At 39.1% G+C, this 72,089-nt stretch overlaps 1 protein-coding gene across 1 annotated transcript; it reads left to right on the top strand.

Annotated features, from left to right (window-relative positions):
- Positions 1-4,987: 4,987 nt before the first annotated feature.
- Positions 4,988-51,096, top strand: LOC137752408 (zinc finger protein 420-like). Its single transcript, XM_068527122.1, has 11 exons — positions 4,988-5,011; positions 7,210-7,336; positions 7,645-7,740; positions 12,569-13,761; positions 15,889-16,161; positions 28,389-28,636; positions 30,566-30,678; positions 37,971-38,029; positions 40,455-40,581; positions 41,632-41,727; positions 49,945-51,096. The coding sequence occupies exons 1-11, from the start codon at positions 5,003-5,005 to the stop codon at positions 50,802-50,804; spliced, it is 3,201 nt and encodes a 1,066-aa protein (XP_068383223.1). The 5' UTR covers positions 4,988-5,002; the 3' UTR covers positions 50,805-51,096.
- Positions 51,097-72,089: the final 20,993 nt, after the last annotated feature.

The raw sequence follows: 72,089 nt of genomic DNA on the forward strand, positions 1-72,089 counted from the left end.
GCTCAGTAGTTGTGGCTGGTGGGCTCTAGAGCGCAGCCTCAGTAGTTGTTAGCACACAGGCTTAGTTGATCCGCGGCATGTGGCATCTTCCCAGACCAGGGCTCAAACCCGTGCCCCCTGCATTGGCAGGCGGATTCTTAACCACTGCGCCACCAGGGAAGTCCTAGTGGTGTTTTTTTAAAAAACTTAAATCTTCCTAATTAATATCACTACATAATTATTAAAGGTTTAATATTGTTAATAAAATGTTCATTTCCTAGGTGATAATGGATTGAGTATGCAGTGAGCTCTCATTTGGGACGTTCAGCTTATTTATTATTTTATTTTACCCCATTTCTATTTGGTTTTGTGTGTGTCCACTGGTGCTCACTAACTGTGGAATACCTTTTCTATCTTGGGTTATTGTGTGAGGCCGCAGGTATGATGGGTCCTTCCTGATATTGGTACAGTTTTTCCTTTTTCTGGAGCTAACTGGCTTCCTCGAAATATGCTACATTTATACTTTTCAGACAAGCACCTTTTACCAGAAATATAAACAATAGGATGATAAAAAAACCACAAATGTAATCACTCACTAATTATAAATAGTTTTTTTAAAAATCCTATTTTTATTCACCTTCTTCTTTTGTGGACTTTATAACAGTTTTTCTCTCACATGTTATTATGGATTTAACAACATTTTCCAATGTATCAATTAACTGATAGTTGTCATAGACTCCATCATCGTACAAGGAGGAGTGGCAGGAGAAGTATCATAGTATGTTATTGCATAAATTTTCATTACTTGGCCAATGAGAGACCCTTTTAGGAGACTCTTAAAAGGCGTCCTTTTAGCACAACACCTGATATTTCTGAAAATAGCCTTACCTTTTGACAACAGCAGAAGGTTCCAGATCTAACCCCCCCCCCCAAAAAATTTTTTTCTGTTCTACAACATGCAGTCAGCTATTATCCAGGAACCCTCTTTTCTTTCTTTCTTTCTTTTTTTTTTCTCGTCTTCACTTTTCTTCTTTTCTTCTCGGAAATGAATAAAAGACCAAAAACAGGAGATCTCTCTTATACCTGAGAGTTTGTTGGGCAACAGTGCTGCCACTGTTGGGCTACTTTAAGTGATGCAAGAGCTCAAAAGTTTTGTTTTTAAGGTTTTGCGTTCACATTATTTTTCTCTAATTTTCTTATGTTAAGTGATTTTTTTTCAACACTCAAAATTTTCTCATACTTTGATAGATGACTGGGGGCAAGGGAGTAGAAATTAATTGAGGAGGCAATTAAATTTGAGACATTTCTATAATAAACATATATTGTGGAATAACAAGCAAAAAATGCTTTTTTTTTAAATGATAAAACAAGACAAAAGAAATTTTACACTCAGGTGGGTGCCTCCTTCCTCAGGAAAAGGACTGTGGGCATGACAAGTACCTGAACCTATTAAATATTAGCTTCATTATACAGTGATTGAATACTCCAGTGGTGATCCTATGACTTCATAAGGCTATTAACTTTCTTTATGACTCTATTAACCTAAAAATGAGCAGGTGTAAGAGTTGGAAAGTTAGAATACAGGTAGTGTTTTTGCAAGATAAGCACTTGGTGTTTTGAGCAGACTTAGTCTGAATTAAAATAATTTGGGTGGTGCAGATGAAAAAGTTAGAGTTTACTCAAGAGAAAATCGATGAGCATCAGTCTCTCCAGTTTTGTTGGCCCTAAGCCCTTTCTGTCTTAATTTCTTCCCCAATCCATTCTCCTCACCCAAACCATGCAAAGATATGCTGATTCCCCTTTCCCATTAGCCGCTCAGAATGTTTATGCCACCATCAGTTTCTTTTCCTTACTAGGAAATAGAGTTATTATCTGTTCCACCATGAGTGGAATGTCCTTGGGAAAGTAATGAACTGCAATGGAAATTACATTAGAAAAGCATTCTAAACAATTGGGTTCTTAAAAACTAACTTTACTCAACGTTATTAGTCATAAGGAAAATGTAAATCAAAATCACAATGAGATACCACTTCATACCTACTAGGATGGCTGTGATAAAAAAGACAGACAATAAGAAGTGTTGGTGAGGATTTGGAGACATTGCTGGTGGGATGTAAAATAGTGCAAACACTTTAGAAAAGAATTTGGTAGTTCTTAAAAAAGTTAGAGTTACCATATGACCCAACAGTTCTACTTCTAGATATATACCCAAAAGAATTGAAAACATTCACATGAAAACTTGTACATGAATGTTCATAGCCATTCACAGTAACCAAAAAATGGAAACAATTCAAATTCCTATCAAATGATGAATGGATAAACAAAATGTGATCTATCTACACAGTGGAATATTATTTGCCAATAGAAAGGAATGATGTTCTGATACATGCTACAACACAGATATACCTTGAAAACTTGCTAAGTGAGAGAATCTAGTCATAAACGGCCATATATTGTATGATTCCATTTATATGAAATGTCTAGAATAGGCAAGTCCATAGAGGCAGAAAGTAGATTAGTGGTTGCTTAGGGCTGGGGGAGGAAGGGAAATGGGGATTGACTCTTTTTTTTATATATAAATTTATTTTATTTATTTATTTTTGGCTGCATTAGGCCTTTTTTGCTGCACACAGGCTTTCTCTAGTTGCAGCAAGTGGGGGCTACTCTTCGTTGCTGTGTGCAGGCTTCTCATTGCAGTGGCTTCTCTTGTTGTGGAGCATGGGCTCTAGGTGCACGGGCTTCAGTAATTGTGACACGTGGGCTCAGTAGTTGTGGCTCGCGGGCTCAGTTGCTCCGTGGCATGTGGGATCTTCCCGGACCAGGGATCGAGCCCATGTCCTCTGCATTGGCAGGTGAATTCTTAACTACTACGCCACCAGGGAAGTCCTGGGATTGACTCTTAATGGGGTTCCTTCTAGGGGAGATGAAAATGTTCTAAAATTGGATTGTGGTGATATACTAAAAAACATTGAATTATATACTTTAAATGAGTAACTTACATGGGTGTGAGGTATATCTCAATAAAAATTAGTGGATTAGAATCTAGATAAAACAATATTGTCTGTGACTTTATAATTGTTGAAGCCAGTTAGTGGGTACATGGAAGGTTTTTTATACTATTTAAATTCTACTTTTATGTATGTTTGGAAATTTCTGTATTAAAAAGTTAAAACAAAAAACTAACCTAATGCCTAATAGTGAAATACTAGAAGCCTTCATAGTAAAATCAGGGAGAAGGCACTATCAACAGTATTATTTAACTTTTTTTTTTCCTAAATCTATTAGAAAAGCACTACTCCATAGGAAACAACTAGAAAACAATTGCTTTGTTCTTTCCCATAACTTCTACTATCAAGCTTCTCTGTGAGCCATTTGATTCCTTGCCCATGGATAAGGTTTTCAGTCAGTGTTAGATAATAAACAGTGTCCATTTCACTGAACTAATCAATACCATAAACTTTAAAGAAAAAGTATAACCTTCTTACTCCTTGAGCTAGGAGTTTGCAGTGAGATAGTTTTGATGATTGCTTCTGTTTCCTTTTCCCGAACTTTTTCTCCATCCCACTAGGTATTCTCAATTCCATGTGGTAAGAGTATGTTTAATTTTGTAAGAAGCTGCCAAACTGTCTTCCAAAGTGGCTGTACCATTTTGCATTCCCACCAGCAATGAATGAGAGTTCCTGTTGCTCCACATCCTGGCCAGCATTTGGTGTTATCAGTGTTCTGGATTTTGGCCATTCTAATTGGTATGTAGTGGAGGGGGCTTTTATTAAGACATTAAAATATATTTTTAAATTATATAGAGAATGTGGTACTGGCAAAATAATAAAGAGATCACTGAATCAAAATAGAATCACAAATAAATCCAAACATGTATCATCTATGATAAGGGTAGCATTTAAATCAGTAGAGAAAATATATTCCATAGTCATCTATTCTAAGGCTCACTTTTTTTTCTCATTTCAACATACCTGAAATCAGGTTATGTCTTAAATAGTTTCTTTCTTTCTTAGTGGCATATAAAATAATGGTGCATTTTAAGTCTTATGAAATATTATTCGCGTGTGTTTTAGGTACACCAGCGTAGCCCTCTCTGGGGGAAAATGAAGTAGGATTCTTAACTCATTTCTTATACTAAAATAAAATTATAATTGATAATCTTATTCTATTGTCTTTTACCAAATAATTTTATACCAAAATAAAATAATAATTGATTAAAGATTTAAATGTAACAAATGAAAGCATTAAAATTAAAAAAGAGAAATTTATATAAGTATGTATAGGTAAGAAAGATCTTACCCCAGAGCTAGAAAAGTTGACATTTTGACTGTTTTGTGTGGGTAAAACACATAAGCAAAGTTTTTTGTTTGTTTGTTTTGTTTTTTAACAAATCAGAACTAGAACATAAGGTTGAGGAGTGCCTCAGTGTGGGTATGGGTGCAGGGGTGTGGTAGCGGGAATTTGACTTTCTCAGGCTTGGGAAATGAGACTTGATTAGGGAAGTCTTTAGTCCTTCTAATTAGATTGAACTGTGTTCCTGGCTAAAAGCACCATTTAGGTGAGTCTGGCTTGGGGACCTGAGGGCTGCAGAGGAGGGATCTGCTCAGGGCAGGTCATAGCGGCGCCCTCTTGGGTTCAGAGCAACAACAACACTGAGATGGGGCAAGGTCTTGCCTGAATCACTGGCTGAGGCAGGAACCTGGGTTGCTTGGGTGAAGGAGAGGCAATATGAGTCTGTGTTTCTTTGGATCGACTAGCCAGGATCCATCTTACTGCAGCTAAAGCCTGGGGTTTCTGGAGCTGAGATAGGAGGGGGATTTATTCCATATTCCCACTCACTAGAGTTATATCCTAAGACCAAGGGAAGTAGAGGTAGTTTTGCCTGGAGAGTCTGAAAGCTGTAAAGCCAGTGTTGTTTCTAGAGCATTTCTTTGCTTCCCCAGGCCTGCCTTCTCAGAACACTATCCTTTTCCAGGAGAACAGCCCCAAGGAGGAGTGATCATCTCTTGGAATACGGAAAGCCATGGCCCAGGTGAGTTAGCTGATGCTCTTTCTTACCTTCCTGACATTCAACTCATTCTAAGAAAAAAAAAAATTTTTTTTTTTTTAAAGGGCATGTGAGCGTTTGCATTCTTTTTCCTGACATTTCTGGCTATGAGGGTTCCTTCAGGTCCTGGTCCCTATTTTCTCTCATTCTAGTCAGATAATCCTATTATCATTCCTAAGTGCTCCTCTTCTTTTGACTTAGTTTTAATATTTTCATTCAGTAAATAATTGAGCGTCTCTTTTCTCAGCCCTCTCCCAGGGACTATGATGGAGAAGAAATGCATTTTCTTAAAGGAAACAAGAGTAGATTTGTAGAATAAACTTGTCCTGTCTTGGCAGTGATTTGACGAGGTGGAGGTATGAGTTGCTTAGCTGAGACAAACATGGAAAAGCCAAGATTATCTCTACAGATCAGTATTCTCCAGTAAAATAGGATGGGAGGTGGTATTGGTAGCTCCAAATGTTAGAGTGTTGCAAGGTCTCCTGGTTTATGGGGCTTGGAGGATTGTTGGGTTGGTAGCTGATACAGGCAGATCTCTGTGACTTTTTTAGGGTATCCATGAAGAAGTCCAATTTAAGTTTGAACAGGAAGTGTGAGTCATGAGGAATTTCCAAATGAATCACCAATTTTCTTTATCTCAGAAATAAGGATAAGGATGATGGATGATTATAGTGAGTTCAGCCACTTCATAAATTGTTGAGATCAGAGGTCTCAGAAGAACCTTCTTTAGAAAGCTTTGTTATAATAAATTCCAGACACAGAAAAGTAGTCTTGTGAACTACCATATGCTCACCATTAAGTTTCAATTATTATCAACTCACAGTCAATCTTGTTTCATCCATACCTCTACCTGTTTCTTCCATGCACACTCCCTTAACCTCACTCCCACACACAGGATTATTTTGAAGCAAATTCAAATTGGTATGTATCTCTCAAGGATAAGGTTTATTTTTTTAAAAAAACAATCATTATGCCATTATTGCGTCTGAAAAAGTTAAAAATCATTTGTTAATATCAATATCCAGTCAGTGTTCAAATTTTCATAACTGTCTGCTTTTTTAATCATTTAATTGAATTAGAATCCAGAGAAGGACTGTGCACTGCAATTGGTTGATATGTCTCTCCAGTCTCTTACTTTGTAGGTACCCCTTCCATCTCTTTTCTTTCTGTGCAGTTTTTGTTGTTGTTGTTGGGAAAGAAAAACAGATTCATTTGTCCACTGTTTGGATTTTGCTGATTTCTTCTCTCTGGTATCACTTAAGTGTTTCCTGAGAGTCAGTAGTTAGGTCTAGTAACGTGATCAGATTCAGTTGGGATTTTTTTGTCAGGAATATTTCCTAGGTGGTGATGTGTGATTCCATTAGGGGGCATATTATTTCTGGTTCTCTTTCCTTTTGTAATGTTAGCCACCAGTGATGATTATTGTCTAGATTTATTAATTCATTAGAGGTTGCAAAATGATATCTAAATTCTGTCATTCCTTCTTCATAGATTAGGTAGAGTACTATCTGTAAAGTAAAATGTCTCATCAACTGTTTGGTTACCCTAAAGGACAGTTTGTATGGGAAAGAATGTTTGATTCTTACCCCTTATTTACCAGTTTTTAAAATAATGAGTTGGTTTCTTAGAATCCTACAAAGATGGCTAGAAATTTTTTGTTCAATATTATTATGAGCTCATGGATTTAAACATTTTTGATCTGATCAGTCCATTACGTTTGCTCCTCAAATTATGCCATCTTTGGCCAATGGGAGGCTTTTCAAGTAGGCTCCTGAGTCCTTTTAACATGATTCTAGTAGTTTTTGATAGCTCTCTTGTTTTCTGATACAACAGAATGTTCAGACTCATCCTGTGCATTTGACTCAATTCTGAAATTGTCTCCTTCCCAACTTTGGTTACTTTTATTTGAATACGATACTTAGAGACTACAATCTAGACACTAGGGATGCTCATTGCTACTGGGTTAATTATTGTTTCTAGGCCTTTTCTATGGACTGAGTGAGGAATTTTTTTTTTAATACAAAATAAACTGACAACTCTTGCACCTATTTCTAGGATCTAAAGCTTCTGGTTCTTAGTGACACCAATACAATTGCTCTTTGCTTTACTCCCAGATATAAGCACAGTAGTCTCTGAAATATTTCTTTTCGTTACACAAATAATACACGTGTCTGTTGTTTCAGGGATCAGTGATGTTCAGTGATGTGTCTATAGACTTCTCTCAAGAGGAGTGGGAATTCCTGGACCCTGCTCAGAGGGACTTGTACAGAGATGTGATGTTGGAGAACTATAGCAATCTGGTGTCAGTGGGTAAGGGCATCTATCCCAGTAATTTTGAGTTCTCTGGAATGTCTGTTTCTTCCACAGTGAGTTTCTTAGCTGCTTTTCGAGCTACCAGCTGAATTTCTGCTCCCTGTTCCCAAGTAAATGGTTTGAACTGAAATGGAAAGGAAGAGTGGGAAATGGGCAGCTCCAATTGGCTGTGGCTGAGCTTCATCTTCTTTGTTTGACTGTTCCTGTAGTGGCATCTCTTCCTTGATCATCAAGGGACTGGATCTTACTTCTGGATCTGATTTACCCACAGCATAACCATGTTCCATATCTTTTCTTGTGAGCAGGACTTTACATTCCTAAGCCTCAAGTTATCTCCTTATTGGAACAGGGGAAAGAGCCCTGGATGATTGGCAGAGAGCTGACAAGAGGCCTGTGTTCAGGTGAGTGAGAAATGATTGGACAGAAGCAGGGCACTACAGGCAATAACTCAGTTGATCAGTGAAGAAACAGCACCTTTGAGATGTTATCTTGGAAGCTCCCATCAAAACTGTAGGCCTGTGGGAAAAACTAAGCCTTTTTAGCACGAGTTTACAAATGACCCGTTTCATTCCTTCCCTCACTTACTGCTCTGTCTACTACTCTTCTACACTCCCCCTCTTAATTTCAAGTAGAAGGTGCCCCTCACATCCCCCACAAAGAAAACTCTTTTACCCATATTTTAGATTCAGTTCCTTGCTAGCTTTTCTTCCTCTTCGACTCATCTAAATATTTTCTGTTACCAGTCCCAAAATAGTATACGTGTGTGTGCGCACGCATGGGCGCATGTCTGCATGTATCTGCATTCCCCCCCCCCCCCGCCTTCAAGTACTAGTCTTCCTTATAGCTGCTGGCCAATGATTTGGATTCCTTTGGATAGAATTGAGGGAGTTCATGAACTTGGATGAAAAGAAAAAAATACATCTTTATATTTAGTATCCTCTAATTGAAATTTAGCATTTCTTCCTGTTATGGTATATGCAACAAACCATAGTAGTGTTAGTAGTTCCTGTGACTTTGACATGAATGGAAATCACAGATATTTTCTTATCATTTTATTGTTGCTGTAGACATATTGAAATACCATTTATGCTCATCACTATTTCAGAATTACTATAGTATTAGGCTCACTGCTAGGTCTTACTCTTTAATGTGTTAATAAAGAAGAAAACTCCAGGCAGAGGGAAGAACCCCTGTGAAGGCCCTTCTAGGAGGGAAAAACTTGGTGTGTTTGAAGAACTGAAAGAAAGCCAGCGTTGTTGGGCCCCAAGAGCAAGCATGAGCGGAGTGTGAGTCGAGATTGGAGAGACAAGTAGGAACCACATTATTCAGCCTTTGCCAGTGATTATGAGGAGTTTGGATTTTGAGCAGTGGAAGGCCAGGCCAAATGTCATTTTGGTGCCTGAAGAGGTTAAAGACTGTGAGAACTTGGTGGGGATCTGGGCTAGGAGGCTACTTGAGTGGTCTGAGTAACAGATGATTCTGGTTTGGAATAGGGTATTCGCAGTGGAGATAGAAAAGCTACTGAAGAGCTTAACTAGATGAAAGTTGCTGAAAAATCCTATGGAGGTAGGAGGAAAAAGAACATGCTGAAATGAATTCCCTGTTTCTGGCTTGAGATGTTCTAATAGGCTCCATTTTGACATCTTCACACTGTTTAATTTGCCTAAAATCTCCATTTTGGGTAAGAAATTCCTTTATAATAATAGTTATCAAATACTGAACACTTTACTCAAAGACATTCACTTACACTTTTCCTTACGCTCTTAGTAATCATGAATTAAGGATTATCTCCCTTTTACAGGTGAAATGGGGACTAGAAAGGTTAAATAATTGCCTAGGAACCTATAGTAAGTAACTCTCAGTGTTGGGACTCAGCTCTCATCAATCTGCTTCTGACTCCTGTCATCTTTCCATGGTAGTATCTTGCACTGTGTCTTATTATTATTATTTTTTACAATCCTTGTATGAAACTCCTGAGAATTATTTTTCCCTTATATTGTTCTTTTTTTTTAATTGAAGTATAGTTGATTTACAATGTTGTGTTAGTTTCTGGTATACAGCAAAGTGATTCAGTTATACATATTTTTTTTTTCAGATTCTTTTTCATTATAGTTTATTGTAAGGTATTGAATATAGTTCCCTGTGCTATACAGTAGGACCTTGTTGTTTATTTTATGTATAGTAGTTTGTATCTGCCAATCCTAAACTTCTAATTTATTCCCTCCCCCAACATTTCCTCTTTGGTAACCATAAGTTTGTTTTCTAGGTCTGTGAGTCTGTTTCTGTTTTGTAAATAAGTTCATTTGTATCATTTTTTTAGATTCCACGTATAAGTGATATCATACAGTATTTGTCTAACTTACTTCACTTAGTATGATAATCTCTAGGTCCATCCATGTTGCTGCAAATGGCATTGTTTCATTCTTTTTTATGGCTGAGTTACATTCCATTGTGTGTGTATGTATGTGTGTGTATGTATATATATATATACCACATCTTCTTTATCCATTCATCTGTCAATGGACATTTAGGTTGCTTCTATGTCTTGGCTATTGTAAATAGTGCTGTTATGAGCATTGGGTGCATATATCTTTTCAAATTATAGTTTTCATCTTTTCTGGATATATGTCTGGAGTGGGATTGCTGGATCATATGGTAACTCTATTTTTAGTTTTTTAAGGAACCACCATACTATTCTCCATAGTGGCTGTACCAATTTACATTCCCACCAATAGTGTATAAGGGTTCCCTTTCTCCACACCCTCTCTAGTATTTATTATTTGTAGACTTTTGGATGATGGCCATTCTGACAGTTGTGAGGTGATATGTTATTGTGGTTTTGATTTGCATTTCCCTGATGATTAGCAATGTTGAGCATCTTTTCATGTGCCTGTTGGCCATCTGAATGTCTTCTTTGTTTTTTTTTGGCTGCATTGGGTCTTCATTGCTGTGTATGGGCTTTCTCTCTAGTTATGGCGAGTGGGGGGCTACTCTTCATTGAGGTGCACGGGCTTCTCATTGTGGTGGCTTCTCTTGTTGCAGAGCAAGAGCTCTAGGTGCACGGCTTCAGTAGTTGTAGCACACGGGCTCAGTTTGTTGCAGCACGTGGGCCCTAGGGCGTGTGGGCTTCAGTAGTTGCAGCTAATGGGCTCAGTAGTTGTGGCATGTGGACTCTAGGGTGTGCGGGCTTCAGTAGTTGTGGCGCACAAGCTTAGTATTTGTGGCTCGCAGGCTCTAGAGCACAGGCTCAGTAGTTGCGGAGCACAGGCTTAGTTGCTCCACAGCATGTGGGATCTTCCTGGACCAGGAATCGAACCCGTGTCCCCTGCATTGGCAGGCGGATTCTTAACCACTGTGCCACCAGGGAAGTCCCCTGAATATCTTCTTTGGAGAAGTGTCTATTTAGATCTTCTACCTATTTTTTGATTGGGTTGATTTTTTAAAAAAATATTTATTTATTTATTTGGTTGCACAGGGTCTTAGTTGCAGCATGTGGGATCTTCATTGCTGCATGAGAACTCTTACTTGCAGCATGTGGGATCTAGTTCCCTGGCCAGGGATCGAACTTGGGTCCCCTGCATTGGGAGCACAGAGTCTTAGCCACTGGACAACCAGGGAAGTCCCGATTGGGTTGATTTTTTGATATTGAGCTGTATGAGCTATTTGTATATTTTGGAAATTAATCCCTTGTTGGTGGCATCATTTGCAAATATTTTCACCCATTCCATAGGTTGTCTTTTCATTTTGTTTATTGTTTCGTTTGCTGTTGCACTGTGTCTTTTTTCTCTCTGTCTGCCTTAAACTTCAGCAGTCTCCCCTCTCAGTCACTGCAGTGGTACATGAGCAAGTCTCTCCCTTGTCCCGAGATCAGCATCACAGAATTCCAAGGCAAACAGTATTTTCACTGAATCCCCAGCACACAGCATGCTCTGAGTCTTCCCTATCTGCCACTCACATCAAATCAGTTCATTGACTTATCTTAGGCTGTTCCCCCATCTGGCTGACCCTCTGTAATCGCTTTTAAATTGCATCCGGTATGCCCTTTATTATGGACCCTATTCTGTTTTATCCCCAACTGGGTGTACTGCAGTTTAATTGTGACACTAACTACCCAGAGTTAGCTTAGACCCCACAGGTTAACAGCCAGTCTTACACAAGACTGCCCTCACTTCTGACACCAGCTGCAAGTCTCAGGGGTTCCTCAGACCACCCACACTTCTGACCAACTGGCTATAAATTAGGGATTTCCATGGCCCCTGCAGGCTTTGCTAGAATGACTCACAGAACTTAGGAAAGCTCTATACTTACAATTGCAGTTTTACTGTAAAGGATACATATCAGATGAGTTAGGGTAGGCTTCTGGAGGCAGAGGTTCCATACCCTCTCCCTGTGAAGTCAAAGTGTGTCACCCTCCTGGTGAAGCGCCTCAGTGTGTTCACCAACCAGAAATCTCCACTGAGCTTTGGTGTCCAGAGTTTTTATTAGGGCTTAATTACATTGGCATGATTGATTAAGGCATTGGCCACTCAATCTCTAGCCTCTCTCTCCACCCCAGAGGTCAAGCAGCTGAAAGTCCCAACCCTTTAATCATATGCTGGGCTTTCTAGTGACCATTCCCCATCCTAAAACTATCTAGGGGTCCACCGTAAGTCACCTCATTAGCATAATGGAAACACTGCTATCACTCAGGAAATTCAAAGGGTTTTTGAAGCTCTGTGTTAGGAACTGGGGACAAAGATCAAATTTATACTTTATTATACCACAGAGCCCAAGAATCTCCCCCTATATGCATTTATTCCTCTCAGTAGACCTTTAATGGAGGTAACAAATTGTCCACTTTTTGTAATACATATAGTATGATGATGTACTCTGTTTCTTACATACACATACATACAAGCTTATATAGATGCATATATGACTAGTCATCTTTTAATACGCCCAAGCATTGTATATTTATCAACTTTTCCAGATGATTCTGATCCACATCAGTACTTGAGAATCATTGTGGTTTCCTATTTCCATAGTCTCCTCCTGCTGCTTTCTGCATTATAGCTCCTTAATTTTGTGCATTTCTTGTCCATTTTTCAGATTAAACAGATATACTTGAGAACTCTATGTCATTCACTACCAGATATTATTTTCACTTTAATTTTTCCATTTCTATTATAAAAGTGTAACTTTTCACAAATGAGGTGGGGGAAGAATATTTACCATTTTATTTTCTTTCAGATCTGGAATCAATGTGTGAAACCAAGTTATTATCGCTAAAGAAGGAAGTTTATGAAATAGAATCATGCCAGAGGGAGATGATGGGACTTACAAAGCATGGCCTTGAATACTCCAGTTTTAGAGATGTTTTGGAATATAGAAACCACTTTGAAAGACAAGTGGGATATCAAAATGGGCATTTCAACCAAGAAATATTCACTCATGAATACATGCCCACATCTATTCAACAGACATTCTTTACTCTACATCAAATAATTAACAGTGAAGAGAAACCATATGAATGTAAGAAATGTGGAAAGGTCTTTAGTCAGAATTCACAATTTCTTCAACATCAGAGGATTCATATTGGTGAAAAATCTTTTGAATGTAAGGAGTGTGGGAAATTCTTTAGTTGTGGCTCACATGTTACTCGACATCTGAAAATTCATACCGGTGAAAAACCCTTTGAATGTAAAGAATGTGGAAAGGCCTTCAGCTGTAGCTCATACCTTTCTCAACATCAGAGAATTCATACCGGTAAGAAACCCTATGAATGTAAGGAATGTGGGAAGGCCTTTAGTTATTGCTCAAATCTTATTGACCATCAGAGAATTCACACTGGTGAAAAACCGTATGAATGTAAAGTATGTGGGAAAGCCTTTACTAAGAGCTCACAACTTTTTCAACATGTGAGAATTCATACAGGTGAGAAACCCTATGAATGTAAGGAATGTGGCAAAGCTTTTACTCAGAGCTCAAAGCTTGTACAGCATCAGAGAATTCATACAGGTGAGAAACCCTATGAGTGCAAAGAATGTGGCAAAGCCTTTAGTAGTGGCTCAGCACTTACTAATCATCAGAGAATTCACACTGGGGAGAAACCCTATGATTGTAAGGAATGTGGGAAGGCTTTTACTCAGAGCTCACAACTTCGTCAACATCAGAGAATTCATGCTGGTGAGAAACCTTTTGAATGTCTTGAATGTGGGAAGGCCTTTACTCAGAACTCACAGCTTTTTCAACATCAGAGAATTCATACAGATGAAAAACCATATGAATGTAATGAGTGTGGAAAGGCCTTTAATAAATGCTCAAACCTTACTCGACACCTCAGAATTCATACTGGTGAAAAGCCCTATAACTGTAAGGAATGTGGAAAGGCATTTAGTAGTGGCTCAGATCTCATTCGTCATCAGGGAATTCATACTGATGAATAATAAAAACTAAAGTTCTTGTCACCTTCCTGATATTTTAAACAACAACAACAAAAATTCATGTGTGATAGTTACCCTCTTTCACTATTTTTTGTTTCTTAATTTTATTTTATATTTCTTTTTAATCCAAATATATTTTACTCTAAGTTATGAATTTGGATTCTAAATTGACATTTGCCTGTCCCTCTCCCTCACTTCCCCCACCCCATGTTGTACTAATGGCAGTTCAACAATTTTTTCCTTTACTATTATTTTGTTCTACCTTCTTGGAGATAGATTATATTCCTGTTTATATTTGCTTGAGTCTCAAGGCTATGCTTTCTTCTCTGATATATATATTTGTACTTATACCAACATCACACTGTTTAAATTGTGTGACCTTGTATTTTGTAATTCCTTGTAGAATTAATTACAATATAACCTTTTTTTGAAGTCACTGTTAGTCTTTTTGTTTCATTTCACAAATTTATATTTTTTTATTATAAAACAGGATATAAGAAAACTAGAATTTAAAAAAGCCAAGATTAATTGTGATCATACCAACTATAGATGATGACTCTCAAGTTGGTAGAGCAAATCCTACCAGACTTTGTTTTTAAAGAAAATGTAGTCATGGTACACATGTTGCACCTTCACCTGGTACACATGTGTTGGCTTTTATAATGCTACAAAATGTGATTGCCATTTCAGTAAATATAGATTTTTATCTTTATTGATGTACTTAATGACTTTTTAAAATGGCCTTATTTATTATTCATGTTATGGTTGCATCTAATTGTTTTCAGTTATAAAATCTTCCCTGACTAATATGACCCAAAATTTATCTTTGGATGCTTGGTTTTTTCCTTTTAAAACATCTATTTTAGTTGCTGAAATTATCCATATTTTCTCCTTTATAAACTGTTTTGTTTCTTTTCATCAACCCTAACCCTAAGCTCATACTAGAAAGGTAATTAACTACTGTTACTGGTATTTTTTATGCTTCCAGGTTTTTAAAACTATTTACTTATATATGTTAGTGACATTTTATTTTTTATGTATTAGTAAATATAATCACGTTCTATGTATTGGTTTGTTGTGAGGATTCAATGAGTTAATAAAGTGTTTAGAACTTTTCCTATCATGTAGTAAATGTTTAGTGAAAGTTGTCCACTATTATCATTGATACACCCATTTTCATAATTATCGTCATTATTATTTGTGGAAAGGATTTTAACCATGTTGTTTACTTTTGTCTAAATCAAAGAGTTAATAATGAAAAAAGAGAAATGAGTGTAATGAACATAGGAAAGCTTTTCCCATCACTCATTATTCTACATGAAATTTCAAAAGGGAAAAAAAAAAGTTTGCGTGGGTAGTCTACATTCAGACTTTATTTTCTATGCTGCACAAAGACTAATACCCTGTGGATACAATGTTGAAAGCATTGTAGTTGAAAGCACAGTCAAATAAGCAGGAAGAGATAAGAGTATTTTTCCTAATAATTAGTTCCCAAAAAAGAAAATATACAGGGCACATTATTTGACCAGAATGGGGGAGACAGTAACAAAAGGATGGCCAGCAAATATCTGAATATTAATTTAGTGTCCCCTCTTGATTAACATGGGTTAAGGAACTAAAACCTTAATATACACATTATTTAAACGTGAATGAATATGAGAACACAATTGAAAAACCTGTGGGACTTCCCTGGTGGTCCAGTGGGTAAGACTCCGTGCTCCCAGTGCAGGGGCCCAGGGTTCAATTCCTGGTCAGGGAACTAGATCCCACATGCATGCTGCAACTAAGAGTCCACATGCCACAACTAAGAGTCCACATGCCACAACGAAGAGTCTGTGTGCCGCAACTAAAGGTCCCGCATGCCACAACGAACATCCTGTGTGCCACAGCTAAGACCTGGCCCAGCCAAAATAAATAAATAAATATTAAAAAAAAACAAACCTGTGAGTGGCAGCCAAAGTTGTATTGGAAGTTTTATACCCAGTATGCATGCATACATTAAAATACTAGACTTTTCCAGTAAGCGGCCTGAGATGACCTCTAAAAATGGTTTGCTATTCACTTGGCCCAGAAAACGCCACAAAATCATGCAAGTCAAGAGGTTCAAATCTTTGTGTTCACTTTAAGAACACTCGTGAAACTGCCCAGGCCGTTAAGGGTATGCATATCCGAAAAGCCACCAAGTATCTGAAGGATGTCACTTTAAAGAAGCAATGTGTGCTATTCCGTCGTTACAAAGGTGGAGGTGGTAGGTGTGCCCAGGCCCAACACTGGGGCTGGATGCAGGGTCAGTGGCCCAAAAAGAATGCTGAATTTTTACTGCACATGCTCAAAAATGCAGAGAGTAATGCTGAACTTAAGGGCTTAGATGTAGATTCTCTGGTCATTGAGCACATCCAGGTGAACAAAGCCCCCCAAGATGCGGCGCAGGACTTACAGAGCTCATGGTCAGATCAACCCATACATGAGCTCTCCCTGCCACATTGAGGTGATCCTTACTGAAAAAGAGCAGATTGTTCCTAAACCAGAAGAGGAGGTTGCCCAGAAGAAAAAGATATGCCAGAAGAAACTGAAGAAACAAAAACTTATGGCCTGGGAATAAATGCCGCAAAAAATAAATGCAAATAAAAGTAAAAAAAATAAAAAATAAAATACTAGAAAGATCATTAATAAATAAAATCAATATAGAACCCAGGGAGATAAAGCAAGCAAAAATATATCTAAAACGGGTAGAGAAAGGCATTATTAGTTATAAAATGCAGAAATAAATGACAGAAACAAACAATCTAAAACAAAATTTATTTGACTGAAAAAAAGTAGACAAACTAGTGATTCAGGTGGGGGAGTACAGGTGACGAATGAACAGCACTGTGAATGAGACATTGAAATGACTACATATTTAAATTTAAAAGGACACTATCTTTCTGGGTGATTAAAATTTTCTGGGATTAGTGGTGTTGTACAACTTTGTGAATATACTAAAAACCACTGAACAGTATACTTTAAAAGGGGGGTGAATATTACGGTATATGAATTTTATCTCAAAAAACTTAGTTAGTACTATAGACATTTTTATAATATATCTGAAAATCTGGACAAAGTGTCTGATTTTTATAAAGAAATGGGATTGACTTGATATCAGAATTGACTAGAGAAGAAGTGTAAAATCTTAATAGACTCCTTTCCAAAAGGAACATTTTAAAATTAAACCAAAAAAATAAATGTCATGGGAATTCCCTGGTGGTCCACTGGTTAGGACTCTGCTCTTCCACTGCTGGGGGCCAGGGTTCAATCCCTGGTTGGGGAACTAAGATCCCTCAAGCCAAAAATAAAAATAAAGTAAATTAAAAAAACAATGTCACACAGCTACACTAGAGACACCAAATTAGATATATTTATAGATGAAACTATGAAATGTTTTAGGAACTCTTCCAGGACATAGACTGAGGTAGCAAGTTACCTGTTTTTATGAATCTGTCGTAATCCTAACGATAAAACTTACTAGGAGAACACAAAAAGATAATATGCCCAAAATCAGTTTTGAAAATATACAATGTTAAAAATTAGCAAATCAAATCTAGTAATCTATTGAAAGGAGATAAATGTTTGTCACAATCTGAATTTTGGAACAAAACATTTCTAATAAATCCTTATTCAAACTTGTTACTCACTTTCTGAAACTTGGAAATCAAATTGATTTAGTTAACATAGTATTCCTTAGTATTTTAACTCAGGAACCAAATAGATTTGGATAGCAAGGCATTCTTGGAATACAACACAAGATAATTCACATGGAATTTCTAGAGTTTAAATAACTAAAGCATAGTTATTAGTTAGTATAGTAAAATATACTATCAAGCCTCAATATATTCTAGCTGCACCCTTCTTTTCTTATCAGTATTTGACAGAACGGGATATGTTTTACAAATAAACTTGAGTTATCCTACCTGCTGTAGTATCATTCATTTATACCCTGCATTCATTCATTCATTTATTTATACCCTGTCTACTTGTCACTTGAAGAGTCTTTAAAACAGCTAATGAATCCAATCATTGCCATGCATTTAGTATGAGGATGTAGTGGGAGGTGGGAAGGAGGTTGTTAAAACAATCACAGAATTTCAACTCTCATGGCAATTTGAATATAGAGTATGAAATGTGTTCATTCCCATGATAGCAAGAAAACCTGGACAAGATAAAAATCATACTTTCCTATGGGACTATCTAGGTGTGGTAATAGGGAGTTCCCTGGTGGTCCAGTGGCTAGTACTCCACGCTTCCACTGCAGGGGGCACAGGTCTGATCCCTGGTCAGGGAACTAAGATCCCACATGCCGTGTGGCAAAAAAAAAAAAAGTGGTAGAAGCAGGGAACTGAATTCCTGATAAAAATAAGCCCTTGATAGGTAAACAGATTGCTGCATGACTTTGCATTCTTGGATGCGGTGCATGGTATGGGTATGGCTATGGATGGATGAAGGTGTAGGCCTGACAGATGAAGAAACTTTGCAGAGATAAAAAGAATTAGTAGAGCCTAAAGATACTTAGGACTTTTGGGATGGATAAGAATCTGGAAAAAACCCAAATGCAAAAGATTTTAAACAATACTATCAACCAACTTTACCTAATTGACATTTATTTAATGGTACTCTCAATCAGCACAATACACTTGCTTTTCAATGACATAGAAAACACTAAGATAGACTACATGTTGGGCTATAAAATAAGATTCAGGTACTGTCAAAGGAATAACATACAGATTATATTCTTTAACACTGAGCTAAATAGAGTTAAATGGTTTTAACTTTAGGTGGGTGTATGATTCACCTAGAATTAATATTTGTGTATGGTATGAAGCATAGATTAAGGTTCATTTTTTTTCCTCACATAAATAGTCAGTTGTTCCAGCACTTCTTGTTAAAAAAGACTTTCATCTCTTCCATTGAGTTGCTTTGGTATTTTTATCAGAAATCAGTTGACCATATATGTACACCTTTATATTAGCAATGTACAATTGTAAAATGAAACAAAAATCAGTTTATAATAGTATCAAAAAGTATAAAATACTTAGGAATAAGTTTGACAAAAGATATGAAAGATCTTTATATGGAAAACTACAAAACATTGCCAAGGAAAAAGACAGAATCTTTTTTGTGTGTGTGGCCATGCCACGCAGCTTGTGGATCTTAGTTCCTGGCCAGATATTGAACCCAGCCCTGGCAGTGAAAGTGCTGAGTCCTAATCACTGGGTGGCCAGGGAATTCCCTTGATAAGATCTAAATAGATGGAGATACCATGGCTGTGGACTGGAAAACTCAATGTCTTTAATAAAATTTCCCCCAATTTATCTATAGATTCCAATGCCATCCTAGTCAAAATACCAGCTGGCTTTTTATTTTAAATTGATGGAAGTTTTCTAAAATTTGTATAGGAATCCAAAGACCTAGAACAGCCAAAATCGGTATTGAAAAAGAACAAATTGGAGGACTTGTATCTGATTTCAAGACTTGCTATAGAGCTATGATAAACCAATAAAGACTGTGGTGTTTGCAAAGGATAGACAAATAGGTCAGTGGAGTAGAATAAAAAGTTCAGAAATGGACCACAACAAACCCCAGAGTTCAACTTTTTCCTCCTAATTGTCATTAACGTTTGTGAGAAACACACCTGGGAAATGTTTAGTTAACTAAAATACATGAGTAAAAAGTAAAGTTTAGGAGATTATTGTAGGTAGTATTTGGGGTTAGGAGTTTTTCATGTCTGTAATATTAGATCCTGTAGAAAGTCTCTAGTTAGTCCTGCTCTGCAGAAAAATGCCTCTCACCAAAGATCTCATAAATCTTTCCTTCCTCTGTAACTTCTCCTCCAGTCATATCTTATGAGAGACTGAATTATGGTAATGTTTACAAGAATAAGTGATATACATTAAATTGCATCATTAAAAACGTTTGAGAAAACCAGTTATTTTTAGTCTAAGGAAGAAAAATCTCCAAGAATTGAAGACTTTAAAAAGACAGAAAATGTCTCTGGAATTTCAGTTCAGCACTGGCTTTGATTCTAGTCCTGTTTTAATATTTGAATAGGTACTGTCAGAAATAGAACTTTTCTTTTTCCTTACATGTATACACTTTTAATATATCTTTTATTATATTCCTCTGCAAAAATTACAAGAGTAATATATTTTAGCCACAACTAGTAAAAAATGAAAAAACATATAAATAATATCTGCACCCACCCCAATTCTTTCAGACCTATGTACAATTTCAACAAAGCTTATTTACCTTTTCACACCTTTCTCCTTGCTCCTATCAACATTACACACATATCTGATTTGTCTTTGTTCAAAATTTTTTTTAATTTTTTAAAAATTTATTTATTTTTGGCTGTGTTGGGTCTTCGTGGCTGCACGCAGGCTTTCTCTAGTTGTGGCAAGCAGGGGCTACTCTTCGTTGCGGTGCACGGGCTTCTCATTGTGGTGGCTTCTCTTGTTGCGGAGCACGGGCTCTAGAGCACAGGCTCAGTAGTTGTGGCGCACGGGCTTAGTTGCTCCGTGGCATGTGGGATCTTCCTGGACCAGGGATGGAACCCATGTCCCCTGCATTGGCAGGCAGGTTCTTATCCACTGCACCACCAGGGAAGCCCTCAAATTTTTTAATGGCATCAGGCTATGCACTATTTTCTCTAACTTGCTTTGCTCAAGCAAGTCTAACTTGTACATTCCCCCAGATCAATAAGTATAATCTTACTCTTTCTAAGATTACGTTGCACATTATATTCTTGATGTTGGTTATTTGTGCCTTTTCTTTTTCACTTGATTAGTCTTTGTGGTTTATTACTCTTTTGAAAGAACGATTTTTTGCTTTCTTGATACTCTCTATTGTGTGGATGTTTCCAATTTTATGTATTTTTCTATTTTTGGGTTTAATTTGCTGTAAAATTCTTATATCATTGATTTTCACCATTTCTTCTTTTCTAATATGTGTATTTACAACTACAAATTTCCCTATAAACTTTACCTCATCCCATTAAGTTTCTTAAATTTTATTTTTATTATAATTTAAATAATTTTATAAATTCAACCATAAAATTTTCTTTGATCTGTGTTTTTAAAAAACTCTATCTTGAAACACTTATAGATTCACATTAAGTTGCAAATACACATATAGGGAGATCCCATGTACTCTTCACTCATTTTCCCTCAAAGGTAATGTTTTGCATAACTATAGTACAATAGCAAAACCATGAAATTGACATTGGTACAATCCACAAAATTTAACCAGTTTTCACCAGTTTTATATGCACTCGTTTCTATGTGTGCAGTAACAGTTCTATATAATTTTATCAAGGGTGTAAGTTTCATGTAGCCAGGATATACAAAACTGTTTAATCCCCACAAGGCTACCTTATGCTACCACTTCATAGCCACACCCACCCCTTCCCACATCCTTAAGCCCTGGTAACCATTAATCTGTTTGCCATTTCAAAAATTTTCTAAATTTCAATAATGTTATATAAATGGAATCATATAGCATGTAATCTTTTTGTGATTGGCTTTTTATTCCCTCAGCATAATTGCCTTGAGAGCCATCCAAGTTGTTGTATGTACCAGTTTGTTCCTTTTTATTTCTGAGTGTTATTCCATGGCATGAATGTACTGCAATTTTTAAACTATTCTTCCATTTGAGGACATTTGGATTATCCCATTTGTTTGTCATTACTATTTTCCTCTTTCTTGAATTATCCTGGATAAAGAACAACTTTTTATTTTTCTACTTCCTATCTCTTTTAGCTTGTTAGTTATGAAATTTTGACTCTTTTTCAATGGTTACCATAGAAAACACAGCATGCATCCTTGGCTTAATGAAATCTATTATACATTAGTGCTTTTATGTCTCCTCACAGCATAGAACATTACTTTCTTTTTATTTACTCACACATGTTTTTTTGTGATATTGGTATATTCTTTGATTTTCTACAAATTAAAAACCCTATGAGATATTACTATTATTTTATACATTTCAATATTCACTTAGATTTACTGATGTATTTACCTTTTTCGTTGCTCATTTATTCCTGCATCTCTGTGCTTCTCTCTGGTCTCTCTCTCTCTCTTTTTTTTTTTTTTTCACATTTTGGCCGTGCCACGCAGCACGTGGGATCTTAGTTCCCTGACCGGGGATCGAACTGGTGTCCCCTGACGCGGAAGCGCGAGTGTTAACCACTGGACTGCCAGGGAAGTCCCCTTTCTCTGGTCTCATGTTCCTTCTGCTGAAGAACTCCTTTAGTATATTGTTTTATTGGATTTCTGCTAATGATGAATTCTTTGGAGGGGTTTTGGGGGTTTGGGGAGTCTTTTTATTTTGTCTCCATTTAAAATACTTTTTTGTCATGCAAAACTTTAAAAACACACAAAAGTAGAGAGACTAATATGTTTGCTGTGTAGCCATCACCCAGATTCAACTATTATCAACTCATTGCCAATCTTGTTTTATCTATTCCCCTACCCACTCAACCCCTTCCCCAATTATCTGAAGCAAATTTCAGACAGATTTAATTTTTCTTATAAATATTTCCATAAATATTTTTAAACATAAGAACTATTTTTTGAATGACATAATCATAATATCATTATCATACCTAAATATTAACAGTAATTCCTTTATATAATCACATGTCCAGTGAGGGTCCAAATTTTCCTGATTGGTTCCTATTTTTTTTTTTTTTTTACCAGTTTGTTCAAATCAGGAAATCAGGATCCAGAGAAATTCCATACATTGCAACTGGTTGGTTTGTTTTCTAATCTTTTAAAAAAGATTTCCCCCTCCCTTTCTTTTTTCTTGCAACTCTTTATTCATGAAAACCAGGTAATTTGTTCAGGACTTTCCCAAAGTATGAAATTTGTTGACTCTATTCCCTTGGTTTCATCTCATGCTCCTCTGTCCCTGGTAATTCTTAAAAACTAAAGAGCTAAAGCCTTAATCAGATTTTGGTTTAATGTTTTTTTGTTGTTGTTGTTTTGTTTTGGCTGTGCTGCGTGGCTTGTGGGATCTTAGTTCCCCAACCAGGAATTGAACCCAGGCCCTTGGCAGTGAAAGCGTGGAGTCCTAACCACTGGACCACCAGGGAATTCCCTAGAATGCTAGAATGCATTATTGACCCCCAAATTCTTCACACTTCCCTGAATCCACCCATGTTTCCATTATCTCTTGCTGCATAATGTATCACCCCCAAATTTGGTGGTTTAAAGCAATCATCATTAATTATTATCTCATGGTTTTGTGGTTGACTAGAGCTTAGCTAGGCAGTCCTCTCTCAGGTCCTTTCATGCATTTGCAGTCAGATAGTGGCTCATATTTGCTTTCACTTTAAAGTATTTATTTATTTATTTATTATTTATTTAGTTGCGTTGGGTCTTCGTCGCTGCGAGGGCTTTCTCTAGTTGCAGTGAGCGGGGGCTATTCTTCGTTGCAGTGTGTGGGCTTCTCAATGCAGTGGCTTCTTTTGTTGCGGAGCACGGGCTCCAGGCGCGCATGGGCTTCAGTAGTTGTGGCACGTGGGCTCAGTAGTTGTGGTGCACGGGCTTAGTTGCTCCGCGGCAAGTGGGATCTTCCTGGACCGTACTTCGGCAGGCGGATTCTTAACCACTGCGCCACCAGGGAAGCTGTTGCTTTCACTTTAGATTTTTCTTATTTTAATGCAACATGAAGTGGTCATCTGTAGAGTCAGTTCATTCTTGATACTTTGTGATTCTCAATTTGTAGAACTATTTCTACTTTAGCCTTCATTTTACCTTCCCAAGAATTTTCAATAACTGTTCACTTCTTGCCTTTACTTCTTTATACTTGTCTTCCCATTGAGTGATCACATTTTTCATCACCTAGATTTCAACATCTTTCTTTTCAAGTTTCAACTTTAGTCTTTCAGTTCTTCCATGTTTCAGAACCACTTATTGATTGTGTTCATGAGCTGTACAGTAATCTGTTTCATTATAACCTACAAATTGTTCTCTTTCATCCTCTGTTAACCAAATTTTCAGAAAAGGAGACCTGATTAAAAGGAAGAGGTGTTTATTTGGGGTTTGTTAGGACTGCAGCCAAGGAGATACAGATTTAAGAAGCACCTAAACTGTGTTCCGCTGGGCTACAAAATGGAGGAAGCTTATAAAGGCAAAAAACCACAAGTTTACATAAATTGCTTTTCAAGAGTTAGGATTGGAGCTGCCACGAAAAGAGTGCTTGTTAAGCAAGGATTGGTTGGGGTTCAAAATGATTACACAGTTTCAAAGTTACGTAGCCACACAAATATAAGGTTATAGCTAGCAGCTGCTAGCAGATATTGTTTTGAAAACTTGGCTGATGGTGTCCTTGAGTTTGATATAGTTCAAAAAATTCAAGCTCTCAGTGATGCAGGAATATGTCTGAAACCATGTCCACAGTGGCCACATGGCTCCATTTTTTCCCCACTTTATTTTTTATTTTTATACAATTTTTAAAGGTTACTTACCATTTACACTTATTACAAAACATTGGCTATACTCCCCATGTTGTACAATACATCCTTGAGCCTATCTTACACCCAATAGCTTATGCCTCCCACTCCCCCACTCCCCCACTCCTGTATTTGCCCCTCCCCTCCACTGCTAACCACTAGTTTGTTCTCTATATCTGTGAGTCTGCTTCTTTTTTGTTATATTCACTAGTTTGTTGTATTTTTTAGATTCCACATGTAAATGACATCATGCAGTATTTATCTTTCTCTGTCTGACTTATCTTACTTAGCATAATTCCCTCCAAGTCCACCCATGTTGCTGCAAATGGCAAAATTTTGCTCTTTTTTTATGGCTGAGTAAAATTCCATTGTATATATATATACCACATCTTCTTTATCCATTCATCTGTTAATGGACACTTAGGTTGCTTCCATGTCTTGGCTATTGTACATAGTGCTGCTGCTACTGACCAGGGTTCTTGGACTCTTTAATCAATAGAAATTGATAAGAGGCCAGATGAGAAATGCAGGCAAGGCTTTATTGGGACTTGCGCTACAGCACAAGGGAGCAAGAACAAGTAACAGACGTCCTTGCCCGATCCTCGAGGAGGGGCAGCTGGTCCCTTAAATGCGTGAGAGTAGGAGCCGATCAGTGGGTTGGGCCATGTTCAGGGATCATTTGCTCCCAGCACCTCAGGGTTTTGGCCTTTTTGTATCTTATTGTTCATAATTGCTCTGACTCTGCATGTGTGCAGTTATTTTTAGTCTCTTATAGTTTCCTTTGTATTTTGTTGCTGGAGGAGACATTTGTCCAGGTGCAAGCACTCCAGTATAGGGTCCCAGGTCCCAGGTGCCAGCCTGTCTCACTGCTATGAACATTGGGGTGCATGTATCTTTTCAAATTAGAGGGGTTTTTTTTTTCAGATATATACCCAGGAGTGGGATCATATGGTAACTCTATTTTTAGTTTAAGGAACCTCCGTACTCTTTTCCAAAGTGGCTGCACCAATTTACATTCCCACCAACAGTGTAGGAGGATTTCCTTTTCTCTGCACCCTCTCCAGCATTTATTACTTGTAGACTTTTTGGGGATGGCCATTCTGATCGGTGTGAGGTGATACCTCATTGTAGTTTTGATTTGCATTTCTCTAATAATTAGCGATGCTGAGTACCTTTTCATATGCCTGTTGGGCATCTGTATGTTCTCCTGAATTCTGTGCTGGGTTTAACAATGAAAGCTCATGTTGAGTGCTACACATGGTATGGGAGGATTTCTGGGTAATTTTCTTAAAAGCAAGATTCCTGAGTTCATTTGCTTCCCTCTATTGCTATTCCTTCATTTTTCTTCTTTTCTCTCCTCTTCTCATTTGTAGTTGACTTGTTTCCCAAAGTTTGAGACTTTCTAGTATTCCAATCTTTACCTTTTCCAGGCTCAGAATTAGAACGACTGTCACTCTCTGCTTGCAACAGGGCAAAACAAGAAGCAGTAGTGGGAACAGAACTAAATACCACTGAGGCTATTGTAAAGATTTTTCTTTTAAAATACTTGTGTCAAGAATAAGTCCTCATTCATGAATGAAAGCTAGATTTCACCCGTAGACTCCTAACTGATGCTCCAAAACATATTCGCACAAAGTACATAGAGAAAGATAGAGTGCTGGGTGAGATCTAACTCAAGCAGAGTAGCGGCTTCAAAAACTGGAGGGTCCCATGAACTGGCAGTGTCTCTAGGTCACAGCCACAGCTCAGGCACATGGGCCTGGGGTCTGGCACTGGTCTCTCATGTCGAATCCCCATCCACCTGCCCTGGGCACAGCAGAGTGGCCACATCACTTCAGGGGCTCCAGAGTGCATGCCCACCTATATTGCCTTTTGTGACCTACCCTTGGAAGTCATATACTATCATTTCCAACCAGAGGCTCAACTAGTTCAAGGAGAGGGACCATTGAATTTCTCTTCTTCTCAAAGTCATATTGAAAGAATATGTGAGATAGGGAGATCTTATTGCGACTATTTGGAAAAAAAACAATCAGTCACAACACTCTTGCCTTGAGTGCACTATATGCAAGATATAGTTTCCCTGCCCTTTATTTTGGATTTGGCCATGTGAGTTGCTTTGGACAATGTGCACATTCTGAGCCTAGGCCTTAAGAGGTTTTGTATATTTCCACTTTCCCTCTTCACTATTAGCCACTGCCATGAGAAATATGTGCCCTGGCTACCTTACTGTCCAGAGACAATGAGAGCTGCCCAAGTCAAATCACCTCAGCTTAACGCATGGAGAAAAAGCTAACCCCCAGCCAACCTGCAGATGTGTGAATGACTATAAATGCTTGTTGTTTTAAACCAACTTTCTCACATTTCTTTTTTTAAAAATTAATTTATTGTTTGGCTGCGCTGGGTCTTAGTTGCGGTACGCGGGATCTTCGTTGCCACATGCGGGATCTTTAGTTGTAGCATGTGGGATCTTTAGTTGTGGCATGAGGGATCTAGTTCCCTGACCAGGGATGGAACCCAGGCCCCCTGCATTGGGAGTGCAGAGTCTTAACCACTGGACCACCAGGGAAGTCCCACATCTCTTTTTCATGGTGAACTTAAGGAAGTTCTTTTTGGCTTTTTTGATTGACTCCAGTTAGCCATAATACCCTAATTGTGCAGAATAATCTTTATCAATTATTATCACTTTGGACCCAACACTCAAGAGGCTAAAAAGAAAACAGCTTCATTTTTGTCTCTCATTGTCTCTTTAAACATGCTCAGTGGAGCTAGATCTTCTTTGAACCTCTTAAAATTTAATTAGAGATCATGATTTTTCTGATCACTCCTACTTACTACAAATGGCTTCAGCTCAGTAATATAAATATGCAGTCTTCATGGCAGATTGAAAATTAAAACTTCTTCTTCTGCTTTGATCTGCTTGCAGTTTATGGCAAATAGTATTTTCCAAAAATGGCTGTGACTATATTTTTGTTTCCACGTGGTCTTCCAGAACCTTGCCACTTTCCCATCAGGAAGTGGAGTCCATGTTCCCTCCTTTTGAATCTGGATGGGCTTTTAAAACTGTAAGTGGAAATGATGTTATGTGATTCTGAGGCTAGACATAAAAGGTGGTACAACTTCCATCTGGATCTTTCTTGGGACTCTTGCCTTGAGAACCTTGAGCTGCAATGTAAGATGTCTTAGGCTACCATGATATTAAGAAGCTTAAACTACCCTACACAGAAATACCACCTGGAGAAACTCTGAGATTACATGAAATAAGAGATGTCCAGCCAGCTCCCAGTTGCTCCTGGAACTTCACACTGTTCCATGTTCAGCTATCATGAAAAATCTGAGCCAGAGCTGTCCAGATAGGCTGTTTCTGAATTCCTGACCCAGAGAAACCATGAAAGATAATAAATAAATGGTTGCTGTTGTTTGAAACCATTAAACTTGAGAGACTGGATATACAAACACAATACCAGATCGTATACGACAACAGAACTCTGACCCACAAACTCTTCAGTAAACAGCTGGTTTCCAACCAGAAAACCAAACTACAACTTTGGCAGCAATCAGCCCAGAACAGTCAGAACTTGGTCAATACCAGCTTCCCTATTTTTTGCCTCTGCTTCCAACTCAGAACCAACCAGAGAAAGCCAAACCATCACCCCCAAACCAATCACATAATTTGCACTGCTTGTAGTTGGCCCACCTCCAGCTTCTCTATGCCAATAACCTCCATTCAGAATATACCTGAAGCCTTCCCTTTTTTCACTATAAAGCTTTGCCACTCCCCTGCCTGCCTTTGAGTCTCTGCCAAACACAGGTGACCATGGCCTGAAATACCAGTCATTTGAAACAACCTAACGATAAAGAGAAACATTAATTACATAAGTGGCATGTAGAATTTACAGAATATTGTGGAAAACCCCTTAATGTTCAATATACATGTGATTTAAAAAGTAGGTTAAGAAAATACAAATATTTATGTGAAAGGATACTAGTTTAAATATAGCTATGTCTAAATACAGAAATTACTGTTTGTTTGTTTATTTATTTATTCATTCCTGGTTGTAGACGGTGGGAGGAGGCACCCGTGTGGTTTTGCGTTTGTATGTCCAGTCCTAGCAAGGTGGATGATCCCACGTGAGACTTCGAGTTCACCTGTGCCGGCCTCGCCACGCCCCCATCGCGCCTTGGGGAGGGGCTTGGAGAGCGCCCCAACCTGCGCAAGGTCTTCTGGGAGATGTGGTCCCGTCGCCTGGCCGCCTTTTCTGCTTGCGCACGGGCACCACCGGCTGGGCCTTCTGGGTCTCCGGCGCGGGTAGGTCGCGCTGGTTCCGTGGAACAGCGGCTGGTGAAGGCCCCGTGGCGACCTCCATGCCCAAGACCTCCGGGCCTAAAGAGGTGAGTCCCCTCGCTGGCTGAGGACAGCAGGAATAGCCAGGGGTCCCCGGGTCCTGCGAAGGGGGAACGTGAAAACCGAAAGTCCGGTAGTCTCGGGGTCCGAGGGGCGACGCAGGGGCTTCTTGGTTTTATTGACGTGGGGGTAGATGGCTGCGACTACCATTTACCCCCATCTACTACCAACAAGGGGATGGCGTGTCGCCTTGTTGGTGGGCCTCCCGGCATCCTTGGGTCGGGGGTTGGAGGCAGGGGTCCTTGGATTTAGGGGACAGCCCATGACGGGCATTTTGGTTTGGGAGGCTCCGCTGTTGCATTGCAACCCCAGGTTGGTGGGGACAGGACAGTGAGGCAGGGTCCAGGGATTTGGGGGTGTCGACTGAAAAAAAAAGCACAGCCTAAAAGTTGAGAATTATGTTTTATTTGGTGAACTTTCTGAGGACTTAAGACCAGGACGCAGCCTCTTAGATAGCTCTAAGGCAGGGGTCCCCAACCCCCGGGCCACCACCGGGTACCGGTCCGCAGCCTGTTAGGAGACAGGCCGCACAGCAGGAGGTGAGCAGCCGGCGAGGGAGAGAAGCTTTCTATGCCACTCCCCATCGTTCCCCATCACTCGCATTACCGCCCGAACCATGTCCGTCCCCCAGCCCCGCCCACGTGGAAAAATTGTCTTCCACGAAAGTGGTCCCTGGTGCCAAAAAGGTTGGGGACCGCTGCTCAAAGGGACTGCTCTGAAGAGGTAAGGGGGAGGCCAGGATATATAGGAGGTTTGCAACAAAAACCGGGCAGTCGGAACATCAAAAGATTACTGTTAATTAGGAAAAAACCAGACATCTCAAGTTAATGAATTTAGCGCTTTTCTGTGTATGGGAAGATGCGAGAGTCTGGGCTCATTGAAATCATTCTTTTGATATGCACCTTAGCTATCTAGGGCCAGTATCCTGCTTTTCTCCATCCTGAATCCCCTCAGGGTTCACAGTTGGGGGTGGCTGCAGTGGGTACTGGCTTGCTGGCCACAACATCCTTTGTTTACTGATATGGCAGGCAGCATTCTTAGTCCACTAGGGGAGCATATTGAGGCTGTATGTTCTGAGGTGTTTGTCTGGGCAGCTAGATCTGTGCATGCTTGGGTTTGGGAGATGTGGGGAGGAATTAGGAAGTGGGTGCCCCTGGGTTTGGGATATAGTGAGGTCATGAGTCTTGGTCTTTATGGTGACAATATGTTCTGACATCCCTTAGTTTGGAGGTGACTTGGACTTTGAGGAGGGGGGCCAGAGTCTTGGATCCCCCCTTTTGTTGTAGATGCTCCTGTGAGGCCACCTTCACCTCTGACTCAGAGGGCTTTTTCTATAAGTGAGCCAAGGGGTGTGTTATCAGAGGGATGGACAGATTGTGCTAGCCACCGGGGTGGGCTGTTCCCCCAGCCAGGCCCTCTGTGAATTGCCAAAGGCCTGCTGCCACTTTGCATCTGAGAAACCCCAGAGCTTAAAGTGGTCAGCAGCTTCTCTAAGCTCCCAGGTGCTGTGGAGTTAAATGACCTTCCCCTGGGTACTTGCCTCTGGGGTAGCAAAACCAGGAATATCACACCTATAATCACCTCCACTGTTATCTGCAAAAGAGAATTCTCCACACTGTTGGCCAGTGAGGGCTGTAGGGGAGTCGTATTTCCTTTGTTGTCTCTTTGGAAGTTATAGTTCCAGGTTTTAAAGGTGGAGGTGTCCCAGTTGTGAATTTGGTATCACAGGTGACTCGTAAGTCACAGGCCTGGTGTATCTCTGCAAAGCCTCTCTGAGTGCAGAGGTTGCAGGATGAACATGCTCTACATTCTCGTTGGTCTTTCAGGTCAAGGTTGGCTCATGGCTCTTTTATTTTCCTTTAGGTAAGGGTGGGTCTGCAGAGACTGAGTATGAGGATTTCTGGCCTGTGACTCAGTCCTCATTGCTGCTCCTGGCTCCCCATTCTGCCCTCTTTGGAATCTGCTGGCCCTGAGAGATCTGTGAAAAGAGGAGAAAATGGCCCCAGCGTTCCTGGCAGCAAGACCCTCAGTGAGTGATTTTTAACCTCTTTCATGCAGTAATCCCTGTCCCCAGTTAGATGACATGTTTGTTCACTGCCTCGAAGTGCCCACCAAGGCTCTGAGACAAACATGAAACGTGGCCCAGCTTTGGGAAACTACAGAGGAAAGCCCACTCTCTCTCCTCAATTTACCTCCCCCCTTGACCCCATCAGTATCAGAGCTCTTGGCACACCTTAACCTTTGCCCCTACTTTCCATTAATTTAGTCCACAAATGGTTCAGCCTCTCTTCCACATGCCCTGGTGTGTACTGTGTACATTGGGAAGTATTGTCTTTTCTTGAGGACTTGTAGGCCTTGTTGAGGTGGTTTGTTTGTTTGTTTTCCTTACTGCAATGGATTTTAAAATTTAAGTGGTATTAAATTAACAAGAGTTGCAAGAATAGTACAAATTACACCTGTATACCCTTCATTCACATTCATCAATTGTCAACTTTTTGCCAGTTACTTTATCATTCCATCTCTATATGTATAGTTGTCATTTTCTGAATCATTTGAGAGTAAGTTGCAGACATCGTCTTTTACCCCTAATTACGTCAGCATGCTTCTCCTAAAAACAAAAGACAGTCCCTTAAATAGCCATAGTATAATTCAGGGAATTTAATATTGATACAGTACTATTGTCTAATCTCCAATTTATAATAATAAAAATTTGCCAGTTGCCCTAATAAGTTTCTTTATGCCCCACACCCCCTGCCCTTACCTGTCTTTAGTCTTCTTTAATCTGGAATACTTTCTTAACATTTCTGTCTTTATTGATCTTGACATTTTTGAAAAGTACAGGCTTGTTATTTTAAATGTTCCTCAAATTGGATTTGTCTTTTGGTTCTTCATGATTAGATTAAGATTACACACTTCTGGCAGGAGTAACACAGAAGTGATGTGTCCTCAATTTGTCATATCAGTTGGCACAGAATATTGATTTGTTTCATTATGATACTAACTTTGATCACTTAATGTTGAGTCTGCCAGGTTTCTCCACTGAAACTTCTCTATTTGAGGATTGGAGAGGAAGGGAACAGATCTCTTAAGCTGGATGTCACTATCATGTGGAAGGCATATCAAAATGGGGACAGAGAGGGAATAGAATCTTATATAGAAGATGGCCACAGTGGTCCAGATAAGAGCTGATTGTGTCCTGGACCAGGGTGATCACAGTGAAGATGGAATGAAACAAAAATATTCAAGAGTTAATGGTGGGGTGGCAGTGGGGGAGAACTTCCCTGGTGGTTCAGTGGTTAAGACTCCATGCTCCCAAAGCAGGGGGCCCGGGTTCGATCCCTGCTCAGGGAACTGGATCCCACATGCCACAACTAAGAGTTCACATGCCACAGCTAAAGATACCACATGCTGCAACTAAGACGCTCTGCAGCCTAAATAAATAAATATTTTTAAAAAAAAAAGAGTATGGGGGGAATAAAATCAATGAGATTAGGTATTTAATTGAGGGAGGTGTCAACTATAGATTTCTGAGTTTTGCAACTACATGCATGGTGGTGTGATTTTCTGAGATAGGAAATAGAGGGGTTACCAGATATTGGCGGTTATGTGTGGAAATGGGGAATCAGGAAGTGTGCCAGAATCCCAGAAAGAAGCAGATAACACACTTATAAGGAATGATCAAAGAAACTTTCATGAAGGGAGTATTTGTAAGTTTTTCAGAGACCATTGTGGGATGGTTTCAGCATCCCTGGATTAGCAACATAATGGAGCCCTTACCACCACAGGCTGAAATGGTTAGGAAAGAAAGCAGTTCCTGGAACCTGGTTTCTTCTTTGACCCTTTGGTTATTTGGGAGTATGTTGTTTAATTTACACATATTTGTGATTTTCCTAAATTTTTTCCTGTTATTGATTTCTAATTTCATTCTGTTGTATTCAAAGAACATAAACTTTATATTATTTCTGTAATTTTAAATTTATTAAGATTTGTTTTATGACCTAGCATATGTTCTATCCTGGAGAATGTTCCATGTGCTTGAAAGTTCCAATATTACTGAAAAATATATGTATTCTGTTGTTGTTAGCTGGAGTGTTCTATACATGTCTGTTAGGTCTAGTTGGTTTATAGTTTTATTTCAAGTCTTCTATGTCCTTGTTGATCTTCTATTTAGTCGTTCTGTCTATTATTGAAGTTGGAGTATCAAAGTCTCCAACTGTTATTGTTGAATTATCTATTTCTCTCTTCATTTCTGTCAGTTTTTGTTTCATGTATTGTAGTGCTCTGTTACTAGATGCACTACATTTTTATAAACATTATATCTTCCTGATGGAGTGACTCTTTTATCATTATAAAATGTCCCTCTTTATTTCTAGTAACATTTTTTGTTTAAAGTATGTTTTGTCAGATATTTGTATAGCCACTCGAGCTTGCTGTGATTGCTGTTTGCATGCTATGTATATCTTTTTTCACCTTTTAACTCATAATCAGTTTGTATCTTTGAATCTAAAGGGTGTCTTCTGTAGATAGCAACTAGTTGAATCATGTTTTTTTTTTTTTAATCTAGTCTGATAATCTCTGCCTTTAGATTGGATTTATAGGAAGCCATTGATTTATCATTTCGTTTCTAAACAAAGAAGTACTTTCTACCAACTTGCAGAAAGTGTATACTAATAAGTAATTGTTTTCCTTTAAAAATTACCCATTGAAAAACTCTTTGCACATTCTATAAAACTGGCCTGTATTCTTCAAAATGTTAGTGTTATAAAAGACAAAGAAAAGCAGAGGAACTGTCTAGATTAAAGGGCACTAAAGATACATGACAGTAAATTGCAGAACTTGCAATTTACTGAACTGAGTCTTCTCTCAGGTTAGAATATTTTATAAAGGACATCATTAGGATAACTAGAAATGGAATATTTTTGATTGATGGAATGCTTTTTTATGTAATCTGTGACATTTCCTGAATTTGATATTTGCACTGTGGTTATGTAAGAGAATAGCCTTATTCTTAGGAAATATACACTGAAAGATTATGGGGCAAAGGGGCATGATGTACATCTCCTACTCTTAAATGGTTCAGAAAAAAATTATGTGTGTGTATTTGTGCAGAGAGAGAGTGAGAATGGTAAAGCAAATGTGGCAAAATGTTTTAACAAAAAGGTGAATCTGGGTGAAGGGTATGTGGGAGTTCTTTATGTTATTCTTGTGACTTTACTATAAGTTGAAATTACTTTCAAATGAGGTTTTTAAAAAGCTGTTTGAAAATGATGGTGCATTTCGTTGATAGAATACTATGCAACCATAATGAAGGAGGAAGAAGCCTTTTAAGTACTAGTATGGAATGTCCTTCTGAATCTATTTAGGAAATCTTGATTGTGGTGGTAGTTACACAATATAGATGTTTGTCAAAACTCATCAAACTGTACCCCGAAAATGGGAGCATTTTACTGTGTATAAAGTATACCTCAAAGTTAATTTTAAAATACAACTCTATAGTTAGGGGAAAAAATTGCAAACCGGTGTGCATAGTATGCTATTGTTTGTATGAAGAAGAGAAAAAAAGGATATGTGACTTTTTCTTGAACATATGCATATTTAAGGATGGATGCATAAAAAGTGTTTCACTTTTAACAGAAATATTTAAACTTAAATGCATATTACTAAGCTGAAAGAAGCCAGTTAGAAAAGGTTACATGTTGTATGATTCCAACCATATGACATTCCGGAAATGGCAAAACTATGGAGACAGTAAAAACATCAGTGGTTGCCAGGGGTGGCTGGGAGAGGGAGAGATGAATAGGCAGAGGATTTTTAGAGCAGGGAAAATACTCTGTATAAAAGTATAATAGTGAATACCTGTCATTATAAATGTGTCCAGATCCATTGACTGTACAGGAGTGAACCCTAATTTAAACTAAGGACTTTGGGTGATTATAACGTGTCAGTGTAGATTCATCAGTTGTACCAAACGTACCATTCTGGTGGGGGGGGTGTTGATAATGTGGGAGGTTGTGCAATCTGGGGAAGGTTGTGGGGCGGGGGTTTTATGGGAAATCTCTGTACCTTCCCCTCAATTTTGTTGTGAACCTAAAACTGCTCCAGAAAATAGTCTTTTTTTTTTTTTTTTTAAAGTTTAACAGAGGTTGTGTCCGGGGAGGAGAGATGGGGAGAGGGAGACTTTTGTCACTATATGTATTTTTACACATATAAACATATGCACATTGTAATACTTTTTCAAAAATAAAAATAAAAATTCTTGGAAAAGAAAAGCTATTTGAACAGAAAGGAGTTTAGGAAAGTGATCGTTTTAGACAACAAATTTACAAAAATAAAGAGTGTTTTTATAATAACCGTAACTGATTAGGAAATTAAATGAAGGGGCACAGATTCACAAAAGCAACAAGAATATCAAACACATTGCTTTGAACCTAAGAAAGAACATGCAGGATCTTTAAGAAGAAGGTAACAAACTCTCTAAGGGACAAGAACATTACCCATTGTTCTTAGATTTTAATTAGTGATTTAAAGTTCCACATGTATTTGGAGCAACATGAAATGGTTTTAAATTAAGAATCTTATAGAAAAATAGATGTTCCAGAACTTGCGGGAAAATACGTGTATATAACACATGCACGAACTTTTATCAGTGTCAAGAATATGCTGTTTGTAAAATACATGAACATTTAGTAAGCTCTAAATTTACCACTCTCTGTGTGTTGTAGATTTTAGATCTAGATATCTTTTTTTACTGAGTTAGAAGTGCAAAGGAAATGTGCAAAATTTATGACACCCTTTAAGGTAGCAGTAGAAATACAATCTAGTGTATAAATCAAGAAGTGGTGGACTGTTCAGGGACCTTTGGCATTTTTCAGAGTTTTTAATTTTTAAAGGCTTTTATTGTAAATGTTAACGAACACAAGGTAATCAGAGAATTTTTGGAAGCTCTAGAAAAGACAGAAAAAGAAACTCATAATTCCACCAGTTTTCAATAAAAAAATAGAAAGTAGAAAGTGAAATGTCCCCCATTTATCCAAAGGTAACCATTGTAAACAACTTGTTCTCTCTTTCCAGAAATTTTTTTTGCATTTGCTCCTAAACCCACACGGTACTGTGCATATGGTTTCTAAAATGAAAATATTAATAATCTGCAGTTTGCATTTTTTTCTCCAAACATTGTAACATGGACCTCTTTCTAAGGTAATCTATAATGTTATCTTCTCTTTAAAGAAGTTTTAAAAACTGGGTGTTATTGCATGACTTTGCTAATTAGAGTTTTTTAGAATCACCATAACTTATTAAATTTTTGCAAAAACTTTTAAAAGTGAGATGTAAATTACATGCAATAAATTGCACAAATCTTAAGTACATCTTGGTGAATTTTTACATATATATACACAGCAATGAAATCACCAACCAAGTAAATATACAGAATATTTCTGTCACCTTATAAAGTTCCCTTTGTTCTCCCTCCCAGTCAGTTTCCCCCATAGACAACCACTATTTCTGATTAGTTTTGCCTGTTCTATAACTGCATAAATACAGTTTGTACTCCCTTCACTCAGCATATCTCTGAAATTCATCCAGCTGTCACCTTAACATTTTGTTATGTCACTTCTTATTCTGTAGTTTATATTTGTTTAAAAACAAAATAGCATAATATTTTGCTTGTTAAACATATTGCTTGTTGTAAATAGAAAAGTACAATTGGATATAGAGTTGAACGTGGAATTATCCTGTGTCCAATTTCCCATCCAATGCATTGAGAATCATTTACATCTATGTAAAATACTCATACTTTAAAAAAAAAAAATTTACAAAAGTAAATCTTAACGCAATTTGGCTGCTTTCTCTGTAAAGTTACTCTAAAGTTGCCTTTCTTTGTCAGTATATACAGAACTGCCTCATTCTTTAGCAGATGTTCAGTATTGTGTGGTCCAGTGTGGATGTACTTTCAGATAAGTGAAAGTTTTTCAATATTACAAATGTAACTACAATAAATATCTCTGCACTCATATCTTCATGCTCTTGTGCAAGTCTGACATGTAGAATGGAAAGTGTGGGACCAAAGGTGTTCTGTACATTAAAAACCATTTTTTTTAGTGAACTGAATTTTTTGTATTGAGGATTAATTGACACATGATAAACTGCACATAAAATGTTCAATTTTATATTCATATATATATTCATGAATATATATGAATATATTCAATTTTGACATTTTTATACACTCATGAAACCATCATCTCAATCAAGATAATCAAAGCATCTTATCACCCCCAAAAGTTTCCTTGTTCACTTTTGTAACCCTTGCTTCCTGACCCTCCCTGCCCCCTCAATTTGAAGGATACAATCAAATTGCTCCCCCCCAGAAGACTGTACCTATTTATGTTCTAACAGCATATGAGACTGATCATTTTCCTACAGCCTCACTAGTGATAAGGTTTTCAGATTTTAAAACATTTACTGATCTGATAGCTAAAAAGAGAAATTCAAGTATTTCACCAGTTCACCTTTTGAGAATTGTGGATTTGTATCCCAAAAGTGGCAGATTTCCAGGAAATCTTCACAAAGGAGGCAGAATTTGCTGCCCTGCGACTTGATCAACCTGTGAAGCTACAGTCCTGAGAAAGCCAGAGCTGGGTACCCCTAGGAAGTAGGGTCATGCCTTGTACGCAGTGGATGCTTAGTAAACGTTTGTCACCTTAACTGAGCTTTAGTTTATTAACTGTGCTCTCACTTAAATAGAGAAGTCCAGGACCCAGCCTGAAGTCTGGGCTGCTGGGACATCTCCTCTCCTGCCTACAGGAACAAAACAGCTACCTGAGCATGAAGGCTGCAGGAGGTCCCCCACATACAGGAGTTCCATCTTTGGTGGAGACAACACCTCCTGAAACTCCCTCTGGATGTTCCAGGTGGAGTTTGGAGAGGCTGAAGAGAGATTCCCTCAGCAGAGCCACTGGGGCTGAGGGGATTCCCCTCCTAACAGGGAGGGCAAGATATGGGACCATGTAGAAGCTGGAGTGACCTCAAAGAGTAAGGAGAAAGGTGAGAGTTAAATCATTACCAAGGCACACAGTAGGTATTCAGTAGGTTTTTGCAAGGAGGGAGGGAGAAAGTGTTTGGGTCGAAGGGCCATCTGTAAAAGTAGAAAGAGAGGAAAAGGCTTTCTAGGGGAGGGCCTAGAAAAGTCAGGTGATGGTAAACAAGGACCAGTGTTACCAGCTGAATACAATGTGCCCCTTCTCCCTTCTTGGTAACTAAGACACTGGTCTGCTTCAGTGAGCCAGGTTCATTTTTCACTGCTTCTTTCTTCTTACCCAGCACTGCCTTCTGCGGTTTCTGCCCTTCTTCAGGAAGAGGAGGAAATGCCCAAATTACAGGTAAATTAGAGTCCACTTTCTCTCCCTGAAAATATCACCCACATACCTCATTTTGGGGATTGGGGAAGGAGAGCAATATAACACGTATATTGTGCTGGCCCTGGGCTAGACATATGTTACTCCAGTTTCTCAAAAAAGTCTGAACATTGCTGGTAGGAGTGACAAAATGGTGTAATATACTTTGGAAAACAGTTTTAGAGTTTCTTATATAATTAAGCACACACTTACCATTGACCCAGAAATCCCACTGTATTTACCCAGAAGAAATGAAAATAGATGTCCACACAAAAATCTGTATGTGACTATTAGCAGCTTTGTTTATAGTAGCCCTGAACTAAAAACAACCCAAATGTCCATCAACTGATAAATGGATAAATAAAATGTGTTAATCCATATAATTAAGAACTACTCATTAAAAAAAAACAAAACTACTGATACATATAACAACATGAATGAATCTCAAAAGCATTATGCTGAGAAAAATAAGCCAGACACAAAAGAGTACATACTATGTGACTCTGAGACAGGCTGGGCCCTCGACCTTTTGCTGCAGTGCTGCAGTGCTTGCACCTGAACAAACGTCTCCTTGAGCAACAAAATACAAAGAACTATAAGGGACTAAAAATAACTGCATGCATGTGCAGTTGGGGCAAATTCTGGACAAAAGATACAAAAAGACCAAAAAAACTCAGCTGCCACTTCTGAAGAGCTGGGAGCAAAAGCAGGGTACTGCACATGACCCCTGCACTCAGCACCACCAAAGGGTTGGGCAAAACACCTAAGCCACCCCTCTGGCCCGACCCCTGGGCACACCCCTACCCTCACCCCATATAAGGAACCAGCTCACCTTCCCCCCTCTGGGAGCAAGGGAAACTGTTGTTTGTTTTTGCTCCCCCTTGCTGCAGCAGGGGCCCCAATAAAGCCCAGCCTGAATTTCTTATCTGGCCTCTAGTCAATTTCTATTGATTGGGGAAGAACCCCAGTTGGTATCAATTCCATTTATATGAAGTTCTAGAACAGCCTAAATTAATCTATAGCTGTTCTGTGCCTTCTCCTCTCTCTTCATGCTCTGAACAAACCCTTCCCTAGTAGAGAACCCCCTCTTCCCCACAGTGGTAGCCACTATTCTGACTTCTAGTACTGTAGATTAGTTTAGTCTGATTTTGAACTTTTTAAATAGAATCAAGAGTACATACAGTACTCTTTTGTGCCTGGTTTTTTTCAATATTATGTTGTGAGATTGATGTATATTGTTTCATGTATATGTAGTTTGTTCACTTTCATTTCAGTACAGCAGTAGTTTCTAAAACTTTTTGTTTCAGGACCCCTTTACACTTTAAAAAATGGCTTTTATTATGTGGGTTATCAATATTACCAGATAGGCGGTTCAAGCTAACAAAAATTTAAAATATTTATTAATCCATTCAAAAATTAATCCATTATAGTTAGTGTCACATTTTATGAAAAGTACTTAATTTTCCAAAACAAAAAATAAAAAAGAAGAATGGAAATGTTTTATATTTTTGCTAATCTCTTTAATGTCTGGCCTAATAGAAAACAGCTGGAATCTCATATCTGCTTCAACATTTTCTCAGTTGCAAGATCACACGACATGTAGCCTCCATATTGTTGTAAGAGAATGAGAGTGTATAAGCCTTGAGAATTATTATGAAAATAATATTGACTTTACAGACCCCCCTGACAGGGTCTTGGGGAACCTCATGGGTCCCTGAACCACAGTTTGGGAATTGGTACAGAATAGTAGTCCTTCATGTAACTCTACCAGAGTTCATATATCCTTTCTATTGTGGATGTGTGAGTGGGGATTTGGGGCCCATAATAAACATTGTTAATATATAATTATCAGAGGGAGGTTTCCTATATAGCATTACTTATTAACCAAAGAGTCCTTATTGTTGATCTATGTCTTGTTCCTTCCCACACAACTGTCCACTCACTTTTCTTGCCAACTGGAATTCCCCACCTCCCTTCCCTCTACTCATGTTTTAACCATCTCACAAGGCTGGTACCTGGCTTTCTCCATGGTACCTGCCCTCATGGCCCCAACCCACCTTGGACTCCTTCTCTGGACCCTTCCCCAAGTAAATCTCAAGCTTATTCTGATTCATAGAATGTTGTGTGGATGACACCTCTGGAATTGTGTAGCTTTTGGTGCACTGTGGTTGAAGTTTGAGTCTTCTCACCCAAAGAGACTTTAAGGGCTGAAGCATTAAAAAAAATGTGCCTCATGTATCTTTTCAATCATCTACATGATATAACACAATCAAGTGCATGGATGTGTGCCTAAGTTAGTCTAACTCAGGACCCTGGAAACTGTCAGGACCACTTATAGATGTCACTGGTGCTTGTCAGCTGCATTCCTCTGTGGGAATGGGTATGTCTGAGGGTGACTTTGTTGTTTTAGGAGCTGGTGACGTTCCAGGATGTGGCTGTGGACTTTACCCAGGAGGAGTGGGAGCATCTGGATCCCTCTCAGAGGCACCTGTACAGAGAAGTGATGTTGGAGAACTATGGGAATCTCATCTCCTTGGGTGAGAACAGCATCTTCATGAACCCATCTGCTTTCTCTTGGGTTCAGTTGTATAGAGTAAATCCTGAGGGGATTTGCATCTGGGGGTCCACATATTCCAGATCCCTTAATGGTAGTGGGTATCAGATTTGAGAGTGCATAGAAATACCTGAGGTGAAGGCAAGAAATGCCAGTTCCTGTCCAAATTAAAGGAGACTAAAGAGATAAGACAACTAAATGCAATGGCTTATTCTAGATAGAAAATAGCTAGGAAAAGAGTGCTGAACGGAACATATTTGAGACAATTGGCATCATTTACAAATTAACTGTGAACTAGATACTAATACTGCGTCAATGTTAAGTTTCCTGATTTTGATGGCTGTACTGTGGTTATGGAACAAAATGTCCCTGTTCTTAGGAAATGTGTACTGAAAGAATTTAGTCATAGAGAGCCATGGGGCCTGTAACTTTCTCTTTAAGTGGTTTAAAAAAGAATTGTGTGAGAGAGAATAATAAAGTAAATGGGCCAAATATTAACAATTGGTGACTATGGGTTAGGGTTCTACAGGCATTCTGTTCTGTGTGTCACTCTTGCTATTTTTCTCTAAAATAAAAGGTTATCCAAAAAATCTACGTCCCTAGGTTCTATCACCAGGGCTACTGATTCAGTGGATTTGGGATGGAGTCTGCATTTTTATAAGTCTCTTCAAACCACACTTTGGGCAGTGCTTCTCTGGTGGACACAGAATCATTACTGCCTGTTCACCCCACTGAGAATTATTACTGTTGTATGTTGCAAATAGGCCTCTTCACTGAAGTTCCTGGAACTCCTGGAACCATTTTTTTCTCTGGGGGAGAAAATATTTGTTTGTTTGTTTATTTATGTGTGTGTGTGTGTGTGTGTGTGTGCCTACATATATATAAATATAAAATGTGATTTTGATGCGCAGTGGTTTTATTCACCTTTCCCAGTCTTCATAGGACCTTCACGAATACCAAGTGATAAGATTGACTTGTGGCAGGGTCCTTGTCCACATCATATTGCCCTAATCCACCTGTCTTTCCCCTCAAGCAGGACATCTGCTGTCCAAACCAGAAATGATTTCCCATTTTGAACAAGAAGATGATGTGTGGATGGAGGAAAAAATACCAAGAAGCTCCTATTCAGGTGAGAACCAGTCAGCCAGGAGAAAATGCCATTAATAATCCTATGAATCCATGAAGGGGTGGGTAGCAACTTCAAAAATATATATTATTTGACTTTTTATGCTGATAATTTAATTGAAAATATTTAAATATTTATTTGATTGGAGGCAAATATCTTTTTTTTTCACATCTTTATTGGAGTATAATTGCATTACAATGTTGTGTTAGTTTCTGCCATATAACAAAGTGAATCAGCTGTATGTATACATATATCCCCATATCCCCTCCCTCTTGTGTCTCCCTCCCACCCTCTAAGTGGTCACAAAGCACTGAGCTGATCTCCCTGTGTGATGCAGCTGCTTCCCACTAACTATCTATTTTACATTTGGTAGTGTATATACGTCCATGCTGCTCTCTCACTTCGTCCCAGCTTACCCTTCCCTCTCCCCGTGTCCTCAAGTCTATTCTCCATGTCTGTGTCTTTATTCCTGTCCTACCCCTAGGTAAATGAGAACCTTTTTTTTTTTTTTTTAGATTCCATATATATGTATTAGCATACGGTATTAGTTTTTCTCTTTCTGACTTACTTCACTCTGTATGACAGACTCTAGGTCCATCCACCTAACTACAAATAATTCAGTTTCATTTCTTTTTATGGCTGAGTAGTATTCCATTGTATACATGTGCCACATCTTCTTTATCCATTCATCTGTCAGTGGACACTTAGGTTGCTTCCATGTCCTGGTGATTGTAAATAGTGCTGCAATGAACATTGTGGTACATGATTCTTTTTTTTTTTTTTTTTTTTAATTTATTTTATTTATTTACTTTTGGCTGTGTTGGGTCTTTGTTGCTGCGTGCGGGCTTTCTCTAGTTGCGGTAAGTGGGGGCTACTCTTCGTTAAGGTGCACAGGCTTCTCATTGTCATGGCTTCTCTTGTTGCGGAGCGTGGTCTCTAGGTGCGCAGGCTTCAGTAGTTGTGGTACGTGGGTTCAGTAGTTGTGGCTCGCGGGCTCTAGAGCACAGGCTTAGTAGTTGTGGCGCATGGGCTTAGTTGCTCCGCGGCATGTGGGATCTTCTTAGACCTGTGTCCCCTGCATTGGCAGGCAGATTCTTAACCACTTCGCCACCAGGGAAGCCCCATGACTCTTTTTGAATTATGGTTTTCTCAGGGTATGTGCCCAGTAATGGGATTGCTGGGTCATATGGTAGTTCTATTTTTAGTTTTTTAAGGAACCTCCATACTGTTCTCCATAGTGGCTGTATCAATTTACATTCCCACCAACAGTGCAAGAGGGTTCCCTTTTCTCCACACCCTCTCCAGCATTTATTGTTTGTAGATTTTTTGATGATAGCCGTTCTGACCGGTGTGAGGTGACACCTCATTGTAGTTTTGATTTGCATTTCTCTAATGATTAGTGATGTTGAGCATCCTTTCATGTGTTTGTTGGCAATCTGTATATCTTCTTTGGAGAAATGTCTATTTAGATCTTCTGCCCATTTTTGGACTGGGTTGTTTGTTTTTTTGATATTGAGCTACATGAGCTGCTTGTATATTTTGGAGATTAATCTTTGTCAGTTGCTTCATTTGCAAATATTTTCTCCCATTCTGAGGGTTCTCTTCGTTTTGTTTATGGTTTCCTTTGCTGTGCAAAAGCTTTTAAGTTTCGTTAGGTCCCATTTGTTTATTTTTGTTTTTATTTCTATTTCTCTAGGTGGTGGGTCAAAAAGGATCTTGCTGTGATTTATGTCAAAGAGTGTTCTTCCTATGTTTTCCTCTAAGAGTTTTATAGTATCTGGCCTTACATTTAGGTCTTTAATCCATTTTGAGTTTATTTTTGTGTATGGTGTTAGGGAGTGTCCTAATTTCATTCCTTTACATGTAGCTGTCCAGTTTTCCCAGCACCACTTATTGAAGATGCTGTCTTTTCTCCATTGTATATTTTTGCATCCTTTATCAAAGATAAGGTGGCCATATATGTGTGGGTTTATCTCTGGGCTTTCTATCCTGTTCCATTGATCTATATTTCTGTTTTTGTGCCAGTACCATGCTGTCTTGATTACTGTAGCTTTGTAGTATAGTTTGAAGTCAGGGATCCTGATTCCTCCAGCTCCATTTTTCTTTCTCAAGATTGCTTTGGCTATTCAGGGTCTTTTGTGTTTCCATACAAATTGTGAAATTTTTTGTTCTAGTTCTGTGAAAAGTGCCATTGGTAGTTTGATAGGTATTGCATTGAATCTGTAGATTGCTTTGGGTAGTATAGGCATTTTCACAATGTTGATTCTTCCAATCCAAGAACATAGTATGTCTCTCCATCTCTTTGTATCACCTTTAATTTCTTTCATCAGTGTCTCATAGTTTTCTGCATAAAGGTCTTTTGTCTCCTTAGGTAGGTTTATTCCTAGGTATTTTATTCTTTTTGTTGCAGTGGTAAATGGGAGTGTTTCCTTAATTTCTCTTTCAGATTTTTCATCATTAGTGTATAGGAATGCAAAAGATTTCTGTGCATTAATTTTGTATCCTGCTACTTTACCAGATTCATTGATTAGCTCTAGTAGTTTTCTGGTGGCATCTTTAGGATTCTCTATGTATAGTATCATGTCATCTGCAAACAGTGACAGTTGTACTTCTTTTCCGATTTAGATTCCTTTTATTTATTTTTTTCTTCTCTGATTGCTGTGACTAAAACTTCCAAAACTATGTTGAATAATAGTGGTGAGAGTGGGGATCCTTGTCTTTTTCCTGATCTTAGAGGAAATGGTTTCAGTTTTTCACCATTGAGAACGGTGTTGGCTGTGGGTTTGTCATATATGGCCTTTATTACGTTGAGGTAAGTTCCCTCTATGTCTACCTTCTGGAGAGTTTTTATCATAAATGGGTGTTGAATTTTGTTGAAAGCTTTTTCTGCATCTATTGAGATTATCATATGGTTTTTATCTTTCAGTTTGTTAATATGGTGTATCACATTGACTGATTTGCGTATACTGAAGAATCCTTGCATTCCTGGGATAAACCCCACTTGATCATGGCATATGATCCTTTTAATGTGCTGTTGGATTCTGTTTGCTAGTATTTTGTTGAGGATTTTTGCATCTGTGTTCATCAGTGATATTGGTCTGTAGTTTTCTTTTTTTGTGACATCTTTGTCTGGTTTTGGTATCAGGGTGATGGTGGCCTCGCAGAATGAGTTTGGGAGTGTTCCTTCCTCTGCTGTATTTTAGAAGAGTTTGAGAAGGATAGGTGTTAGATCCTCTCTAAATGTTTGATAGAATTTGCCTGTGAAGCCATCTGGTCCTGGGCTTTTGTTTTTTGGAAGATTTTTAATCACAGTTTCAATTTCAGTGCTTGTGATTGGTCTGTTTATATTTTCCATTTCTTCCTGGTTCAGTCTTGGAGGTTATGCTTTTCTAAGAATTTGTCCATTTCTTCCAGGTTGTCCATTTTATTGGCATATATTTGCTTGTAGTAATCTCTCATGATCCTTTGTATTTCTGCAGTGTCAGTTGTTACTTCTCCTTTTTCATTTCTAATTCTGTTGATTTGAGTCTTCTCCCTTTTTTTCTTGATGAGTCTGGCTAGTGGTTTATCAATTTTGTTTATCTTCTCAAAGAACCACCTTTTAGTTTTATTGATCTTTGCCCTTGTTTCCTTCATTTCTTTTTCATTTATTTCTGATCTGATCTTTATGATTTCTTTCCTTCTGCTAACTTTGGGTTTTTTTTGTTCATCTTTCTCTAATTGCTTTAGGTGTAAGGTTAGGTTGTTTATTTGAGGTTATTCTTGTTTCTTGAGGTAGGGTTGTATTGCTATAAACTTCCCTCTTAGAACTGCTTTTGCTGCATCCCATAGGTTTTGGGTCGTCGTGTTTTCATTGTCATTTGTTTCTAGATATTTTTTGATTTCCTCTTTGATTTCTTCAGTGGTATCTTGGTTATTTAGTAGTAGCCTCCATGTGTTTGTATTTTTTACAGTTTTTTTCCTGTAATTGATATCTAGTCCCATAGCATTGTGGTCGGAAAAGATACTTGATACGATTTCAGTTTTCTTAAATTTACCAAGGCTTGATTTGTGACCCAAGATATGACCTATCCTGGGGAGTGTTCCATGAGCACTTGAGAAGAAAGTGTATTCTGTTGTTTTTGGATGGAATGTCCTATAAATATCAATTAACTCCATCTTGTTTAATATGTCATTTAAAGCTTGTGTTTCCTTATTTATGTTCATTTTGGTTGATGTGTCCATTGGTGAAAGTGGGGTGTTAAAGTCCACTACTATTATTTACTGTCGATTTCCCCTTTTATGGCTGTTAGCATTTGCCTTTTGTTTTGAGGTGCTCCGATGTTGGGTGCATAAATATTTACAATTGTTATATCTTCTTCTTGGATTGATCCTTTGATCATTATGTAGTGTTCTTCTTTGTCTCTTATAATAGTCTTTATTTTAAAGTCTGTTTTGTCTGATATGAGAATTGCTACTCCAGCTTTCTTTTGATATCCATTTGCATGGAATGTCTTCTTCCATTCCCTCACTGTCAGTCTGTATGTGTTCCTAGATCTGAAGTGGGTCTCTTGTAGACGGCATATATACGGGTCTTGTTTTTGTATGCATTCAGACAGTCTGTGTCTTTTGGTTGGAGCATTTAATCCATTCACATTTAAGGCAATTATTTATATGTATGTTCCTATTACCATTTTCTTAGTTGTTTTGGGTTTGTTTTTGTAGGTCTTTTCCTTCTCTTGTGTTTCCTGCCTAGAGAAATTCCTTTAGCATTTGTTGTAAAGCTGGTTTGGTAGTGTTGAATTCTCTTAACTTTTGCTTGTCTGTAAAGGTTTTAATTTCTCCTTCGAATTTGAACGAGATCCTGCTGGGTAGAGTAATCTTGGTTGTAGGTTTTTCCCTTTCATCACTTTTAATATGTCCTGTCACTCCCTTCTGGCTTGCAGAGTTTCTGCTGATAGATCAGCTGTTAACCTTATGGGGATTCCGTTATATGTTATTTGTTGCTTTTCCCTTGCTGCTTTTCATATTATCTCTTTGTATTTAATTTTTGGTAGTTTGCTTAATATGTGTCTTGGCATGTTTCTCCTTGAATTTATCCTGTATGGGACTCTCTGCACTTCCTGGACTTGATTGACTATTTCCTTTCCCATGTTAGGGAAGTTTTCAACTATAATCTCTTCAAATATTTTCTCAGACCCTTTCTTTTTCTCTTCTTCTTCTGGGACCCCTATAATTTGAATATTGGTGCATTTAACGTTGTCCCAGACGTCTCTGAGACTATCCTCAATTCTTTTCATTCTTTTTTCTTTATTCTGCTCTGCGGTAGTTATTTCCACTATTTTATCTTCCAGGTCACTTATCTGTTCTTCTGCCTCAGTTATTCTGCTACTGATTCCTTCTAGAGAATTTTAAATTTCAGTTATTGTGTTGTTCATCATTGTTTGTTTGCTCTTTAGTTCTTCTAGGTCCTTGTTAAACGTTTCTTATATTTTTTCCATTCTATTTCCAAGATTTTGGATCATCTTTACTATCATTACTCTGAGTTTGTTTTCAGGTAGATTGCCTATTTCCTCTTCATTTGTTCGGTCTGGTGAGTTTTTAACCTTGCTTCTTCATCTGCTGCATATTTCTCTGTCTTCTCATTTTGCTTAACTTACTGTGTTTGGGGTCTCCTGTTTGCAGGCTGCATGTTCGTAGTTCACGTTGTTTTTGGTGTCTGCCCCCTGTGGGTAAGGTTGGTTCAGTGGCTTGTGTAGGCTTCCTGGTGGAGGGGACTGGTGCCTGTGTTTTGGTGGGTGGGGCTGGATGTTGTCTTTCTGGTGGGCAGGGCTGCGTCCGGTGGTGTGTTTTGGGGTGTCTGTATGATTTTAGCCAGCCTCTCTGCTAATGGGTGGGGTTGTGTTCCTGTCTTGATAGTTGTTTGGTATGGGGCGTCCAGCACTGGAGCTTGCTGGCCGTTGGGTGGAGCTGGGTCTTAGCATTGAGACGGAGATCTCTAGGAGGGCTCTCACCGATTGATATTATGTGGGGCCAGGAGGTCTCTGGTGGTCCAGTGTCCTGAACTCGGGTCTGCCACCTCAGATGCTCAGGCCTGACACCTGGCCAGAGCACCAAGACCCTGTCAGCCACATGGCTCAGAAGAAAAGGGAGAAAAAAAGAAAGAAAATTAAATAAATAAAATAATTTTAAATTTTTTTTAAAATTATTTAAAAAAAAAATAAAAAGAGTAATAAAAAAAAGAGAGAGCAGCCAAACCAGTAAACAAATCCACCGATTATAACAAGTGCTAAAAACTATACTAAGATAAACGTAAAAATCAGAAACAAGTCAGTCGCAGACAGCAAACCCCAAGTCTACAGTTGCTCCCAAAGTCCACTGCCTCAAGTTTGGGTTGATTCGCTGTCTATTCAGGTATTCCACAGTTGCAGCGTACCTCAAGTTGACTGTGGGGATTTAATCCGCTGCTCCTGAGGCTGCACAGAGAAATTTCCCTTTCTCTTCTTTGTTCGCACAGATCCTCGGGTTCAGCTTTGGTTTTGGCCCCACCTCTGCATGTAGGTCGCCCTCAGGCATCTGTTCCCGCCCAGACGGGATGGGGTTAAAGCAGCAGCTGATTAGGGGGCTCTGGCTCACTCATGTGGGGGTGGCGAGGTGGCGGGGTGGGGGAAGGAGGGGTATGGTAGTCGTAATTGGAATTGACATTGCAACAGCCTGAGGCGCGCCATGTGTTCTCCCAGGGAAGTTGTCCCTGGATCATGGGACTCTGGCAGTGGCGGGCTGCACAGGCTCCCAGGGGTGTGTGGATAGTGACCTGTGCTTGCACACAGAATTCTTGGTGGCCGCAGTAGCAGCGTTAGCATTTCATGCCCGTCTTTGTTGTCTGAACTGTTAGCCGCGGCTCGCACCCATCTTCTGGAGCTTGTTTAGACGGTGATCTGCCTTCTGTGGGCAGACAGGGAAGGAATCTCCTCTCCTTGCGCACCCTGAAACAATGGTTTCTTTCCTCTTAGGCAGGTCCAGAGTTTTTCCCGGACTCCCTCCCGGCTAGCTATGGCACACCAGCCCCCTTCAGGCTGTGTTCACACAGCTAACCTCAGTCCTCTCCCTGGGGTCTGACCTCCGAAGCCCGAGCCTCAGTTCCCAGCCCCCACCCGCCCCGGTGGGTGAGCAGACAAGCCTCTTGGGCTGGTGAGTGCTTTTCGGCACCAATCCTCTGTGGGGGAATCTCTCCACTTTTCCCTCTGCACGCCTGTTGGTGCGCTCTCCTCTGTGGCTCTGAAGGTTCCCCCCCACCCACCCCCCGTCTCCACCAGTGAAGGGGCTTCCTAGTGTGTGGAAACTTTTCCTCCTTCACAGCTCCCTTCCAGAGGTACAGGTCCCATCCCTATTCGTCTCTGTTTTTTCTTTTTTCTTTTGGCCTGCCCAGGTACGTGAAGATTTTCTTGCCTTTTGGGAAGCCTGGGGTCTTCTGCCAGCGTTCATTAGGTGTTTTGTAGGAGTTGTTCCACGTGTAGATGTATTTTTGATGTATTTGTGGGGAGGAAGGTGATCTCCACGTCTTACTCCTCCACCATCTTGAAGGTCCCCCCCCATATCTTTTTTTATAAAAGCATTAAATGCCCAAGCTCCTCAAACTCACTTGTAACCAGCATTACCATTTTCTTAGTTCCTCATTAAAATTTTGACCGTTGTTCACTCCATAATTGTATGAAAGTTGCATTATTAGCTTTTTGATAATTACACTTTGACAACATTAACCCATTTGTAGCTCATGGAATTTGACTTGGTGTTTCTAGTAACATTTAGTTTCCTTGACTAAGGAAAAGGTCCCCAATATCTTCCCATTCCCCTTGAAGCAAAAATGAAAAACCTAATGTCAGGAGGACAGAGACCAGCAGCAACACTTCTTCACTCAGTGAAGTTTCTTTGCCTTACCAGTACTGCCTAAGTGTGTCCAGGAGTACCGTGCAGCCTCAGACAAAACCTCTGCTCACTTTCGTCATCTAATTTTCTTTGTCCGAGGAATCAAGGATGAGAATGATGGGATTCTCTCTTGGCCAGTATCTCCAGGAGAAAAACCCTATAGCTGTCCCCAGTGTGGCCAAGACTTTAGCCAGCTCAGAAACCTTCTAATTCACCCGTGAACCCGTACGGGAGAGAAGCCCTCTCCATATGACGGGGGTGGAAAAGCCTTCAGTGAAAGGACAACAGACCTTAACCTTCCTGTGCTCCTTCCAGGAGACAAGCCCTACCGATGCATGGAGTGTTCTGGAGTCTTCAACTCAGAATCTGCTCTGAGAAGGCACAGGAAGGACCACATGGGAAAGAAACCTCACACATGTGAGGAATGTGGGAAGGACTTCAGCCGTAGCTCCAACCTGTCCATCCATCGGCGAGTACACACAGGCGAGAAGCCCTACAGATGTGGTGTGTGCGGGAAGGACTTCAGCCGCAGCTCCAACCTCTCTATCCACCAGCGCATCCACACAGGTGAGAAACCCTTCAGGTGCTGTGACTGTGGCAAGGACTTCAGCCGCAGGGCAGCCCTGCAGATCCACCAGAGTGTCCACACAGGAAGGAAGCCTCATGCCTGTAAGGTATGTGACCGGGGCTTCACCTCACGCTCTATGCTGGCACGACACCAGCAGGACCACGCAGGAGACAAGGCCTATGTGTGTGACACATGTGGCCGGGGCTTCAGCCAGAGAGCCAACCTCTACCTGCACCAGCGTGTTCACACTGGGGAGAGGCCATTCCGGTGCGAGGCCTGTGGGAAGTGCTTCAGCTGGAGCAAGGACCTGGGTATCCACCAGAGGGTCCACACAGGAGAGCGGCCCTACAGGTGTGAGGCTTGTGGGAGGGACTTCAGGCATCGTTCGGCCCTCAAGAGGCACCAGAGGGTGCACACAGGGGAGAAGCCCTACCCCTGTGCCGTGTGTGGGAAGGGCTTCAGTCAGAGAGTCCATCTGCAGACGCACCAGAAAGTGCACTGTAGGGAGAGGCTTCCAGGATTGGGCTCTGCACATGCAGGTGCCTTCCGTGGCCAGGGCGAATGCCAGGGCATGGGTGCTGAGGTGCACAACATGGATCAGGCTTAATGATGTTTGGCATTTATTAGTGTTTATACAGAAAAGAGGACAGATCAACAGCACTTAGACAGATGGAGAAATAGAACATTTACAGCCCTCCCAAAAGACCTCTGCATGCTTCTTTCCGCTCACTACCCCACAAAGGGAGTCACTATCCTGACTTCTAAAACCATAGATTGATTTTGCAAGTTATAGAATATCATACAAGTGGAATTACACGATATGTAATCTTTCATATAGAACTTTATTCACTCAGTGTCTGCATCCATGTTGTTGCATGTATTCAGAGGTTCATTCATTTTATTACAGAGTAGTATTCCATTGTTTGAATGAACCACAGTTTGTCCATTCACCTGTTGATGGACATTTACATTTGGGTTATTTCCAGGTTTTCCAGGTTTTGTTCGTTATGAATAAAGCTGCTGTGAGTATTTGGGTACACATCTTTGTGTGGACATATACTTTAAATTCTCTTGGGTATATACTTAGGAGTAGAATTGATGGGTTTTTTTTTTTTTTTTTAGAATGTGTTTTTTTTTGTTTGTTTTGGTTTTTTTTTATGGCTCTGTTGGGTCTTCGTTTCTGTGCGAGGGCTTTCTCTGGTTGTGGCAAGCGGGGACCACTCTTCATCGCGGTGCGCGGGCCTCTCACCATCGCGGCCTCTCTTGTTGCGGAGCACAGGCTCCAGACGCGCAGGCTCAGTAATTGTGGCTCACGGGCCTAGTTGCTCCGCGGCATGTGGGATCTTCCCAGACCAGGACTCGAACCCGTGTCCCCTGCATTGGCAGGCAGACTCTCAACCACTGCGCCACCAGGGAAGCCCCTGATGGGTATTTTTTTAATTAATTTTTTTAAAGATTTCTTTGATGTGGACCATTTTTTAAAAAGTCTTTATTGAATTTATTACAATATTGCTTCTGTTTTATGTTTTGGTTTTTTGGCCGCGAGGCATGTGGGATCTTAGTTCCCTGACCAGGGATTGAACCTGCACCCCCTGCATTGGAAGGCAAAGTTTTAACCACTGGACCACCGGGAAAGTCCCTTGATGGGTATTTTAAAACTTGTAAAAAACTGGGCTTAGTATTGTCTTGTACATTGGATTTTTACATGTACTTGGAAAATTTCAAACAAATACAGAAATGAAACAGTGTAACAAACACTCATGTCCCCATCATCTAGCTTCAGTAATCAATTCATGATGAATTTTGTTTCCTCTATTCCACCCTGCTCCCTCACGCACAGTCCTGAAGTATTTTAAAGCAAATCCTAGACTAGGATATTGTGTCATCTTTATATAGTATATATCTTCAAAAAATAAAGATTTGTTTAAAATGTTTTTCCAAAGAATCACTCTGTTTAAAAATTTTTTTTATTAAGGTGAAATTCAGAAAACATAAAATTCACCATTTTAACCATTTCAGAGTATATTATTCAATAGTTTTAAATATATTCACAATGTTGTACAACCATCTCCACTGTCTGATTCCAGAATATTTTCATCAGGCCAGAAAAAAACCCCGTTACTATGAAGCAGTCACTTTTCATTCTCCCCCTCCCCCAGCCTCTGGCAACCACTAATGTACTTTCTGTTTCTATAGATTTGCCTATTCTGGACACTTCATATAAAAGGAGTCAGACAATATGTGCCCTTTTATGTCTGGCTTCTTTCACTTAGCATAATGTTTTCAAGGTTCATTTATGTTGTAGCATATATTAGTACTTCATTCTTTTTATGGCCAAACAATATTTCATTGTATGGATATACAGCATTTTAAAATCCATTTTTAAGTTGACGGACATTCGGATTGTTTCCAGTTTTTGGGTTTTATGAATAATGCTACCATAAACATTCATATATGAGTTTTTCATTGAGCATATGCTTTTAATTATTTTGGGTATATATGGAGGAGTGGAATTAGTGGGTCATATGATCATTCTGTTTTACTGTTTGAGGAACTGCTGAATTGTTTTCCATAGATCCATTTTATCTTGCCATCAGCAATGTATGAGAGTCCCACTTGCTCCACATCCTCAGCAACACTCGTCATTTCCCATATTTTGTTTGTTTGTTTTGTTTTTAATCATAGCCATGCTAGTGGCTGTGAAGTGGTATCTTACTGTGATTTTGATTTACGTTTCCCTAATTACTAATGATGTTGAACTTCTCTTTATGTGTTTACTGGCCATTTGTATATCTTCTTTAGAGAAATGTCTATTCAAGTGCTTTGCCCATTTTTAAATTGGATTGTTTATCTTCTTGTGTTTGAGTTGTAATAGTTATTTGTATAATCCCAGGCCCTTATGAATATATTATTTGCAAAGATTTTCTCCCACTCTTTGGGTTGTATTTTCATTTTCTTGTTGGTGTCCTTTGACGTGTAAAAGTTTTTAATTTTGATGAAGTCCAATTTATTCTTTTCTCTTGATGCTTGTGCTTTTGCGGTCATATTTAAGAAATAGTTATATAATGCAAAGTCACAAAAAGTTATACCTATTTTTCCTTTTAAGAGTTTTATAGTTTTAGCTCCTACATTTAGGTTTGATCCATTTTGAATCAATTTTTGTATATAGTATGAGGTAGAAGTCCAAATTAGTTCTTTTGTATGTTGATACCCAATTGTCCCAGCACCATTTGTTGAAAAGACTATTCTTTCCCCATTGACTAGTCTTGAACCCTTGTTGAAAATCAATTGACTATATATATGGGTTTATTTCTGGACTCTCAAGTCAATTCCACTGAGCTGGGACTTCCCTGGCAGTCCAGTGGTTGGGACTCTGCACTTCCACAGCAGGGGCCGGGTTCAATCCCTGGTCAGGGAACTAGGATCCTGCCTGCCACACACCATGGCCAAAAAAAAAAAAAAAAAAAATCAACATCAATTCCATTGATCTATATGTGTGTCTTTATGCCAGTACCATACTGGTTTGATTACTGTAGCATTGTTGTAAGTTTTGAAAACAAGAAATGTGAGTCCTCCAATTTTGTTCTTCAAGAAAAAAGATATTTTTGGCCATTCCTTTGCAATAACAATATGACTTTTAGAGTCAGCTTGTCCATTTCTGCAAAAAAGGCCAGTGGGATTATGATATGGATTGCACTGACTCTGCCGTAACCTTGGGGAGTATTGTCATCTTACCAACATTGTCTTCCAGTCCATGAACACAGGATGTTTTTCTGTTTATTTGGTTTTCTTTAATTTCTTTCAACAATATGTTTTGTAGTTTTCAGTGTACAAGTCTTATACCTCATTAGTTAAATTTATTCTTAAGTATCTTATTAATGTTATTGTAAATGGAATTGTTTTCTTAATTTCATTTTTGGGTTGTTCATTGCTGGTTGTACGGAAATACAACTGAGTTTTGTATATCAATTTTGTATCCTGCAATTTTGCTGAACTCGTTTATTAGCTCTAATGGTTTTTTAGTGGATTCTTTAGAGTTTTCTATAAGATCATATTATCTGTGAATAAAGATAGTTTTATTTTTTGCTTTTCAACTTGGATACCATTTATTTCTTTTTCTTGCCAATTGCCCTGGCTAGAACTTCCAGGACAATGTTTAAGAGACCTGTTGAGAGCAGATATTCTTGTATTGTTTCTTGTCTTAGAAGGGAAAGTTTTCACCATTAAGTGTGATATTAGTTATAGGTATTTTCATACATGCCCTTTTTCCTTCATTCTGTTAATATAATGTATTCCATTAATGGATTTTCCAGTATTAAACCAGCCTTGCATTTCTGGGATACATTCCATTTAGTCATAGTGCATACAGTAATTCTTTTTATAAGCTGCTTGATTCAATTTGCTAGTATTTTGTTGAGGATTTTTGCATCTATATTCATAAACAATATTGGTCTCTAGTTTTTCTCTTCTGTGATGTATATAACTGGCTTTGATATGAGGGTAATATTGGCCTCATAGAATGAGTTAGGAAGTGTTCCTTCCTTTTCTTTTTGAGGGGAAAATTTGAGAAGTATTGTTAATTTTTCTTTAAATGTTTGGTAGAATTCACTGGTGAAGCCATCTGATTCTTAACTTTTCTTTGTTAGAAGTTGTCTCAGTCGGGCTTCCCTGGTGGCGCAGTGGTTGAGAGTCTGCCTGCCAATGCAGGGGACACGGGTTCGAGCCCTGGTCTGGGAAGATCCCACATGCCGCGGAGCAACTAGGCCCGTGAGCCACAATTACTGAGCCTGCGCGTCTGGAGCCTGTGCTCCGCAACAAGAGAGGCCGTGATAGTGAGAGGCCCGCGCACCGCGATGAAGAGTGGCCCCCGCTTGCCGCAACTAGAGAAAGCCCTCGCACAGAAACAAAGACCCAACACAGCCAAAAATAAATAAATAAATAAATAGTAATTTAAAAAAAAAAAAAAGAAGTTGTCTCAGTCAATTCGAGGTGCTATAACAAAATACCATAAACTGGGTGGCTTAAACAACAAACATTTATTTCTCACAGTTCTGGAAGCTGGGGAGTCCAAGATCAAGGGGCCAGCAGATATGGTGTCTGTTCTTGCTGTATCCTCACATGGCAGAGAAGAGAGACTGAGAGACAGAGAGAGGGAGAGACAGGGCGCACTCTCTGGTTTCTTCTTCTTACTAGTCCCATCATGGGCACCCTGCCATCCTGACTTCATCTAAACCTAATTATCTCCCAAAGACTCCACATCCAAATATCATCATGTTGGAGGTTAGGGCTTCAATATTAATTTTGTGGGAGACACAAACGTTCAGTCCATAACAGAAGTTATTTGTTTACTGATTCAATCTCTTGTCATAGAAAGGCATACTTCTCTTGAATAGGTTTTGATAGTTTGTGTGTTTCTAGGAATTTTCCCATTTCATCTAGGTTGTCTAATTTGTTACCATAAAATTGTTCATAATATTATTTTATAATCCTTTTTATTTCTGTAAGGTCAGTAGTAATGTCTCCTCTTTCATTCATGATATTAGTAACTTGAATCTTCTCCCTTTTTTTCTTAGTCTATTATTACCAATTTTGTTGATATTTTCAAGGAACTAACTTTTGGTTTTGTTGATTCTCTACTGTTTTTCTATTTTTTTGTTTATATCCTTTCTAATATTTATCATTGCCTTCCTTCTGCTTACTTTACATTTCTTTGCTCTTCTTTTTCTAGTTCCTTAAGGTGGAAGGTTAGGTTATTGATTTGAAATTTTTCTTCCTTTTAATGTAGCAGTTTATAGGTATGAATTTCCCTCTGAGTACTGCATTAGCTGTAGCCCATAAATTTTAGTGTGTTGTGTTTTTGTTTTCATTTATCTCAAAGTATTTTCTAAATTTGTTGTGATTTTTTTCTTTGATTAAGAATGTGAATTAATTTCCATGTATTGTGAATATTCATATTTCCTTCTGCTGTTGATTTCTAATTTCATTCCATTTTGGTCAGAGAAGATACTATGTATGGTTTCAGAGTTTATACATTTATTGAAACTTGTTTTGTGATATAATGTATTGTCTGTCCTGAAGAATATTTCATGTACACTTGAGAAAACTGTTTATTCTGATGTTGTTGGGTGGAGTGTTTTATATATGTCTGTTCAGTCTAGTCAGTTTATAGTGTTATTCAATTCTTCTATTTCCTTGTTGATCTTCTATCTTGTTGTGTGTCCATTAAAGGATGTGAGGTATTGAAGTCTTCAGCCATTATTATTGAACTATTTCTCCTTTCAATCTTGTCAGTTTTACTTCATATATTTTGGGGCTCTGTTGTTAGTTGCATATATGTTTGTAATTATTATATCTTTTGACAGATTGACATTTTAATTAATGTATAATGTCCTTGTCTTTTGTAATGTTTTCTGGTTTAAAGTCTATTTTGTCTAATATTATAACAATTCCAAGTCTCTTTGAATTAGTAATTGCATAAAATGTCTTTTTCCATCTTTTCACTTTGAAACTGTGTCTTTGGATCTAAAGTGAGTCTTTTGTAGACAGCATATAATTAGATCTTTTAAAAAATCTTGGCTGCCAATCTCTGCCTTTAATTGGAGAGTTTAATCTGTTTACATTTAAATAATTACTGATAAGACAGGACTTCTGCCAGTTTGCTATTTGTTTCATATGTTATACATGTTTTGTTCCTCAAATTCCTTCATTATTGCCTTCTTTTATTTTTAATCGAATTTTTTTGTACTGTACCATTCTGATTCCCTCCTCATTTCTCTTTCTGTATATATATATTTTTTTTTCTTAGTGATTTCTTGGGATTACAATTGACATTTTGTTTTATTTATTATTATTATTTTTTGGCCATGCAGTGTGGCTTGCAGGCTCTTAGTTCCCCAACCACGGTTGAACCTGGGCCACAGCAGTGAAAGGGCTGAGTCCTAACCACTGGACCACCAGGGAATTCCCTACAATTGACATTTTAAACTTATAACAATCTAGTTTGAATTAATACCAACTTTGCCTCAGTAGTATACAAAAACTCTGCTCCTTTACAGCTCTATCCCCTGTTTATATTATTGTCACAAATTACATCTTTATACAGGTGTGCCCATCAATATAGATTTATAATTATTTTTTCATGCAGTTGGCTTTTTAAAAAAATATTTATTTATTTATTTGGCTGTGCCAGGTCTTAGTTATGGCACACGGGATCCTTGTTGCTGCGTGTGGGACCTTTGTTGCAGCATGTGGGATCTTTAGTTGTGGCACGTGAGCTCTTAGTTACAGCGTGCGGGATCTAGTTCCCTGACCAGGGATTGAACCCAGGCCCCCTGTGTTGGGAGCATGGAGTCTTAACCACTGAACGACCAGGGAAGTCCCCATGCAGTTGTCTTTTAATTCATATAGGGGTCAAAATGAGTTATAGACCAAATATACACTAATACTGACTTCTATATTTACCTATGTAGTTACTTTTACTCGCATTCTTTATTTCTTCATGTGGATTTGGGTTATTTTCTAGTGTCATCTTGTTTCAGCCTGAGGGACTCTCTTTAGCATTCCCTGAAGGGCAGGTCAATACTGATGAACTTTCATCTGGGACCGTCTTAATTTCTTTATTTTTGATGGATAGTTTAACTGGCTGTAGAAATCTTGACTGACAATTTTGGTTTTTCTTTTTCAGCACTTTGAATATGTCATCTTACTGCTTCTGGCCTTCATGGTTTCTAATGAGAAATCAGCTGTTAATTTTGTTAATGATTCCATATACATGATGAATGGCTTCTTTCTTACTGCTTTAAATATTCTCTCTTTATCTTTGGCTTTCAACAATTTGATTATAACGTGTCTGCCTGTGAATCTCTTTCAATTTGTCCTATTTCGAGTTTCTTGATCTTCTTAGATGTATAGGTCCATGTTTTTCATCAAATTTGGAAAGTTTGTGGTCATTACTTTCAAATATTCTTTCTTCCTCTCCCCTACCCAGTTTGAGACTACCATTTTATGTATGTTTGTATGCTTGAAAATGTCCCACAGGTCTCTTATTCATTTTTCTTTTTCTTTTTCTTTTTGCTCCTCAGACTGGATAAGTTCATTTGATTTATCTTCAAGTTTGCCAATTGTTTCTTCTGCCTGTTCAAATCTGCTATTGAATCTTCTAGTGAATTTTTCATATCAATTATTGTACTTTTCTGCTCCAAAATTTCTATGTAGTTCATTTTTGTAAATTCTTTTTCTTTATTGATATTTTCTATTTGGTGAAACATTGTTCTTGTGGTTTCCTTTCACTCTTTGAACATATATAAAATAATTGATTTAAAATCTTTGTCTATTAAGTCTTTGTCTAGAAAGTCTTTGTCTGTCTGAGCTTTTTCAGGGACAGTTTCTATTAATTTCCTTCCCACCCTCCCCGGTGGATGAACCGTACTTTCTTTTTATATATTTATTTATTTATTTATTTTTGGCTGTGTTGGGTCTTTGTTGCTGCGCACGGGTTTTTCTCTAGTTGTGGTGAGCGGGGGCTACTCATTATTGTGCATGGGCTTCTCATTATGGTGACTTCTCTTGTTGTGGAGCACGGGCTTTAGGCACATGAGCTTCAGTAGTTGTGGCACTCGGGCTCAGTAGTTGTGGCTCATGGGCTCTAGAGCACAGGCTCAGTAGTTGTGGCACATGCATGGGCTTAGTTGCTCCGTGGCATGTGGGATCTTCCCGGACCAGGGCTCGAACCTGTGTCCCCCTGCATTGGCAGGCGCATTCTTAACCACTGCGCCACCAGGGAAGCCCAATATTCAATATTTGAACTGGGTCAGAGGATGTAGCTTGAGGGGGAATACTGACTTTTCTATATAGAATTAAATAAATGGAGGAAGAAAACTGATAAAAAATGCCTGAAGGCATAGGGAAAAAGAAAAGCAGAATTTAAAAAAAATAAGTCAAAAAGTAGCAATATATCATAGTGACTAAGCTTGTTATATCATAGTGACTAAGCTTGTGGACTTGGAAGCCAATCTTTGTGGGTACAAATTCTTGCTTTCCACTTTCTGTGTAACATTGGGCAAAGCTTTCTAGTACCTCTTCTGGTCTTATTTTCCACATCTAAAAAATGTGAATAATTGTACATTTCTTAGGATGAAATGGTATAATCCATTGTTATAATCAAGGTAAAATACTACACATAGGCCTGGCACATAATAATTGTTCAAATTATTGTTACTATTACTATTATTATTAATTCAATAAAATAATGTGTTGAGTTATTGGATGGAAAGACAAAGATTCTAAGATTGGAAAAGAAATTTTGAGCTACATGCTGTTTTTAAGAAACAACTAAAATAGACTTGTACAGGTTGAAAATACAGGGATTTTTTAAAAAGATATCACAGGAAAATGTTAACAAAAGATTCAGGTATAGCAATATTAAAATATCAAACAAATAGAAAGCAAGGAATAATATTAAATATGGCATAGCTGATTCACTTTGTTATAAAGCAGAAACTAACACACCATTGTAATGCAATTATACTCCAAGAAAGATGTTAAAAAATACATAAATAAATATGGCAAAAGGAGATTAAAATTCTATACCACTAGAAGAGAAAAAAAACTAAACAAATGAGTAGAACCAAAGGCAGGAAAGAAAAGAAGAGGAAAACAAAATAGATAGGATCCTTGAAAATGAAGGGAGTAGTGAGTTTAAATCATAAGCACACAGATATGTTAAGCATAAATATCCTATTAGGAGAAAACCACTTCGTATTGTATAATGTTAATTTTTTGGTTTTGATAATTGTGCTATAGTTATTTCTGACGTTAACATTTGGGGGAAGATGTTAACACACAGAAACTCTCTGTACTATTTTTGCAACATCCAGGGTAGCTTGTAGTTAAAAAGTTAAACAATTATAGAACCAGGGGATAAGGCTAATAAAGCAAATAGGGCAGAATGTTAGAATGAGTCTAATTACTCAGAGAGATGTGAGAGGTTATTACTTCTTTAAAAATGATCAGCAAAATAACTTGGAAATAAAAAGTGAAATCACTGAAATAAAAACAGTATAGTAAGTGGGCTGGATGGAAGAATAAATACGGTTTAAGTTGGACATGTTAAACAGGAAGATAGATCTGAGGAATTTGCCAGGATGCAGTGCAAATGGCAAGTATGAAACAACAGCTGAAGGTCATAGAGGAATCTGAAGGTCTACTGTATTCTCATCTCATAGAAATTCTAAAAGGAAAGAGCAGCCAAGAAGAAGGGGAGGAAAACATAGTCTATTCCCTGCAGCTGCAGACTAATGGTCCAAGGGGCCACAAATGGTTCTGAGTGGTCATGTGTTGGCAGCTGTGGTAGAAAAAGGCACCCTCATGGGTGGCTTCTGGGAAAGAACATTTATCCAGACAGTCTCAGTGCCCATTAAAAGCTGAAATTCACAGACTCTTCAGTGAGCAATTCCAACCTAGAACAAATGCTCAGTACAGTGTTTCAATGAAAACAAAGCATTGAAAATAATTTAAATATCCACCAGTACAGGAATGGGTAAATAACCATGGCTCATTTTTTTTTTTCCTAACAAAAAATATTTTAATGTAGGAATCAACATGTGAGCATTATATTTAGGTGGTAAAATTCAGGTTACAAATATAAGATAAATATCAAATAATATCATACTTCTGGTTTAATGGAGAACAGTTGTGACAGTCATGCTTAACACCTTGGTTAAGTAATGAGAGAAATGGGTTGGGGTGTCATAGAGGTATGCAAAAATTTAACAGTTCAAATGATCCTTAGCCCTCCTGAGAAAATATAGATGGCAAATATGTGGCAAATATTTCTGTAATATGGTGGTTTCAATCCATTAGTGAGTGTTCTGTTCATGCATTTAAAGTAATGGCAGATGTTTCTGAGCACTGAAAATTAGATTCAAAGTAAGTCTTTGCTCAACAAGTTAATGATACTATGAATCCCTTATATTTAAAAATATAGTTTATGGAATCTTAAAAAAAAAAAAAAAAAAGGTTCTGAAGAACCCAGGGGCAGGACAGGAACAAAGACGCAGACGTAGAGAATGGACCTGAGGACACGGGGAGGGGGAAGGGCAAGCTGGGATGAAGTGAGAGAGTGGCATGGACACACATACACTACCAAATGTAAAACAGCCAGCAGGAAGCAGCCACACAGCACAGGGAGATCAGCTCGGTGCTCTGTGTCCACCCAGAGGGGTGGGATAGGGAGGGTGGGAGGGAGACGCAAGAGGGAGGAGATACGGGGACACATGTTTATGTAAAGCTGATTCACCTTGCCATACAGCAGAAACCAACACACCATTGCAAAGCAACTACACTCCAATAAAGATGTTAAAAAACAACAACAACAAAATATATAGTTTAAATTTGTAAAGTTTAAGGTAAAGCATACTTGTTTTCATAGTTATTTTTAGATATAATTGAGACTACACTACCATATATAATCAGCTATACTGCTGAGCAGTTAATTCCAGTTACCGTATTTTATATTTGCTGATCATCAACAGTACACAAATCATGCTCCAAAAGAAATATATCAATCCAGCAAAATGGTTACATTTAATTTTATTTTAAAGACAGATTAACTAAATTTAAGGAAGAATTGGCTTTTCTTGATATCTCATTTTCAAATTACTGATACAAACTTACCAGAGAGTAATTATTTATTTTGCCTAACATCAAACAATCCGCAAAAAGTTTCCAAGATAGAGGCGTTCCTTGTTCCATTTCCAAAAATAAATAAAGGCTTTCTAACTGAAAGCATTTACATTCCTAGCTCTCTAAAGTAAACATTAAAAAACAAAGTACAAAAAATGATCTCTTGGCTTCTGAATAGCCCACTTAGTTACATAAAGTATTTTCTGTCCCAACACTTTCTCAAATTCAAAAGATATTTACTTCCTAAGAACATGGCAAACAGTCTTCATTTCAAACCATTCAGTCCGTTTCCATGGCAACACTGCAGATTCCTTGGCCACCATAAGTTGCATTAGTTGACTGTGGAATTTCTCAATCTTCTTTACATCTTGAGCTTGGCCTGTTCTATACACCAAACAAACTAAATCATCTGTTACTTTAATATACAAACTCCCATCAGAATGCCTATATTTGAGAACCACACGTGCCTTCATAGGGTCTGCGAGGTAGAGTTTCTCCGCTGTGCAACTGAACTCCTCGCAGGTCTGGTACTGTGGCATCGTGGGCCCGCGGCAGAACAGGAGAGAGAGGCAAAGCTACGGACCGGAGGTGGAGGCGGCGCGATGCGGCCCACCTACCTCCCTACCTCTCGCAGCCACCTACCGCGGCAGGGGCCCAGCCAATCCCGGCTCATTTTTACTATGAAACAATATGCAGCTTAAAAGAAAACCAGAAATATAAGATCTATATGTACCAAGATGGAAAAATTCCCAAGAGATAATGTTAACTAATCAAACCAGATATAAAACTATGTATAATTTATATACACAAAACGAAACTATTTCTATATATGTTTTATATTCTTAAAACAAATAAGATCATTAACATATACACACTACTATATATAAAATAGATAACCAACAAGGGCCTACTGTATAGCATAGGGAAGTATACTCTATTTTGTAATGACCTATAAGGGAAAGAATATGAAAAAAATATGTATATGTATATATTTATGACTTAGTCACTGTGCTGTACATCTGAAACTAACATGACACTGTAAATCAACTATACCTCAATAAAAAACAAAAACAAATAAGATCAACACTAGGAACTTCTCTGGTGGTCCAGCAGCTAAGACTCTGAGCTCTCAAAGCAGGGGGCCTGGTTCAATCCCTGGTCAGGGAACTAGATCCCACATGCCACAACTAAGAGTTAGCATGCCACAACTGAGAGTCCACATGCATGCCGCAACTAAAGATCCCGCATGTGCAACTAAGGATCGTGCACGCTGCAACGAAGATCCCGCATGCTGCAACCGAGACCCGGCACAGCCAAATAAATAAATAAAAATAAATTAATTAATTTAAAAAAAGATCAACACTAAAAAATGTACACACAGGTAACAATTACTTAGAAAATGTAATAATCACAATATATATCATTATAAAACTAAATAAAAACTTAGGATAGGTCTAAGAATAGGTCTTAGAATAAAGCCTCAGAATAGGTCTAAAAAGAATTATGGAAGATCTACTTGAATAAAAGTATAAGATTTTACTGAAAGACATAGAAGACCTGAATGAAAGGAAACAGATACCATAGTTCCCAATAGGTAGATTTAATGTTAAAATGTCAGTTCTTTCTAAAATATTCTATAAATTCTAGGCCATTTCAATCAGAATCCCAGCATCGTTTCTTTAGTAGAATTTGAGTAGCCCATCCTGATACTCATTTGCAAGACAAAATGGGCCAGAAGAGCCAGAAAAGTTTTGGAAGATAATTACATAATGGAAGGACTTGCCCTATCAGAAGTCAAATAGTCTGCAGAACTTCAGTGTGTTATTGGGACAGTAACAAACATGGAAGAGAGGGGGAAAAGATGACTCTTCAGTAAATGGTGTTTGGACAGTTGTTTATCCATCTGGGAAAAAAACAGTTACATCTCTACCTTACACTCCACCCCGAAATAAATTCCAAAGGAAATTTAAAAATCAAAACTATAACAATTAGGTGACAAAGTTTTTTTTTTAATCTAAGTACGAGGATATCTTTGCGTATAAGAAACAGAACCCAGAATCCATAAAGGAAGAGACTGATAAATGTAACTATGCAAAAACTGAATATTTAAAAGTCAAAAGACACTATCCCCTCCACCCAGGATGTGTACGTTGAGATTGAAGCCTCTGGGAGCAAATTCCAATCCAGCCCAGTGTGGGAGGCATGCAGTCTTAGCCAGAGGTAACTCCTGGAGGAGACAGTATGTCTCTCACAAAAAGCAAAGCCCTTACCCTTGACTTGGAATGCACTCTTTGTCCCAGGCCTGAGGAATGTAAAAGAGATTAGCAAAGCTATCTCAAGCCAGGAGACCTCAGGGAACTGAGAGTCCTGGTTGTTCCTTATGGCTGGGGGCTGTGTGTGTGCCTGGTTAAGGGAAGATAATGTTCAAGGATGGTCGTTGTAAACTTGTTGGCGTCCATGGTGGTGACTGAACTGAGACGATAAGCAATTCTTTGGGTTCATTGTCTAATAATGAGTTCCTCTTCTGTCTATATAAGATTCAGTAAATTCTAAATAAAGTGCCTTGCAACCATCAGTTGTCTTGGTCCTTCTGACCCCATACTCGCGGTGCTATTCAGTCCCTTACCCATCTCTGTCGGGACCTGGAAGACCCCCTGCGGTGGCTGGACCGTCGCAGCCCAGGGGAGCAGAGACTTGGGACTGACTTCCCCTCAGACCCCTGCGGGTCAGCGGTGCACCTGGTACAGACTGGGAAACCTGAGCAGGCAAATATAGGGTGCCAGGAATAATGATACCGACTCACGTGGACACATCTCCCACCGCTCCAATCCCCAACTTTGCTATGCTGCAACTCTGCCCTCTCCCCAAGTGCCTCGGATTTAAAACCCTGCGGAAAAGATGATTCTCCTATCACAGACTGGGGAATCTAAGTGGGCTACGGTGTGGTAAAGGACTCTGTTCTCTTCCCCTCCCCCAACCCCACCCCGCCATAGCTACCCCGCACCTGCCCCCTCCCCCCAAATCCCAACTGCTCTCTTGGGTAGAGCGAGAGAGGGCATGTCTAGCAACACATGGCAAATGCCTGGGGTAGGAGACGAGTGAGACTCGCGCAGTGACGAAGGAAACACATAGCCCCCAGATTAGAGAAAACGGCGGGAGACTGCACACTGGACCCTCAGGGGGACGCGCTGGACGAAAGCTCGCCAGTTAGACAAAGAGAAGTCGTCGGACCTGAAAAGCCTTTGGTTCCCATAGCAATGTCTCAGTGTCCGCTGGTTCACGGATTTCTTTCCCAGGGGCCCTTTGTTGTTGGGAGGGCTTGTCCCTGCCGGTCACTCACAGCAATGGCCTAGCGTCCCAGGCCTCCAATTGGCTCCTTTGTTGTTGAGAGGCCCCGCCTTCACCAGTTATTTACAGCCCGGCGGTACCTCCCACCAGGTCTCCCATTGGACCCTGATGCGACCCAGACAAAAACTTCTTCCTAAAAGCCTCCGGTGTTTGGGTGTCTGCCGTCTCTAAAAAACCACCACCAACCCCGCCCTTCACTCCTAGGTGTCACTGTCCCTCCAGACCGCACCCAGTGGTGGGTGGAATCGGTGCACTTGGCCGGACCCCGAATACATACTGACTCACTGACCTTACACAATCTCCACCACTGACACACAGATCCTGATCAATGACCCCACAGGTCTGGCCTTCACGTAGCCCCTTCACTGATTTCACAGACACCCCATCACTGATAATGCAGATTCTCCCATCCCTGACCCCACAGACTTTCCCATCCCTGACTCCGTAGAACACCATCTCTTACTCCACAGACCTATTAATAAGGGGTTATATTCAAGGAGCCTGTGTTGACCATTTTACACATCCATTTAGTGTGTGTGTGCTGAATACCTGACTTAGGTAGATTTTAGCATCTTGGTGGCCAATGCAGTTTCTTTGCCTTTTCTTTTTCTCTTTTCTTACTGTAGTAGCATCTTTAAAGACCTCACCCCAGTAAGTATGGAGTACCGTTTATTAGTGCCTATCCTTTATTGAATCCTTGTCATACGCATTTATTTTCAATCATAGAAGTCACAATTCTTGTATATAATTCAAGGACACTAAAGATGCAGATATAAGAATGAGGGTTTTTTAAATATTATTATCTGTTTTTGGCTTCTGCAGATCATAAGTTCATTCACTTGTCTCAGATCACTAAATATATACTTTGTTTCCTTAAAAAAATTCTGATGAAAACCTTAAAAAGAGTAAAATTCTTTAGGAACTAGTGGGAAAACTCCATGGAGATGTTTTAGAAATAATGGTCCTAGGGCATCTGAAATGACACGAACTAAATCTTGATTTCTCTGTCAATTACAAAAAAAAAAAAATGTGGACTTTGGAGGAAATACTATATAAAAAGATACACAGACACTGTTTTATTGAGATATAATTCACATACCGTACAAATCACCCACTGAAAGTGTAAAATTAAATGGCTTTTAGGGCGCAGGGCGCTTTCGCTCGGTTGCGGTGCTCCGTGGTGCGGTGGGGCGGCCTCTGGGGCTCCCACCCCTTCCCGGACTCCGCTTTGGGCTGACAATGCCCCCTGGCCAAGTTAGGGCTTCCCTCTGCCATTTAGGGAGGGGTGCCGGTGCCCTCAGCTGCCTCTTGTGGACATGAAGGCTGACTTTCTTGTCTTGACCACGTAACCAAGAATAACCAGGTGACATGAGTCAGTCCCTCCTTTCAGAGGAGTGACCTGCCATCGCTAGAAACCACAGGATGGTTCCTACAGTAACGTGGACCCAACCCCAGGAGACACTAAGTGAAAGAAAGCAAAGTGCGGAAAAACACACTGACAAGCTGATCCTAATATTCACTAGGAAATGCAAGGGACCCAGAATAGTCAAAACAACCTTGGAAAATAAGGACAAAGTTGGAGGACCTCACACTCCCCAATTTCAGAACCTACTGCAAAGTAACAGTAATCCAGACAATGTGGTACTGGCATCAGGATAGACATGTGGATTAATGGAACAGATTAGAGAGTCCAGAAACAAACCCATACACCTATAGGCAATTGATTTCAATTAGGGTGACAAGCTCATTTAATGGGATCAGAATATTCTTTTCAACAAATGGTACTGGGACCACTGCAAAAGAATGAAGTTGGATCCCTAACCATACCATATACAAAAGTTAATTCAAATTGATCAAAGACCCAAATGTAACCTCTAAAACTGTAAAACTTTTAGAAGAAAATGTGAGAATTCCCTGGCAGTCCAGTGGTTGGGACTCCACACTTTCACTGCTGAGGCACCGGGGTTCAGTCCCTGGTCGGGGAGCTGGGATCCTGCAAGCTGCACAGCCAACAAAACAAAACAAACAAAGAAGAAAACGTAGATGTAAATATTTATGACCTTAGAGTACACAATGATTTCTTAGCTATGACATCTAAACCACAAGCAACCAAGGAAAAAAATTAATGGGACTTCATCAAATTTTAAAACTTTCATGTGTCAAAGAACACTGTCAAGAAAGTGAAAAAATCCACAGAATGGAAGAAAATATTTGCAAGTCATATATCTGCTAAGTATTTATTACCAAGAATATATAAAAAACACAACTCAATAATAAGAAGACAACCCAATTGAAAAATGGACAAAGGATTTGAATGGACGTTTCTCCAGAGAGGGTATACAAAAGTTCAATAAGCCCATGAAAATATACACAATTTCATTAGTCACTAGGAAAATGCAAATCAAACGCACAATGAGAAACCACTTCACACCTACTAGGATGAGTACAGGAAAAGAAAAATGGGCAATAACAAGCATTGTCCAGGATATCAAGAAATCAGAACTCTCATACACTGACGGTGGGAATGTAAAATGATGCAGCAGCTTTGGAAAATCGTTTGGCAGTTCCTCAAAAAAGTAAACGTAGAGTTACCGTATGACCAGCCAGGTTTATACCCAAGAGAGTTGAAAACATATGTTCACAAAAATGTGTACCTGACTATTAAGAGCAGCATGATTCCTAATAGCCAAAAAAGAGAAAAATTATCCATCAACTGATGAATGGATAAACAATATGTGTCTCTCCATACAGTGGAATCTTTCTTGGCCATAGAGAGGGATGAGCAGTGACGACACACTACAACGTGGATGAACCTTGAAAACATTGCTCAGAAGCCAAAACACAAGGCCACATATGTATGCAAATCATATGCATCCATAGATGTAATATCCAAATACTGCATATATGCATTTATATGCAGTGTTCAGAATAGGCAAATCCATAGAGACAGAAAGTAGATCACTGGTCTCCAGGGCTAGGAAAAAGGCAATGGGGAGTGGCTACTAATGGCATGGAGTTTCTTTATGGGGTCATGAAAATGCCCAGGCGTAAGTGGTGGTATTTCCACAACCCTGTGAATATATTAAAAACCACTGAGTTGTACACTTTAAAATTGGTGAATGGTAAGTTTTGTGGAATATGAACTATATCTCAAATAAACAAAAAACAAGTAGGTTACAAAAAAAAAAATTAAATGACTTTTAGTATATTCACAAAGTCGTGCAAACATCACCACAAATTTAGAACATTTTCATTACCCCCAAAGAAATCCTAAATCCACTCTTCTATTTCCTCCCAACTCCCCTACTCCTGGACAACCACTAATCTACTTTCTGTCTCTATATATTGGTCTAGTCTGGACATTTCATGTAAGTGGAATCACATAATATGTGGTCTTTGTGACTGGCTTCTTTTACTTAGCACAGTGTTTTCTAAGTTCATCCATGGTGTAGTGTCAACCTTAAAAATAAAATGGCCAGTTATTTTATGAGCAAAATGGGCTTATTCAGGAGAAGCAAAGAACTGCATTTCAGGACAAGCATGTTATAGGAAAAACTATAGGCAAGTACAACTGGCAAAGGAGAGGAACAGAAAAAGGAGGAGGCTGGGAGGGGCTGTTCTGAACTAAACCATTGGATGAAAGAGTTCATGGTGCAGCGTTTCACATTGGCTGGGCTTGTTGCTGGGCAAGGAGAATTCTTTCCCTTCAGGTCTGTACCACTTCCTCTTGGGGTGTGTAATTGAAATCAAGTGGTAGTGTGTGAGGTCTCCCCCTTCCGCCTCCATTTTAAATGAGATTTCCTTTATTCTGTTTCACAGTAGCATGTATCAGTACTTCATTCCTTTTTATTGCTGAGTATTATTCATTTGTCTGGATATACCACATTTTATGTATATATTCATCGGTTGATGGATATTGGGTTGTTTCCACTTTGGGGCTATTATGAATGCTAAGAACATTCAGGTACAAGATTTTGTGTGAACATATGTTTTCATTTCTCTTGACTATATACCTAAAAGTGGAATTGCTGGGTCACTGTCACTTCTTGAGGCATCCATTTTCTGTCGTGAGCAGTTTGATTTTAACACCTTGGAAGGCACTGAGGTGGATAATCTGGGATGTGAGTCTCCCAATCCTTGGTGCTAGGAAGGATGTGGCCTGCATTTGATCCTATATATGTGGAGGGGGCACTGTACATAAGGATAAACTTAAGGGAGTTTATTGCTTGATTTTGAAACTCTGCCCAACAATTGTAAAGGAGATAGAAATGTTTGGATTCAAATAGAAGAAAAACATATTCCGGTTAAAATTCTCAGTTTTCACCAGCTTGTAATGTAGGGATCTATATCGAAGAATGGCAAGGTTTTTACGCGTATTTTCTGCATAATACTAAACTATATATACTATAATAATACTATTTTGGGAACAGTCTCCAAGTGGAAGAATGGGGCTCTGGACTCTGTGGGTGGAGATTAAAGTCGAGGGGCACCGTGGGTGTCTGGGGTGACCAAGGGAAAAAAAATGCAGCAAGGCCAAGAACCCCTTTGAAATGGAAAAAATTTAAATACGCACACGAAAAGGAGTTTGCTGAAACTATACCAGTCGGTTGTTGCTTATAAGCGCAGCGTTGCGCTCAGAACCTGAGGTAAGCGGTAGAACATTGAAATGGCTGTCATTTGAATTAAATGCAATGTCTGCTGCCTGCCCACTCTGTATTGATTGCTGGTTAGAAACGTGCAACCTGCCCCTGGGCTCGGTTTTGCATAGAGGAGCTTCACAGAAAGCGTCTGTTTGATTTCTTGCATTAATGTCTCCCCTTGTCCATTTCCTTAATTTTATTACTTATGATTTATTAGCCCAGTGATGAGACCGGCTGTGTGCAAAGTCAGGTCTCGGAGTTAACGGGGTCGTAGCACCTGGACAAGGCAGGAGGGTCTCCAGCGCCGGGTGTAAATCTCAGAGAAGGAGCAAACAGCGCGAAGGGTTGATTGTAAAGTCCGGGCGGGGTGCCCAGCGCAGGAATTCTGAAGCTGAGACTAGACTCGCAGGACACCTTTTGTTAATGTTTGTAGGTGGGTCGGCCGCAAACGCTTCTTATTGGCCAACATGAGCGAAACCTCCCCTCCTTTGCACATCCATTGAATAAGAGCTCTGTTTATACATATTTGAGGATACCCGCGTTCTTGCCTTCCCCCTTTGCGTTGCCTGGAGACGATGTTCTGTCTATTAACAGTTGATCGTGTTTCCCATTGGCTACCGTTTCCTTCGGAAGCCCGCCCCCACAAGAAGCCCCAACGAGCGCCGGGCCAATAAAAGCAGTCCTGGCGGACTGTACTAAACGTGGTAGCGAAGCTGTAGTTGTCCCGGCAGGGGACTGCTGGACAAGGGACGCGGCTGGGCTGGGGGCGCCGCGCGGCGGGAAGTCTTCCGGGTCCATGCAGCGCGCCTGGGAAGTCGGCTCTCAAGGGGGGAACCGGGACTCCGGCTCGGAACCTGAGTGGTAAACTCCGAGCTGCGGCCGGGCCCGTCCCCTTTCCGACAGAACTTGGTGGGCGGCCTAGGCGCTTGGGCTGATCTACTTGGTTTCCCAGCCTCCGACTCTCAGGGTCTCGGGATTAAAAGTAAACACAGGGATTTTTTTTAAAGCCCACCCGGGTAAAACGCCCTTTTATTTTTCCGCAGGGTTGGTTGGTTTGTTTCAGAACGCCCTGCGGGGGCGGAGGGAGGGGGGAGTTGGCCGACGGGTTCAGGTTTATTAAATAAAATTAATTCCTGGTTTAGAGTGTGCTAATACTGTAGCGCCCCAACCTTTAAAAAATCCCATTTTTGCTAGCTATATTATTTAGTGGGATGTCTTGTGATAAGGACAGCCAATTACAGTGGCTTTGGGATTTTGTTGCTGTTGTCCTCACTGAAACAAAATTTTAGTTTTGGTTGTCCTCACGGCAACTTCTCAGGCATCATAAAATCTTAATTTGAGAAATGGCTGTGAAAATCACAGCAAGTTACTTTGGAATTTTTTTCTTTTAAAGGAACATAAATTTCCGCTTTTGGTATTGTATTGTTAATAATGATTCCCAGTTTCTTTAAAATCTTATTTTTTGGCAGATATATAGAGAATGGCTTTTGTGAAAGGTACAGCCAGCTAAGGAGGTTTGGGGATTTTGTTTTGTTTAAAGAATGTAACCCTGTAAATAACAAGGTCCTACTGTATAGCATAGGGGACTATATTCAATATCCTGAGATAAACCATAATGGAAAAGAATATAAAAATGAATATATATGTATATATATATATATGACTTAACCACTTTGCTGTACAGCAGAAATCAACACAACATTGTAAATCAACTATATTTCAATAAAAAAAAAATGTAATCCTGGTTTTGACTCTTTTAATAATGGTAATAACACCACCTTCCCGGCTCTTTTAATACATTACTTGGTAGATCCCTTATTTTCATAGGACTTATTTCATATGTTTGGATGAGAGACCTAATGTGGGCTTTTTATAAAGCAGCCCTTACACTCTTTATAGGCCTTGTCCTTAATCCTCAGCATCCCTCTGCTCCTGACATTGTACCTAAAATTAAATTGAGTTTTTGTTGTTATGTGAGAGTTGCAGAAATATCCAGCACTAACCACTGTCTCCCCCTGATATTTCTCCACATCTTTGTACTGAATCCATTACTCAAATGGGTGTCCCTTTTCTTGGATGCCTGGAAACCATGACTGTATAGCCTTCTGACCTCCCTGCTGAGTTATCATTCTTTTCTCTCCTCTCTCTTTTCTTGTCCAAACTTGAGTTTGTGACTCTCAGCTCCTTTATGACCAGCCTTTTGATGCTTTTGGCTCCTTCTA

Source organism: Eschrichtius robustus, chromosome 19 (genome assembly GCF_028021215.1).
Source record: "Eschrichtius robustus isolate mEscRob2 chromosome 19, mEscRob2.pri, whole genome shotgun sequence".
Lineage (NCBI taxonomy): Eukaryota > Metazoa > Chordata > Mammalia > Artiodactyla > Eschrichtiidae > Eschrichtius > Eschrichtius robustus.

Bases quoted from the DNA above. Each gene is read 5' to 3' on its own strand.
- LOC137752408 (XM_068527122.1), top strand. The intron at 7,337-7,644 runs GTAAGGGCATCT...TCTTGTGAGCAG, and splicing joins TAGCAATCTGGTGTCAGTGG to GACTTTACATTCCTAAGCCT. The intron at 7,741-12,568 runs GTGAGTGAGAAA...ATTTTCTTTCAG, and splicing joins GACAAGAGGCCTGTGTTCAG to ATCTGGAATCAATGTGTGAA.